The sequence below is a fragment of the Haliotis asinina genome, chromosome 13 (assembly GCF_037392515.1).
Source record: "Haliotis asinina isolate JCU_RB_2024 chromosome 13, JCU_Hal_asi_v2, whole genome shotgun sequence".
In the NCBI taxonomy this organism is placed as follows: Eukaryota; Metazoa; Mollusca; class Gastropoda; order Lepetellida; family Haliotidae; genus Haliotis; species Haliotis asinina.
The window spans coordinates 27,158,483-27,230,571 of NC_090292.1; the positions used below are offsets into that span (position 1 = coordinate 27,158,483).

Sequence of the window (72,089 nt, forward strand, 5' to 3'; positions counted from 1 at the left end):
ATATTGTGGCATGCAGTTCCACTATTGCTAAAAAAACCTGAACCTGGATAATCCCAATAGAAGAGGACATGGTGACAGAAGAATTTTCGTCACATTCGTTGTGGTGAAATCAATATAAAAACAAGTAAGGACTTAGCAGAGTTTCAGGGTTTCATGCAACTAATAATAATAAACCAAACAAACTAAAGTTCAATGTAGTATGTTTTACATTTGCCCTTCTGCGCTTTATTGGGACGACTTTTCATCATAATGCGTGATTGAATTTAGTTTCACGCCGTTTTAGCAATATTCAAGTGACATCATAATAGAACTGTTTGAATTGCTTTTTAACAAAATCCTGAACATTGGTGTTTTCTGGGAACCATGTCTGTATGGAATAATACGCCCTGTGTACAAGTGTACAAACAGATAAACCTGAATACTGCAGGCCTATCACCTTCACGGAGTGACTTCCGGAACTATACTCATAAAGTGTAGTATCTAGACTCATCTGACGTCCACTCCAAAGAACAAGCTGGGTTCAAGAAGCAGTACCCTACAAGTGGTCATATCGTTAATCTCCAGTAACTAACAGAACTTAGTACACTATCTACATACAAACTCATAGATTTTGAAAAATTAGTTGACAATGTTTGGATTAAAGATCTTTAGAGTAATTTATCAAAGCAAGGAATTTTTAAAAGTATCTAAAACATGCACAAATCAATACGACCATGTGTTTCCAGCAATAACATAAGAAATCAGCGATAAAGGCGTAAGTCAAGGTACACACCTATCCCCTGTGTTATTTGCACCATATCTAAATGACCTCGAAGAATATCTCGCGGGTAGGTGCTGCGATGGAGTCGCAATAAACTTGGATAAAGAAGTGGACACCTCAATTAAACTATTTGCACTACTGTATATACACCGTTATGCTAGCACATACGAGGGATTTTGTACAGGAACAACTTGATGCTTTCAACTAACACCGTCGGCAATGGAAACTGTAGATTAACATTCAATAAACTAAAGGTCTTTTCTTCAATGGCAGGAATAAGTCTTACTCTACAGAATTCAAGTTAATCGGCGTTACTAAGATCATGCAGATTTGTACAATTCCTAGGTGTAATCTTTAAGCATGACGTCAGCTACATAGAAATATTAATGAGTCTGTTTGTGAGAAAACCACGAAAGCCATGCACTTCATATTATCTTAGTCTAGAAAATTCAATCTTTCCATGCTCATATGCAGAAGAGCGCCTAAGGGGAGGCAACGCCAAAGTTCTACTTAAAAGACATGCCGCTAAAAAGCTGTTACCGTGATACGAAATGAATCATAATAGCTATCACTCAAAACTCCAATTATACACTTTTGGTGTATTACAGAAAATACACTCTCGTAACCAAGTATTCATAACAACAGTTGTCGGACCAACAAACCTGCCTTCAGTTTAATTCTTGACTTTTATTCCTTGCATAGCCAGAACGAGCAGATCAACGTTACTGTATTCCCATAAAGATAACTTTGATCTCAGCTTGTTTAACCTGTTAAAATTGGGCATACTCAGTGTACTCTGCCCTGCGCATCCTGCCATGTTTTTTTCCAGAACTAAGAGCAGGGGAAAAATACAATCCACACCTCCCTAATAATTGAATACTTACAATTAAAGAAACAATAGGAAATTATCTCCCTTAAAGGAAAACCTGGTCAAGCTTAAATTAAGTCGAAAACTTCATATCTTAAGATGGAAAATGAACAAATATGTTTATACGAACTTATACATAGAAAACACCGTAAAAATACAGATAACGGTAAATGAAAATACAAGAAATCCTTTTTGGGGACCATTGCAAATGTCGATCAAGATCAGTATAACACTGGCCAATGAGTCAGGTTAATTATAATAATAATGTACAAATCAGTACGACCATGTGTTTCCAGACATAAAATAAGAAATGAGCAATACATCTGAAGGCTTCAGTCAAGGTGCACACCTATCCCCAATGCTATTTGCACCATACCTAAGTGACCTCGAAGGATACCTCACGTGTAAGTCCTGCGATGGTATCACAATAAACGTGGATAAAGAAATGGACACCTCCATTAAGAGTCGATCAAGATCACTATAGGTCTGACCAGTGAGTCCGGTTAATTATAAAAGGAGGGATGCATTTTCTAACCCCAATTAGCCTGCATAGTTTTGTTGATTTGTCATGTATTGAGATGTAGGCGAATAGAGACTAAACCGTTTATTTTCAGGTATCTTGATTCATTTGTAATCCGCAACTTACTGACCGTAAAAGGTTCTACCATGCAGCGTCCAATACGCAAATTGGCGTTCCTGGCGTTCCGTTCAATACAATATTATAACAGTGTCAGAGTTGACCTTATCACTGTAATGTGCAGTGAAACAATGACATGTTATAAAGTACGAAATAACCACTAAACCGCTTGTCCGTGACTACTAGAAATCCAGTAAGGACATGCTATAGTGTGAGAAATAACCTCTGGCTCGCTTGCTCGTGCCTCGAAAATATCCAGTAGGCCCATTACATATCTACAATTACTGACCCACCTGGCTAGTGAATTGTCATAAGGGAATTTGATAAATATATTACTCTACCCGACTTGTTAAGTTAAGACACTTTTTTAAAATTTTAAAGTATGAAACCGTCTCTACATTCAAATGTCGGCGGAATTAGTTGTGGGCCAGAAACTTTCAAAGATAGCAAGCCCGATTGGCTGGCAAAATTTGGAAACTATGTCTCACACTGAATGGTATCAGTGTACATTTCGATTCGTTCGTCGACACTGTTCACGTGCACATCAAGATAAACTCATCTTTGACATTTACGCACCAAATTTACAGGTTATGAATAGAATAATCGTTTTCTAAATCCATTTACAAGCATACATCTACGTTCCCAAATGATATCACCCCTAAAATGGAGTATAATAGAATAAATGGGTACTGACATATCTGAACTTTTAAATTAGTTATTTCTTAAATATTAAAAGTGGTTAAAGTAGCGTAACAAGTTCATACCGGTCTCCAGCAATCCAGGTTGGCATATGTGTGTCTCACATCGGCGGCACGACACTGTCGGTATGTCAATGGCCATCACTGAAATATTTATGCGTATTACGCAGTTAAAAACGAAACACAGAACGCCCACTAAGTCCGTGATTCTGATTAAGTCTCGTTGCATTAGATTAAAATAAACTATTTAAAGATTTCACGTTAGACAGAAATACCTTTAACTTGTTATCTCATTAAAAGATTATTCTCAGATTTCCAGGTGGTGACATTGTTCGCTCGTCACGCCTCAGATCCGGGTTCTATTCCCTACATCCGTACAATGTGAGAAGTCCATTTCTGTGGGTATACTACTGGAATTTTGTGAAAACGGCTTAAAGGCATACTCACTTAATCGTTTCTGCTTTTATCTGCAAACATGTTGACAAAAAGTAACACTCTACACCTACCAAAGTGACATAACCTTTGGTGAAACACAAGCGCTTAAACGATTATGCAACCAAGCCCGTAGTTCGACTTCGGATAACAGCACTCCTACTTCTAGAATGACATGCTTGCTTTATCAGAGGCGACCGGTCGGAGACTATTTATATCCTTATCTGTAAGACTCACAGTCAAACCAGACAACTCCAAATCAACATGTTACCACATTTTGTAAGTAAATATATATCTTCAATTCATTAGATATATGGTGCATATGATAATGCTATTAGTACGTAGCTCTGGCACTACCATCTGGTTAACAAAACTAAATTGTGAGCCATGTGTGGCGTCGTCACAAAGCGAAAGGATCTCGGCGACTATTCATGGCCATATTTCCAATATTTCCTGTTCCAAGTACAAAGGGAAGTCCTTCGTTGAATAGGAATCTAAGGGGAGAGCAAGAAAGAAGTCATGTCCAATTTGAACAGGCTCCCTCGTTTTCATAGTACCATCTAAATTATCTACAATAGTACAGAGGTTGTTGTTTGATCAGCCTGAAGGCGTTTGATTGGTTGGAATAGTGACGCACACTGTCAACGTAAAAGCGGATTCCTTTCATGCCTAAACACAACCTTCTGAATTGTCCAGTTAATGGTAAAACAGTCTGTTCCAGAAAGAAATTCCGTAGAGATTAGGTGATAAATTCCATTTCTTCAAATTTAAAGGTGTTATTGAATTAATAACAGGGCAGTGGTGGTTTAAATTAAACAATAAAAACATATTCCAAGGAGACAAGTTTAATATGAATGTCTTATCTATGGTTAGGAACATGACTTTGTAGTGTCTAAGTCATCGACCTGAGACACACATTATGCTGACGTTTGCATTTTTTCGTGAAATCGTCTTAGTGAATTTGTGAATTTTAGTGAAATGTTTAAATTGCTAGGCATTTTATCTGATAGCATGTAATATTATCTGAAACCGCGCAGATACCAATGAAACTTTTGTATAATCTACATACAGTAATTATTGGCAGAATCAAAACATCTTCGATCATAACAAATCTACCAGAATCGACTGCACAGAATCGTGCATATATATTAAGCATCTGTTGATGAATCATTCCCAAAGGTTCATTTTGCAACATGGGTGGCGCAGGAGTGAGATTTGGTTGAACACCGCCTGGAACTAAATTCAAGTTTGATCAGGGTGTGTCAGTTCCATGTGTGAGGAACGCCAGGGGACAGTCAAGTGTTGACAAGGACACACTGTCTTCGCACAATCTAAAAAAAATAACACCACACCACACCACACCACACCACACCACACCACACCACACCACACCACACCACACCACACCACACCACACCACACCACACCACACCACACCACACCACACCAACCCCAAACCCGACCCGACCCGAAGTGACCCAGGCCAGGCCAAGCCAAGCCAAGCCAAGTCAAGCCAGACGAAATCAAAAGAAACCCGTTCATAAATGGTCGGACTAGTGGTTCACGCGTTGATAACGAAAGTCTGTACAGTGTTTGAAGTCCAGCTCTGGTGTCCCTCGCCGTGGAATAGTGCTGGAATTTTTTTCAAAGGCGCAAGTCACTCAAACCATTTCTCAGACAAGACGACCGCTGTCTTGTTTAAAAAACATTTTGGTTTGACACCAAGTGTGCGACTGAACACACAGTACCACACTGCAGACGTTTGCAAATTGTCTCCTGAAACTATTCATAAGATACTGGACAAAAATAGTTAGGGATATATGTAAATCTTGAAATTATGAATAATAATCTATTTCTATTCATTGACACACTGAAGAAATATCAATTATAAAAATACCAATTTCCCTGACTTATTTTGTACAGTATGTATATACTGAAGAGTAAATGAAGGGTGGTGTGTGTGTGTGTGTCTGTGTGTGTGTGCGTGTGTGTGTCTCTCTCTCTCTCTGTGTGTGTGTGTGTGAAATGTTTCGCATGGACGTCAAAATGCATGACGTCATCTCATCGGTGATCAGTACGTCAAAATGCATGTTCACGTTTTTCTCGGACGTACTGATCCCCGATGAGATGACGTCATGCATTTTGACGTCCATGCGAAACATTTCACACACACACACACACACACAGAGAGAGAGAGAGAGACACACACACACGCGCACACATACACACACACCACCCTTCATCCGGGTCACTCATCTAAGGAACTCAAGCAGCAACAGTAACATCGGACATTGCTCATGCGTAAAGGGGAGCAGTGTCCAGCGACATGATAAGGCGTCGACTTTGGGCTGCCGGAATCCACTGCCAACGGCCATATATAGGGCACATTTTGGCACGTCAACAGCGCCAGCAACGTTCACAGCCCTCACACAGCAAGAGTGTTGATGGATACGACGGCTGAGGACAACATTAACGTTCTTCCATGGCCGTCTCTTTCCAAATATATTCTGAAACGATATGGTCGTAACATTATTGCATGTAGACAATCTCTCACACCAGCGTAGTTGGTAAAATATGGTGCTTGAGTGAAGCCACATGCCTCAGGTCTTCTGGCCGACTCTAGTGAGCTCAATGAGGCGAGGTTGGACGGCCTTTGTGCAAGCTTAAGGTCACGTTTTGCGCTTGGGGATATCTCCATTTGACGGACTGGTCAATTTGAAGTTATTGCAATTCTGGGCCAAAAGCAACTTTCAGCTGATAAATTGTTTTAATAGAATAAATATCTGACAATATTTTCATTGTCTTCTATGTAAGAACGTGACAAAAAAAGTCAGAGTTGCGTTTCTTTTCTCGTTCAGTATGCAAGGAACTACGTTTAAAGTGGTTTTTGTCGTTTCCGGTATAAGAAAACTAACAGTTTCTGAGCGGGGACAGCTTATTCAAACTTTCACAGTTTTCATGAGAGATACTGTTGACCTTTCTTTTTGTTAATACGTGTAAGCGTATCTTTTGTTTTTTCCTCTTCAGTACAACTGTTTCTGGGCGATATGTGTGTCGTGGTTCCTGCAAGGTGGATGGGCAGGTAAGTCATGTAGAGTGATGTGTATGTTTGTAGCTTTAAGTCAGTAATAATTCATAAAGGAAGAACTAAAGGGAATGTGAATATCTTCAATCATACCCGTCAGTGCAAGTCATCAATGAAACTAAACGTTCCTCTGTTCATCTTCATCTGTGACTCAAGATCTGTCATGTACATGTTCTCTGCTTCACAATTTCGTGCATATTTGACTTAATCCATGTCGTGAGTGAGGTTAGTTTTACGACGCACTCAGAAATATTCGGCTTCTATTTCATGTCAGTTTAAAAAAGAAGAACGAGGGCTGTTTTCATGGACACACAACTCCTTAACTCTACATTGGCGACGTTTCTGCATAGATTCTAATGTCGTCTTCAATCTTCATCAGCTCATTTCTAGAATGTCATGCAAGGCATTTAAACACAACTGTCAATATAGGGAGAGCACTTCATTGAGCATGACCCATTCCCCTATCAAATGCAGGGGTAATTACATTGGAACGCTTCTTCTGGTGCTCATGATGTTAATCATAGAATTGTCTTATCCAGACTTGATTATTTACAGACCGCCGGTACATATAGCACGAATTTCCCTACCTCGGCATATACATAGTGTTGCACTACGCTTTTAAATTTACCACCGGCTTATTTTTACCTATTTGTTATCAAATTATTTGTTGTCTTGGTTTTCATTTGAAATTATGTGTATTCAGTTTTCATCTGTTGGAAAGCTGTACTTGTTTGTTTGTTTACCGTAAAGAGCTAGATGTGCCACATCAACAGTTTAGACATGAATGGGTTCTCAAATCGAAAAAAACTTTGCCAGTACATTTCGGATGCTTTTTAACATGGGAACGGAAGGAATATCGAGAAAAAAATAGTACATTTGAGATGCTAGTGAATCGTTAAGTGATATGGAATTTAGTGAACACTCTGGGAAAATATTCACAATTCGCCACACTCGAATAAGAATCGCTCTTTTTTGCGTTGACGTGGTTTTGATCTGACGGTCAGCCTTGACCTTGAGAGAGTGTTAGATATAATGATAGTTATATAGGTTCGCAAAGAGACTCAGATTCACAACAAACCTGACCCAATTATTTCTCATAAATTAAATTGCCTTTTCTCTGTCCCTGTTGATGCAAATTTAGTACCAACATCAGGAAATACATGGCAAGTCGCATACGAATTGCTGTGTGTATTCCAAATGAGTACCAAGCTCTCTGTCTTGACAGAGTGGACATTTGGGTTGCTCTCAGGCTTGCTGCCAACCCTTTACCGCTTTCATCACAAGGCTACCCTATGAGTGTGAGTGAGTGAGTTTAGTTTTACGTCGCACCGGCTACTCTATCATTCCATAGACTATGCAAGAGCGGTATGCGTAACTTTATGGTTGTATGCTCGTCCCTCCGAAAGCCTAGATTCGATTTCCTCCTGCGTACTATTTGTGACCCAAACTTCTGGTGTCCTTTTCCGTGATAATACTTAAATAAAATCAAGACAAAATCCCTCTGATTCAGTCACCCGTCAGAAGCTTTGACCAAAGAAACGTCTAGGCTGTGTCTTTAAGTTTCTCAGTTCTCCAAACCCATTCATTCTCTCTCTTTTGGATTTGTCTGTACGGACTAATAAACAATAAAATACAAAGGGGTCATGGCATAAAACAACATTCACTTCCACCCTTCTGTACAGCACACAGCGGTGACACGGTGGGCAAGCGGGCTACGTGTGTTGTGGTGTGGTGCGTGTGTGTGTGTGTGTGTGTGTGTGTGTGTGTCTGTGTCTGTGTCTCTGTGTCTGTGTCTGTGTGTCTGTGTCCTGTAAGCATTAGTCATGTCATATGAGAGTGTAAAAACGTGTGCTACATAGGCAGGTTAATGAGGAAGATACGTCTTGCAAGCTGATATCTGTTGTCAGTTTACCTCAGTTTCGGTAAAGGTCGGACGCGGGTATTCTAGCATTCTATTGATGGAATATAAATAAGATATATAAAACCTGCACACAAATGTTGCAGGAAATAGTATTCCAATGCACACAGCTAACTTAAGGTCATTGACGTTGGTTCCAGACATAGAGTAGAGACATAGAGTTCAATGACTATGCCAATCTGTAATCTGACACCAAGGAACTGACACGAATGAAAGCATAAACGGAGATGATACAGTGGTATATGACAACGTTTCTGGGAGCTTATATTCCACATACCGAATCATAAGTATGCTTTACAGACTCAAAAGAGACTCAGATTTACCCATGCCAACAACCCTGACCCAATTATTTCTCATAAATTAAATTGCCTTTTCTCTGTCCCTGTTGATGCAAATTTAGTACCAACATCAGGAAACACATGGCAAGTTGCATACGAATTGCTGTGTGTATCCCAAATGAGTACCAAGCCCTCTGTCGTAACAGAGTGGACATTTGGGTTGCTCTCAGGCTTGCTGCCAACCCCAACTCAAAATATTATTTACATCTGTCAGATTCTATTCTGATTAATTTGTGATCTTTCGATAAAAACAAAGCAATAACAAAATCCAGAGCATCAGTTACTGATTAACAGAGGAGTGGTTCCTCTCTAGGTATCTCAGTCTTTATATCTATTGTAGTTATCTGATACACAACAAAGATCTCGACATCGCTTAGTACATGTTGTGAAACAGAAAATAAAGACGGTTAGTTCTGTCTAGAGCAGGAATGCGGGCAACGTTTCGCGGGGAAATATATCGTCAAAGTTTGACAGAAATTAATTTATAAACGCTCTGTTCTGCAATAGTATAACTATTGGGTTGTCACTGGTTTGTCTGGTCCAGACTCCATTAATCACTTTTCGTCATGGTGCAGCTGTTAAAGCTGAATGAAGCGTCAAACCTTTAGCAGAAGTTTTGTATGGATGTGGAAAGGACTTTGGCACTTATAGTAATATTTTGTAATTGATAATCTGACCTTGTCTCAGGCGTTTCGCCAGGAATTCTCGCCACGTGTCGGGGCACATACTTTTTTGACAGTTTTTTTATTTGACAGGTCAATGATACAAGCATGTTTTCACGAACACCTAGTGCTGTCAAAAGTCAGAAAAAGCCCGTCTGTATCTTCTAAACCTGTCGTGTCAGTGTCTTGCCACTGACGGAACAATGTAGTTGTGGTAAGAGATACACACGCGTACTGCACATTAGATTTAAGCACAATTGCAACATAGTAAATTTCGACCTGTTTCGGGACCCATGAAGGTCCCGGGGTAGAATAAGCCTTCAGCAACCCATGCTTGCCATAAATGGTGACTGTGCTTGTCGTTAGAGGCGACTAACGGGATCGGGTGGTCAGACTCGCTGACTTGGTTGACACATGTCATCGGTTCCCAATTGCGCAGATCGATGTTCATGTTGTTGATTACTGGATTGTCTCGTCCAGACTCGATTATTTACAGACCGCCGCCATATAGCTGGAATATTGCTGAGTGTGGCGTAAAACTAAACTCACTCACTCAGTCTCTCGACACGTTTCGGGTTAACCTGCCAGATATCATTGCTTGTAAATGTGGCGCACCGTGGAAAACTTATTTCATGAATTTTCTTGAATGCTCTTTGTATGATTATGACGCTAGTCTCAGATATTGATACACGTGGAGGGCAGAGAACACTGCACACTATCCTACTCGGTGACCCTATCTTAAGTGATTTGATGAATAAAAATATATTCCTGTCTGTACTCAAGTATATGGAAGCTACAGAGAGATTAACCAATTAATATGATAGTATTGTTTGCAGCCGGTTAATTATATAATATGAATACTGAATACTGTATAATATTTGCAAAAATTCAGTCTCATAAAAGTAAGCTTTCATGTCATCTATGAAAAATCTTGACAAAAAGTGATAGTTGCATTCTTTTGGTGTTCAACTTACAACTCTGCAACTGACATCATTCTGGATGAGTAAACGGTTTTGACCTTATTATTTGAATTTTCTAATTAATGACCATCCGTGCTTCAGGCATGGCAAAGCCTTGCTGTCGTGTACAGACAAGTCCCGTGTATCCGACACCATAATTACACACCAAATTATCGGATTAAGGAGAATGTCGGAGTATCGAATTCTATTCTGAGGACAAATCACGTCCATGGTCGAAAACAGGAAAATCATGATTCAATTCCCCATGTCACTGTGAATAATACTAAGGCCATAATCAATTCAGAGGTTATATTTTATATTTTCTAAATTTCGATAACTTGCCATGTAGAGAAAAAAGTTCATTTTTAAATCAGGACAAAAACTTTACTGCACAGATTTTAATTACTTTATTCATACAGCAATATATTTGTGCATTCCAACATGCTTGGATATGGTCGCCTGTTCTTAATCGCCTGCTGCCGAAATGTTAACAAATTGCCGCTAGATTCGGGTGGTGCTTAATACAGGTTCATGTGGATATGATGACTGTTGGTTATCCAAATGCATGGCCCATAAGGAATCAAGCGAAACCTTGTAATAAAACCAGAATTGAAACCAATAATTTGAAGCTGTGATCGTTTGTTAAACAACTCCTGTCCCAAGTTGAATAACATCCAGTGATTTCAATGTTCAATTTGCAATGTAAACTTATGGGGATTCGCAGTTTTATTTTCGCTTTACTTGCTGAAAAACTTGACATTTTTTGTTTAAAGTGAAATTCATCGTTATTTTCACTGTGAACAGACTATAGCTGTGATCACTGGTCATTGGTCAATCGCCACATGGTGTCAGGGCACCGACCTTTAGTCGTTAAACGTAATATGTAATTCAATTACTTTTACAGACGTGCACAATGTGAGATATTGTCTTTTACGGAGCTATTTCAACAGGTGAACTCAATCCCTTGTATTGCCTTTAAATGAGCTATTTCGATTGACGCAAACAACCTGATACATCGCCTTTCAAAAGGGGGTGACTCTTGGAAAATTTGAGTGCTATATCAACAGACATAATAGGTTACCCCGAGTTCACATTTCATCATAGTTTCCCTGGTAACAAAACCAACAGGCGCAAATGTACCTTTGGTCTTTGTAACATGACCAAGGAGTCGTTAGTCTTTGCAGACGCATCTAGGAGGCTATTGTTAGCCTCTCTCAATGATACAATGACGTTATGTGAACTTACCAGTAATTGCAAATTCGAAAGGAAAACCGAGATCCCCTGCAAATCGACATCGCTTATTTACAACGTCAATGTCTTGTGTTGCTGTCGTCACATTGCTGAAATACAGTGGAAGCTGTCAAAACCGGAACATTTGTCCAATCCGGCAAGTTGTCGACACGGGCATACAGCTTCAGCCCCATCCATGGATTGTACATTTACCATCATCTCTACAATCCAGAATTTTTTCTGAACCGGATTACATGTGTTTCTTCAGGTCCCAATGAGTGCAGTTTTACACAGCTTCCACTGCATTGCTTAACATTGCAGATGATAACACTCACTGTTTCAGATGAAAACGATAGATTTGATCTGCGATGCTTTTCGTGTCTTGATGCCAAGGATCCGATGTCTTGCACTGCCTACGAAATATGTGGTGCAGGAGAGGTAACTGCTAATCTTGGGTTTGACTCTATTGCCAAAACCTAGACTTTAAAAAAAATGTGTATTATATTTACCAACGTTTCACACCATGGTATTTCACAGGAAACCAATTTCGAGTTGCGATGAAACAGTAACGTTTAGTTCCGAAGTAAACACCTTTTGCGTTCTTTAGGCAGTAGGAATGGCGTCATAGTATGACATCACAGTGTATAGCGTGTGAAGCTGTGATGTCAACATTCACAGAATGGAATCAAAACTTATTTTTTAGGGTTTCGCTCTCGGTTCACACAGATAAAAATGATACGTGTCTCCACAGTCATGTCCTTGGTTGCCCCGGCTACAGTAACGACTGCAACTACTTCGTAAGGATTAGATGTATGGATGATGCAACTTCTTTATTACAGTGGAGCAACTAAATACGGGATTCCTTACTCTATACTCAGCATCACTTGCTTGATACCGATGTTAGAATCTACTGTGATAAAGACATTTTTATCCATATATCCCACCATTACGTGGTACTTCTAACAACTAATTCGACAATTGTAATTCCTCGGACAATTTATCATTACTATTACTATATTTACTACCATCGTAATACTAGCTACTACGACTACTACTGCTACTACTACTGCAACGACCACCCATCAACGACCCGCGAAGGTCCCGGGGTAGAACAGGCCTTCAGCAACCCATGCTTGCCATAAAAGGCGACTGTGCTTGTCGTAAGAGGCAATTAACGGGATCGGGTGGTAAGGCTCGCTGACTTGGTTGACACATGTCATCGGTTCCCCATTGCGCAGATCGATGCTCAAGTTGTTGATCACTGGATTCTCTGGTCGAGACTCGATTATTTACAGACCGCCGCCATATAGCTGGAATATTGCTGAGTGTGGCGTAAAACTAAACTCTCTCACTCACTCACTAACAATACCACAGCTACGACGACTACTACTGTTACTACTGTTGCAACTACCATGGCTACCAGCAGCACCCCCATAACGACTGCTGTGGTGGAGTAACCTTGTGAACAATCAAAACATGTCATCAGAGTAGGGTGTGACGTCACTGATTACGATTACATATGACGTCACATGTGAAGCGTGTTCTACTCTTCGTCATTACTGATAACCAGAACAGTTTTGCGGATTGGTCAGTGCATGTTGATTGACATTTTATAATAATAACATCTCTAACAGAAACTTGCGCGATAGAAACAAAAGGAGAGAGAGTGAGAGATTAAGAGATGACGTCAGAGAAACTCACTACGTTAATTTAAGAATCACAAAAACAGCATTCTCCTCATTGGTGAGTAAACACTATATCGTAACGTTGGTCCATTTATGATCACTATTAATATATTTTCACATATAAAAAGTGTCGAAAACTGAGATAATTTATAATAACATTCCCATTTAATTTTGCAGGAATGCTTCACTCGAAAATTCACAGACCATCTTGGGAAGCCAGCATTTAGGCTTGGTTGCGAGTCCAAAATAGTAAGTCCTTGCATTGACAATGCCAATGTAAAACACGAACTATGACAATACCAATAACAATGTAAAACACGGACTATGACAATACCATTAACAATGTAAAACACAGAGTATGACAATACCATTAATATGGTTTTACTAACTGTATTACCTGGGTACTTTGATTCATGGAAATTGCTTAACTAAGTATATCTCTTTCCCAATCTAGCGTTAGTGATCGACTTACATAATTCCATAAATTCGGGTCTACAGTAACCCATGCCTGTCGTAGGATTGGGTTAACGGGATCGGGTGGTCAGGCTCGAAATGTGAATAAGACGTTGCCTCTTTTGAGCTTGTTTTACACTCTCTGTATAAAACTGATAATGATGCAATAATGGTTTTTTTTCAAAATATTACTTACTTGTACCCTGCAGTTAAAGTGTGTTAAAGCTTGATGATCACTGGATTGTCTGGTCCCGATTCGATTGTTACAAATCACCGCCATGCAGCTGAAACATGCCTACCTAGTGTTGCGTTATTACGACAAACAAAATGATTTCATTTATTATTTATACATTTTTTGGCGTAGGATTGTACCAGCACTGTTTTATTTAAAATGCAGCTTTGCGATCTCTACAAAAATGCTCTAACCATTGTCGGCAAACGTACCATTGAGGACGACAGCCAGCGTGACTGCTTCGACTGCTGTGACGCCGACAGTTGTAACAGTAACATGTGTGGAGGCAACACAACACAAGGAGAGATCACTACACTTGGTCCTATGGGTGAAAATGTCACAACGTCAGAAGCAACGTCAGAGACAACGACCGAGACAACGTCAACACCTACGACTACTGAAACAACAGTACCACCGCCCAGTATGTCATACTCTTTATTCCTGGTTCAGACTTGATTATTACAGGTCGCGGTCGTAGGATAAGTGTATTTTTAAGTGTGGTGCAATACAGGTGAGTAGAGCAACATTTGCTGTACCTCAGCCATATGCCGAAAAAAAACAAGTTCACAGACTGATACAAGTTCATTTTGAACACAAAGTCGCACTCGAATGCAAACCTTACTTACACATTTCAGCATTACAATATTGTTAACAAATATCAAACAAGGCCTATGACAATACCATCAACAATGTAAAACAAGGCCTATGACAATACCATTAACAATGTAAAACACGGGCTATGATAATACCATTAACAATGTAAAACACGGGCTATGACAATACCATTAACAATGTAAAACGCTGGCTATGACAATACCACTAACAATGTAAAACACGGATGACAATATTACAATACAATTTACAATGTGAAACACGAGCAGGATAATATGATTTACAATATACTACACGGTTGATGACAATATTATTCACAATGTAAAACACGAGCTATGACAATACCATTACCAATGTTCAGCATCGGCTATGACAATACATAGTACAATGTAAAACACGAGCCAGGACAATGTTATTCACAATATAAAACACGGGTGATGATAACTTTATTCACAATGTAAAACACGGGCTATGACAATACATTGTACAAAGTAAAACACGAGCCAGGACAATATGATTTACAATATAAAACACGGGCTATGACGAGATTGTCCACAATGTAAACACGGGCTATGACAAGATTATTTACAATGTGCAAGATACGTGATAATACCATTTACAATCTAAAACATAATATAATATATAATTTACAATATGAAGCACATGTGGCGGCAATATCACTTACAGTGTAAAACACCGGCTATGGCAATACTATCAGTGAGTTCAAAAATTACTTACACTGAAAAGTACGGGTTGTGACAATATTCTATCAACATTCTTTTTTGCAGATGCATAAAGGCAAAAACCCGATTGAAGGTCATACGCTCACACCAAAATTGCCTTAAAGTTTGTTCTTCAGCAACCCATGCTTGCCATAAATGTGACTATGCTTGTCGTATGAGGCGACTAACGGGATCGGGTGGTCAGGCTTGCTGCCTTGGTTGACACATGTCATTGGTTCCCAGTTGCGTAGATCGATACTCATGCTGTTGATCACTGAATTGTCTATTCCAGACTGGATTATTTACAGATCGTCGCCATACAGCTGGAATATTGCTGAGTGCGGCGTAAAAATAAACTCACTCACTTACTTAAAGTTAATCCCCCTTCTTCTATGTATTGGCAAAAAAAGTTGTAAGCGTCCCGTTGATTAGTCGTGTGGAACACACTTTATTTTAACGGCCATCTTGATTTTACTTGATTTTATTTGATGGTGTTACAGAAAATATTGGTGTGTTGAAACCTTTGTGTGATTTAGCAATAAACGTCCGTGGCTTGGGAGATTTTACTAGCGCTTGCCGACATGCATGTCTCGCATTTCGTCTCAGTTTGACTTCAAGTGATTTAGTGAAGGGAATTTGGCGGTGCATTGTCTTTATTTGGTCCTAGGTATTTTAGGATAGCTTCGGTCTCATTGTCTCTGTTCCATTGCTTTGTCTCTGTTCCACTGACTTTACGCTGGGAAGGGCAGCATGTAAAATAGTGAGTTAGTGAGTTTAGTTTTATGCCGCACTAGACATGTGTCATCCAAGTCAGCGAACCTGACCACCCGATCCCGTTAGTTGCCTCTTACGACAAGCATAGTTGCCTTTTATCGCAAGCATGGGTTGCTGAAGGCCTATTCTACCCCGGGACCTTCACCAGGAGTAATGACAGTATACAATATTACAGGAGTTCAAAGATACACACGAGGGAAAGTAATGTATAATTGCCAAGCTGGATAAAATTATGGGTAATGGGAATATTTAAAAGGAAAGGTACTTAATGATAATCGATACAAAAATTGTGTTGTCGATAATACCGTAACTTAACTTTTATTATACTCCATAAATTATACTTATTTAGTCGATACAACCCTTACTGACGTTATAGTGAGCAAATGAGTGATCATAAGTGAAGCACATTACGTAGTTAATGCATTCAGGATCTTCTTTAACTTATTATTAACTTGTCTAACCTTATATTACAATTATAGCATATTTCAACATGTAGAGTATAAATATATTGTAATAATAAATCAGACATCATATCATATGAATATGTAAGTGCATGCAGATCGGGAACACGCCCTCAATCAAGTTCAATAACTCGAGCGGAACCTATAACTTGACTGAAACAACTGGACTGGTGGGGAAGGTACAAATCCAAGCAAAAACGTCAAATATGAACGGTCCACTAGCACCTCTACATTAAAAATGAAACCCATTCTAGTACTCATAACTAGTTGTCATAAGTATTTCCGACACTGACTAGTACTATAAATACCTACCTCAACACAAGCCCCAATAGCTAAACTTAAGACTAAAGCTAACTACCATAAGTAATTTCGACAATGACTAGTACTATTAATACTTACCTCAACACAAGTCCCAATAGCTAAACTTAAGACTAAAGCTAACTGCCATAAGTAATTCCGACACTGACTAGTACTATTAATACTTACCTCAACACAAGCCCTAATAGCTAAACTTAAGACTAAAGCTAACTACCATAAGTAATTTCGACACTGACTAGTACTATTAATACTTATCTCAACACAAGTCCCAATAGCTAAACTTAAGACTAAAGCGAACTACCATAAGTAATTTCGACACTGACTAGTACTATTAATACTTACCTCAACACAAGCCCCAATAGCTAAACTTAAGACTAAAGCTAACTACCATAAGTAATTTCGACACTGACTAGTACTATAAATACTTACCTCAACACAAGCCCCAATAGCTAAACTTAAGACTAAAACTAACTACCATAAGTAATTTCGACAATGACTAGTACTATAAATACTTACCTCAACACAAGCCCCAATAGCTAAACTTAAGACTAAAACTAACTACCATAAGTAATTTCGACACTGACTAGTACTATAAATACTTACCTCAACACAAGCCCCAATAGCTAAACTTAAGACTAAAGCTAACTACCATAAGTAATTTCGACAATGACTAGTACTATTAATACTTACCTCAACACAAGCCCCAATAGCTAAACTTAAGACTAAAGCTAACTACCATAAGTAATTCCGACACTGACTAGTACTATAAATACCTACCTCAACACAAGCCCCAATAGCTAAACTTAAGACTAAAGCTAACTACCATAAGTAATTTCGACAATGACTAGTACTATTAATACTTACCTCAACACAAGTCCCAATAGCTAAACTTAAGACTAAAGCTAACTGCCATAAGTAATTCCGACACTGACTAGTACTATTAATACTTACCTCAACACAAGCCCTAATAGCTAAACTTAAGACTAAAGCTAACTACCATAAGTAATTTCGACACTGACTAGTACTATTAATACTTATCTCAACACAAGTCCCAATAGCTAAACTTAAGACTAAAGCGAACTACCATAAGTAATTTCGACACTGACTAGTACTATTAATACTTACCTCAACACAAGCCCCAATAGCTAAACTTAAGACTAAAGCTAACTACCATAAGTAATTTCGACAATGACTAGTACTATTTATACTTACCTCAACACAAGCCCCAATAGCTAAACTTAAGACTAAAGCGAACTACCATAAGTAATTTCGACACTGACTAGTACTATTAATACTTACCTCAACACAAGCCCCAATAGCTAAACTTAAGACTAAAACTAACTACCATAAGTAATTTCGACAATGACTAGTACTATTAATACCTACCTCAACACAAGCCCCAATAGCTAAACTTAAGACTAAAGCGAACTACCATAAGTAATTTCGACAATGACTAGTACTATAAATACTTACCTCAACACAAGCCCCAATAGCTAAACTTAAGACTAAAACTAACTACCATAAGTAATTTCGACACTGACTAGTACTATAAATACTTACCTCAACACAAGCCCCAATAGCTAAACTTAAGACTAAAACTAACTACCATAAGTAATTTCGACAATGACTAGTACTATAAATACTTACCTCAACACAAGCCCCAATAGCTAAACTTAAGACTAAAACTAACTACCATAAGTAATTTCGACACTGACTAGTACTATAAATACTTACCTCAACACAAGCCCCAATAGCTAAACTTAAGACTAAAGCTAACTACCATAAGTAATTTCGACAATGACTAGTACTATTAATACTTACCTCAACACAAGCCCCAATAGCTAAACTTAAGACTAAAGCTAACTACCATAAGTAATTCCGACACTGACTAGTACTATAAATACTTACCTCAACACAAGCCCCAATAGCTAAACTTAAGACTAAAACTAACTACCATAAGTAATTTCGACACTGACTAGTACTATAAATACTTACCTCAACACAAGCCCCAATAGCTAAACTTAAGACTAAAACTAACTACCATAAGTAATTTCGACACTGACTAGTACTATAAATACTTACCTCAACACAAGCCCCAATAGCTAAACTTAAGACTAAAACTAACTACCATAAGTAATTTCGACACTGACTAGTACTATAAATACTTACCTCAACACAAGCCCCAATAGCTAAACTTAAGACTAAAGCTAACTACCATAAGTAATTCCGACACTGACTAGTACTATAAATACTTACCTCAACACAAGCCCCAATAGCTAAACTTAAGACTAAAGCGAACTACCATAAGTAATTTCGACACTGACTAGTACTATTAATACTTACCTCAACACAAGTCCCAATAGCTAAACGTAAGACTAAAGCTAACTACCATACGTAATTTCGACAATGACTAGTACTATTAATACTTATCTCAACACAAGCTCCAATAGCTAAACTTAAGACTAAAGCGAACTACCATAAGTAATTGCGACACTGACTAGTACTATTAATACTTACCTCAACACAAGCCCCAATAGCTAAACTTAAGACTAAAGCGAACTACCATAAGTAATTTCGACAATGACTAGTACTATTAATACTTATCTCAACACAAGCTCCAATAGCTAAACTTAAGACTAAAGCGAACTACCATAAGTAATTGCGACACTGACTAGTACTATTAATACTTACCTCAACACAAGCCCCAATAGCTAAACTTAAGACTAAAGCGAACTACCATAAGTAATTGCGACACTGACTAGTACTATTAATACTTACCTCAACACAAGCCCCAATAGCTAAACGTAAGACTAAAGCGAACTACCATAAGTAATTGCGACACTGACTAGTACTATTAATACTTACCTCAACACAAGCCCCAATAGCTAAACTTAAGACTAAAACTAACTACCATAAGTAATTTCGACACTGACTAGTACTATAAATACTTACCTCAACACAAGCCCCAATAGCTAAACTTAAGACTAAAGCGAACTACCATAAGTAATTTCGACACTGACTAGTACTATAAATACTTACCTCAACACAAGCCCCAATAGCTAAACGTAAGACTAAAGCGAACTACCATACGTAATTTCGACACTGACTAGTACTATAAATACTTACCTCAACACAAGCCCCAATAGCTAAACTTAAGACTAAAACTAACTACCATAAGTAATTTCGACAATGACTAGTACTATAAATACTTACCTCAACACAAGCCCCAATAGCTAAACTTAAGACTAAAACTAACTACCATAAGTAATTTCGACACTGACTAGTACTATAAATACTTACCTCAACACAAGCCCCAATAGCTAAACTTAAGACTAAAACTAACTACCATACGTAATTTCGACACTGACTAGTACTATTAATACTTACCTCAACACAAGTCCAAATAGCTAAACTTAAGACTAAAGCGAACTACCATAAGTAATTGCGACACTGACTAGTACTATAAATACCTACCTCAACACAAGTCCCAATAGCTAAACTTAAGACTAAAACTAACTACCATAAGTAATTTCGACAATGACTAGTACTATTAATACCTACCTCAACACAAGCCCCAATAGCTAAACGTAAGACTAAAACTAACTACCATAAGTAATTTCGACACTGACTAGTACTATTAATACTTACCTCAACACAAGCCCCAATAGCTAAACTTAAGACTAAAACTAACTACCATAAGTAATTTCGACACTGACTAGTACTATTAATACTTACCTCAACACAAGCCCCAATAGCTAAACGTAAGACTAAAACTAACTACCATAAGTAATTTCGACACTGACTAGTACTATTAATACTTACCTCAACACAAGCCCCAATAGCTAAACTTAAGACTAAAGCGAACTACCATAAGTAATTTCGACACTGACTAGTACTATTAATACCTACCTCAACACAAGCCCCAATAGCTAAACTTAAGACTAAAGCTAACTACCATAAGTAATTGCGACACTGACTAGTACTATAAATACCTACCTCAACACAAGCCCCAATAGCTAAACTTAAGACTAAAGCGAACTACCATAAGTAGTTTCGACAATGACTAGTACTATTAATACTTACCTCAACACAAGCCCCAATAGCTAAACTTACGACTAAAGCGAACTACCATAAGTAATTTCGACACTGACTAGTACTATTAATACTTACCTCAACACAAGCCCCAATAGCTAAACTTAAGACTAAAGCGAACTACCATAAGTAATTTCGACACTGACTAGTACTATTAATACTTACCTCAACACAAGTCCCAATAGCTAAACTTAAGACTAAAGCGAACTACCATAAGTAATTTCGACACTGACTAGTACTATTAATACTTACCTCAACACAAGCCCCAATAGCTAAACTTAAGACTAAAGCGAACTACCATAAGTAATTCCGACACTGACTAGTACTATTAATACCTACCTCAACACAAGCCCCAATAGCTAAACTTAAGACTAAAGCTAACTACCATAAGTAATTGCGACACTGACTAGTACTATAAATACCTACCTCAACACAAGCCCCAATAGCTAAACTTAAGACTAAAGCGAACTACCATACGTAATTTCGACAATGACTAGTACTATTAATACTTACCTCAACACAAGCCCCAATAGCTAAACTTAAGACTAAAGCTAACTACCATAAGTAATTTCGACACTGACTAGTACTATTAATACTTACCTCAACACAAGCCCCAATAGCTAAACTTAAGACTAAAGCGAACTACCATAAGTAATTCCGACACTGACTAGTACTATTAATACCTACCTCAACACAAGCCCCAATAGCTAAACTTAAGACTAAAGCTAACTACCATAAGTAATTGCGACACTGACTAGTACTATAAATACCTACCTCAACACAAGCCCCAATAGCTAAACTTAAGACTAAAGCTAACTACCATAAGTAATTTCGACAATGACTAGTACTATAAATACCTACCTCAACACAAGCCCCAATAGCTAAACTTAAGACTAAAGCTAACTACCATAAGTAATTGCGACACTGACTAGTACTATAAATACCTACCTCAACACAAGCCCCAATAGCTAAACTTAAGACTAAAGCGAACTACCATAAGTAATTTCGACAATGACTAGTACTATTAATACTTACCTCAACACAAGCCCCAATAGCTAAACTTAAGACTAAAGCGAACTACCATAAGTAATTTCGACAATGACTAGTACTATTAATACTTACCTCAACACAAGCCCCAATAGCTAAACTTAAGACTAAAGCGAACTACCATAAGTAATTTCGACAATGACTAGTACTATTAATACTTACCTCAACACAAGCCCCAATAGCTAAACTTAAGACTAAAACTAACTACCATACGTAATTTCGACACTGACTAGTACTATAAATACCTACCTCAACACAAGCCCCAATAGCTAAACTTAAGACTAAAACTAACTACCATAAGTAATTTCGACACTGACTAGTACTATTAATACTTACCTCAACACAAGCCCCAATAGCTAAACCTAAGACTAAAGCGAACTACCATAAGTAATTTCGACACTGACTAGTACTATTAATACTTACCTCAACACAAGCCCCAATAGCTAAACTTAAGACTAAAGCGAACTACCATAAGTAATTTCGACACTGACTAGTACTATTAATACTTACCTCAACACAAGCCCCAATAGCTAAACGTAAGACTAAAGCGAACTACCATACGTAATTTCGACACTGACTAGTACTATTAATACTTACCTCAACACTAGCCCCAATAGCTAAACGTAAGACTAAAGCGAACTACCATAAGTAATTTCGACAATGACTAGTACTATTAATACTTACCTCAACACAAGCCCCAATAGCTAAACTTAAGACTAAAGCGAACTACCATAAGTAATTTCGACACTGACTAGTACTATAAATACCTACCTCAACACAAGCCCCAATAGCTAAACTTAAGACTAAAACTAACTACCATACGTAATTTCGACACTGACTAGTACTATAAATACCTACCTCAACACAAGCCCCAATAGCTAAACTTAAGACTAAAGCGAACTACCATAAGTAATTTCGACAATGACTAGTACTATAAATACTTACCTCAACACAAGTCCCAATAGCTAAACTTAAGACTAAAACTAACTACCATAAGTAATTTCGACACTGACTAGCACTATTAATACTTACCTCAACACTAGCCCTAATAGCTAAACTTAAGACTAAAACTAACTACCATAAGTAATTTCGACACTGACTAGTACTATAAATACCTACCTCAACACAAGCCCCAATAGCTAAACTTAAGACTAAAACTAACTACCATAAGTAATTTCGACACTGACTAGCACTATTAATACTTACCTCAACACAAGCCCCAATAGCTAAACTTAAGACTAAAAATAACTACCATAAGTAATTTCGACACTGACTAGTACTATAAATACCTACCTCAACACAAGCCCCAATAGCTAAACGTAAGACTAAAGCGAACTACCATTCGTAATTTCGACAATGACTAGTACTATTAATACTTACCTCAACACAAGCCCCAATAGCTAAACTTGAGACTAAAGCGAATTACCATACGTAATTTCGACACTGACTAGTACTATAAATACCTACCTCAACACAAGCCCCAATAGCTAAACGTAAGACTAAAGCGAACTACCATACGTAATTTCGACACTGACTAGTACTATAAATACCTACCTCAACACAAGCCCCAATAGCTAAACTTAAGACTAAAACTAACTACCATAAGTAATTTCGACACTGACTACTACTATTAATACTTACCTCAACACAAGCCCCAATAGCTAAACTTAAGACTAAAACTAACTACCATAAGTAATTTCGACACTGACTAGTACTATTAATACTTACCTCAACACAAGCCCCAATAGCTAAACTTAAGACTAAAACTAACTACCATAAGTAATTTCGACACTGACTAGTACTATAAATACCTACCTCAACACAAGCCCCAATAGCTAAACTTAAGACTAAAACTAACTACCATAAGTAATTCCGACACTGACTAGTACTATAAATACCTACCTCAACACAAGCCCCAATAGCTAAACTTAAGACTAAAGCTAACTACCATAAGTAATTCCGACACTGACTAGTACTATAAATACCTACCTCAACACAAGCCCCAATAGCTAAACTTAAGACTAAAGCGAACTACCATACGTAATTCCGACACTGACTAGTACTATTAATACTTACCTCAACACAAGCCCCAATAGCTAAACGTAAGACTAAAGCGAACTACCATAAGTAATTGCGACACTGACTAGTACTATTAATACTTACCTCAACACAAGTCCCAATAGCTAAACGTAAGACTAAAGCGAACTACCATACGTAATTTCGACACTGACTAGTACTATTAATACTTATCTCAACACAAGCCCCAATAGCTAAACGTAAGACTAAAGCTAACTGCCATAAGTAATTTCGACACTGACTAGTACTATTAATACTTATCTCAACACAAGCCCCAATAGCTAAACTTAAGACTAAAACTAACTACCATAAGTAATTTCGACACTGACTAGTACTATTAATACTTACCTCAACACAAGCCCCAATAGCTAAACTTAAGACTAAAGCGAACTACCATAAGTAATTTCGACAATGACTAGTACTATTAATACTTACCTCAACACAAGCCCCAATAGCTAAACTTAAGACTAAAGCGAACTACCATAAGTAATTTCGACACTGACTAGTACTATTAATACTTACCTCAACACAAGCCCCAATAGCTAAACTTAAGACTAAAGCGAACTACCATAAGTAATTTCGACACTGACTAGTACTATAAATACCTACCTCAACACAAGCCCCAATAGCTAAACTTAAGACTAAAACTAACTACCATACGTAATTTCGACACTGACTAGTACTATAAATACCTACCTCAACACAAGCCCCAATAGCTAAACTTAAGACTAAAGCGAACTACCATAAGTAATTTCGACAATGACTAGTACTATAAATACTTACCTCAACACAAGTCCCAATAGTTAAACTTAAGACTAAAGCTAACTACCATACGTAATTTCGACACTGACTAGTACTATAAATACCTACCTCAACACAAGTCCCAATAGCTAAACTTAAGACTAAAACTAACTACCATAAGTAATTTCGACACTGACTAGCACTATTAATACTTACCTCAACACTAGCCCTAATAGCTAAACTTAAGACTAAAACTAAGTACCATAAGTAATTTCGACACTGACTAGTACTATAAATACCTACCTCAACACAAGCCCCAATAGCTAAACTTAAGACTAAAACTAACTACCATAAGTAATTTCGACACTGACTAGCACTATTAATACTTACCTCAACACAAGCCCCAATAGCTAAACTTAAGACTAAAAATAACTACCATAAGTAATTTCGACACTGACTAGTACTATAAATACCTACCTCAACACAAGCCCCAATAGCTAAACGTAAGACTAAAGCGAACTACCATTCGTAATTTCGACAATGACTAGTGCTATTAATACTTACCTCAACACAAGCCCCAATAGCTAAACTTAAGACTAAAGCGAATTACCATACGTAATTTCGACACTGACTAGTACTATAAATACCTACCTCAACACAAGCCCCAATAGCTAAACGTAAGACTAAAGCGAACTACCATACGTAATTTCGACACTGACTAGTACTATAAATACCTACCTCAACACAAGCCCCAATAGCTAAACTTAAGACTAAAACTAACTACCATAAGTAATTTCGACACTGACTACTACTATTAATACTTACCTCAACACAAGCCCCAATAGCTAAACTTAAGACTAAAACTAACTACCATAAGTAATTTCGACACTGACTAGTACTATAAATACCTACCTCAACACAAGCCCCAATAGCTAAACTTAAGACTAAAACTAACTACCATAAGTAATTTCGACACTGACTAGTACTATAAATACCTACCTCAACACAAGCCCCAATAGCTAAACTTAAGACTAAAACTAACTACCATAAGTAGTTCCGACACTGACTAGTACTATAAATACCTACCTCAACACAAGCCCCAATAGCTAAACTTAAGACTAAAGCTAACTACCATAAGTAATTCCGACACTGACTAGTACTATAAATACCTACCTCAACACAAGCCCCAATAGCTAAACTTAAGACTAAAGCGAACTACCATACGTAATTCCGACACTGACTAGTACTATTAATACTTACCTCAACACAAGCCCCAATAGCTAAACGTAAGACTAAAGCGAACTACCATAAGTAATTGCGACACTGACTAGTACTATTAATACTTACCTCAACACAAGTCCCAATAGCTAAACGTAAGACTAAAGCGAACTACCATACGTAATTTCGACACTGACTAGTACTATTAATACTTATCTCAACACAAGCCCCAATAGCTAAACGTAAGACTAAAGCTAACTGCCATAAGTAATTTCGACACTGACTAGTACTATCAATACTTATCTCAACACAAGCCCCAATAGCTAAACTTAAGACTAAAACTAACTACCATAAGTAATTTCGACACTGACTAGTACTATTAATACTTACCTCAACACAAGCCCCAATAGCTAAACTTAAGACTAAAGCGAACTACCATAAGTAATTTCGACACTGACTAGTACTATAAATACCTACCTCAACACAAGCCCCAATAGCTAAACTTAAGACTAAAGCTAACTACCATTCGTAATTTCGACACTGACTAGTACTATAAATACCTACCTCAACACAAGCCCCAATAGCTAAACTTAAGACTAAAGCTAACTACCATAAGTAATTTCGACACTGACTAGTACTATAAATACCTACCTCAACACAAGCCCCAATAGCTAAACTTAAGACTAAAGCTAACTACCATAAGTAATTTCGACACTGACTAGTACTATAAATACCTACCTCAACACAAGCCCCAATAGCTAAACTTAAGACTAAAGCTAACTACCATACGTAATTTCGACACTGACTAGTACTATAAATACCTACCTCAACACAAGCCCCAATAGCTAAACTTAAGACTAAAGCTAACTACCATAAGTAATTTCGACACTGACTAGTACTATTAATACTTACCTCAACACAAGCCCCAATAGCTAAACTTAAGACTAAAGCTAACTACCATAAGTAATTTCGACACTGACTAGTACTATAAATACCTACCTCAACACAAGCCCCAATAGCTAAACTTAAGACTAAAGCTAACTACCATAAGTAATTTCGACACTGACTAGTACTATTAATACTTACCTCAACACAAGTCCCAATAGCTAAACTTAAGACTAAAGCGAACTACCATAAGTAATTGCGACACTGACTAGTACTATAAATACTTACCTCAACACAAGCCCCAATAGCTAAACTTAAGACTAAAGCGAACTACCATAAGTAATTTCGACACTGACTAGTACTATTAATACTTACCTCAACACAAGCCCCAATAGCTAAACTTAAGACTAAAGCGAACTACCATAAGTAATTTCGACACTGACTAGTACTATAAATACCTACCTCAACACAAGCCCCAATAGCTAAACTTAAGACTAAAACTAACTACCATACGTAATTTCGACACTGACTAGTACTATAAATACCTACCTCAACACAAGCCCCAATAGCTAAACTTAAGACTAAAGCGAACTACCATAAGTAATTTCGACAATGACTAGTACTATAAATACTTACCTCAACACAAGTCCCAATAGCTAAACTTAAGACTAAAGCTAACTACCATGCGTAATTTCGACACTGACTAGTACTATAAATACCTACCTCAACACAAGTCCCAATAGCTAAACTTAAGACTAAAACTAACTACCATAAGTAATTTCGACACTGACTAGCAGTATTAATACTTACCTCAACACTAGCCCTAATAGCTAAACTTAAGACTAAAACTAACTACCATAAGTAATTTCGACACTGACTAGTACTATAAATACCTACCTCAACACAAGCCCCAATAGCTAAACTTAAGACTAAAACTAACTACCATAAGTAATTTCGACACTGACTAGCACTATTAATACTTACCTCAACACAAGCCCCAATAGCTAAACTTAAGACTAAAAATAACTACCATAAGTAATTTCGACACTGACTAGTACTATAAATACCTACCTCAACACAAGCCCCAATAGCTAAACGTAAGACTAAAGCGAACTACCATTCGTAATTTCGACAATGACTAGTACTATTAATACTTACCTCAACACAAGCCCCAATAGCTAAACTTAAGACTAAAGCGAATTACCATACGTAATTTCGACACTGACTAGTACTATAAATACCTACCTCAACACAAGCCCCAATAGCTAAACGTAAGACTAAAGCGAACTACCATACGTAATTTCGACACTGACTAGTACTATAAATACCTACCTCAACACAAGCCCCAATAGCTAAACTTAAGACTAAAACTAACTACCATAAGTAATTTCGACACTGACTACTACTATTAATACTTACCTCAACACAAGCCCCAATAGCTAAACTTAAGACTAAAACTAACTACCATAAGTAATTTCGACACTGACTAGTACTATAAATACCTACCTCAACACAAGCCCCAATAGCTAAACTTAAGACTAAAACTAACTACCATAAGTAATTTCGACACTGACTAGTACTATAAATACCTACCTCAACACAAGCCCCAATAGCTAAACTTAAGACTAAAACTAACTACCATAAGTAATTCCGACACTGACTAGTACTATAAATACCTACCTCAACACAAGCCCCAATAGCTAAACTTAAGACTAAAGCTAACTACCATAAGTAATTCCGACACTGACTAGTACTATAAATACCTACCTCAACACAAGCCCCAATAGCTAAACTTAAGACTAAAGCGAACTACCATACGTAATTCCGACACTGACTAGTACTATTAATACTTACCTCAACACAAGCCCCAATAGCTAAACGTAAGACTAAAGCGAACTACCATAAGTAATTGCGACACTGACTAGTACTATTAATACTTACCTCAACACAAGTCCCAATAGCTAAACGTAAGACTAAAGCGAACTACCATACGTAATTTCGACACTGACTAGTACTATTAATACTTATCTCAACACAAGCCCCAATAGCTAAACGTAAGACTAAAGCTAACTGCCATAAGTAATTTCGACACTGACTAGTACTATTAATACTTATCTCAACACAAGCCCCAATAGCTAAACGTAAGACTAAAGCTAACTGCCATACGTAATTTCGACACTGACTAGTACTATAAATACCTACCTCAACACAAGCCCCAATAGCTAAACGTAAGACTAAAGCGAACTACCATACGTAATTTCGACACTGACTAGTACTATAAATACCTACCTCAACACAAGCCCCAATAGCTAAACTTAAGACTAAAACTAACTACCATAAGTAATTTCGACACTGACTACTACTATTAATACTTACCTCAACACAAGCCCCAATAGCTAAACTTAAGACTAAAACTAACTACCATAAGTAATTTCGACACTGACTAGTACTATAAATACCTACCTCAACACAAGCCCCAATAGCTAAACTTAAGACTAAAACTAACTACCATAAGTAATTTCGACACTGACTAGTACTATAAATACCTACCTCAACACAAGCCCCAATAGCTCAACTTAAGACTAAAACTAACTACCATAAGTAATTCCGACACTGACTAGTACTATAAATACCTACCTCAACACAAGCCCCAATAGCTAAACTTAAGACTAAAGCTAACTACCATAAGTAATTCCGACACTGACTAGCACTATAAATACCTACCTCAACACAAGCCCCAATAGCTAAACTTAAGACTAAAGCGAACTACCATACGTAATTCCGACACTGACTAGTACTATTAATACTTACCTCAACACAAGCCCCAATAGCTAAACGTAAGACTAAAGCGAACTACCATAAGTAATTGCGACACTGACTAGTACTATTAATACTTACCTCAACACAAGTCCCAATAGCTAAACGTAAGACTAAAGCGAACTACCATACGTAATTTCGACACTGACTAGTACTATTAATACTTATCTCAACACAAGCCCCAATAGCTAAACGTAAGACTAAAGCTAACTGCCATAAGTAATTTCGACACTGACTAGTACTATTAATACTTATCTCAACACAAGCCCCAATAGCTAAACGTAAGACTAAAGCTAACTGCCATAAGTAATTTCGACACTGACTAGTACTATTAATACTTATGTCAACACTAGCTGCAATAGCTAAACTTAAGACTAAAGCGAACTACCATACGTAATTTCGACACTGACTAGTACTATTAATACCTACCTCAACACAAGCCCCAATAGCTAAACTTAAGACTAAAGCTAACTGCCATAAGTAACTGCGACACTGACTAGTACTATTAATACTTATGTCAACACTAGCTGCAACAGCTAAACGTAAGACTAAAGCGAACTACCATACGTAATTTCGACACTGACTAGTACTATTAATACTTATCTCAACACAAGCCCCAATAGCTAAACGTAAGACTAAAGCTAACTGCCATAAGTAATTTCGACACTGACTAGTACTATTAATACTTATCTCAACACAAGCCCCAATAGCTAAACGTAAGACTAAAGCTAACTGCCATAAGTAATTGCGACACTGACTAGTACTATTAATACTTATGTCAACACTAGCTGCAATAGCTAAACTTAAGACTAAAGCGAACTACCATACGTAATTTCGACACTGACTAGTACTATTAATACCTACCTCAACACAAGCCCCAATAGCTAAACTTAAGACTAAAGCTAACTGCCATAAGTAACTGCGACACTGACTAGTACTATTAATACTTATGTCAACACTAGCTGCAATAGCTAAACGTAAGACTAAAGCGAACTACCATACGTAATTTCGACACTGACTAGTACTATTAATACTTTTGTCAACACTAGCTGCAATAGCTAAACTTAAGACTAAAGCGAACTACCATACGTAATTTCGACACTGACTAGTACTATTAATACCTACCTCAACACAAGTCCCAATAGCTAAACGTAAGACTAAAGCGAACTGCCATAAGTATTTGCGACACTGACTAGTACTATTAATACTTATGTCAACACTAGCTGCAATAGCTAAACGTAAGACTAAAGCGAACTACCATAAGTAATTTCGACACTGACTAGTACTATTAATACTTACCTCAACACAAGCCCCAATAGCTAAACGTAAGACTAAAGCTAACTGCCATAAGTAATTTCGACACTGACTAGTACTATTAATACTTATCTCAACACAAGCCCCAATAGCTAAACGTAAGACTAAAGCTAACTGCCATAAGTAATTTCGACACTGACTAGTACTATTAATACTTATCTCAACACAAGCCCCAATAGCTAAACGTAAGACTAAAGCTATCTGCCATAAGTAATTTCGACACTGACTAGTACTATTAATACTTATCTCAACACAAGCCCCAATAGCTAAACTTAAGACTAAAGCGAACTACCATTCGTAATTTCGACACTGACTAGTACTATTAATACTTACCTCAACACAAGTCCCAATAGCTAAACGTAAGACTAAAGCGAACTACCATAAGTAATTTCGACACTGACTAGTACTATTAATACTTATCTCAACACAAGCCCCAATAGCTAAACGTAAGACTAAAGCTATCTGCCAAAAGTAATTTCCACACTGACTAGTACTATTAATACTTACCTCAACACAACCCCAATAGCTAAACGTAAGACTAAAGCTAACTGCCATAAGTAATTTCGACACTGACTAGTACTATTAATACTTATCTCAACACAAGCCCCAATAGCTAAACGTAAGACTAAAGCTAACTGCCATAAGTAATTTCGACACTGACTAGTACTATTAATACTTATCTCAACACAAGCCCCAATAGCTAAACGTAAGACTAAAGCTAACTGCCATAAGTAATTTCGACACTGACTAGTACTATTAATACTTATCTCAACACAAGCCCCAATAGCTAAACGTAAGACTAAAGCTATCTGCCATAAGTAATTTCGACACTGACTAGTACTATTAATACCTACCTCAACACAAGCCCCAATAGCTAAACTTAAGACTAAAGCGAACTACCATAAGTAATTTCGACACTGACTAGTACTATTAATACTTATCTCAACACAAGCCCCAATAGCTAAACGTAAGACTAAAGCTAACTGCCATAAGTAATTTCGACACTGACTAGTACTATTAATACTTATCTCAACACAAGCCCCAATAGCTAAACGTAAGACTAAAGCTAACTGCCATAAGTAATTTCGACACTGACTAGTACTATTAATACTTATCTCAACACAAGCCCCAATAGCTAAACGTAAGACTAAAGCTATCTGCCATAAGTAATTTCGACACTGACTAGTACTATTAATACTTATCTCAACAGAAGCCCCAATAGCTAAACGTAAGACTAAAGCGAACTACCATACGTAATTTCGACACTGACTAGTACTATAAATACCTACCTCAACACAAGCCCCAATAGCTAAACTTAAGACTAAAACTAACTACCATAAGTAATTTCGACACTGACTAGTACTATAAATACCTACCTCAACACAAGCCCCAATAGCTAAACTTAAGACTAAAACTAACTACCATAAGTAATTTCGACACTGACTAGTACTATAAATACCTACCTCAACACAAGCCCCAATAGCTAAACTTAAGACTAAAACTAACTACCATAAGTAATTCCGACACTGACTAGTACTATAAATACCTACCTCAACACAAGCCCCAATAGCTAAACTTAAGACTAAAGCTAACTACCATAAGTAATTCCGACACTGACTAGTACTATAAATACCTACCTCAACACAAGCCCCAATAGCTAAACTTAAGACTAAAGCGAACTACCATACGTAATTCCGACACTGACTAGTACTATTAATACTTACCTCAACACAAGCCCCAATAGCTAAACGTAAGACTAAAGCGAACTACCATAAGTAATTGCGACACTGACTAGTACTATTAATACTTACCTCAACACAAGTCCCAATAGCTAAACGTAAGACTAAAGCGAACTACCATACGTAATTTCGACACTGACTAGTACTATTAATACTTATCTCAACACAAGCCCCAATAGCTAAACGTAAGACTAAAGCTAACTGCCATAAGTAATTTCGACACTGACTAGTACTATTAATACTTATGTCAACACTAGCTGCAATAGCTAAACTTAAGACTAAAGCGAACTACCATACGTAATTTCGACACTGACTAGTACTATTAATACCTACCTCAACACAAGCCCCAATAGCTAAACTTAAGACTAAAGCTAACTGCCATAAGTAACTGCGACACTGACTAGTACTATTAATACTTATGTCAACACTAGCTGCAACAGCTAAACGTAAGACTAAAGCGAACTACCATACGTAATTTCGACACTGACTAGTACTATTAATACTTATCTCAACACAAGCCCCAATAGCTAAACGTAAGACTAAAGCTAACTGCCATAAGTAATTTCGACACTGACTAGTACTATTAATACTTATCTCAACACAAGCCCCAATAGCTAAACGTAAGACTAAAGCTAACTGCCATAAGTAATTGCGACACTGACTAGTACTATTAATACTTATGTCAACACTAGCTGCAATAGCTAAACTTAAGACTAAAGCGAACTACCATAAGTAATTTCGACACTGACTAGTACTATTAATACCTACCTCAACACAAGCCCCAATAGCTAAACTTAAGACTAAAGCTAACTGCCATAAGTAACTGCGACACTGACTAGTACTATTAATACTTATGTCAACACTAGCTGCAATAGCTAAACGTAAGACTAAAGCGAACTACCATACGTAATTTCGACACTGACTAGTACTATTAATACTTATGTCAACACTAGCTGCAATAGCTAAACTTAAGACTAAAGCGAACTACCATACGTAATTTCGACCCTGACTAGTACTATTAATACCTACCTCAACACAAGTCCCAATAGCTAAACGTAAGACTAAAGCGAACTGCCATAAGTATTTGCGACACTGACTAGTACTATTAATACTTATGTCAACACTAGCTGCAATAGCTAAACGTAAGACTAAAGCGAACTACCATAAGTAATTTCGACACTGACTAGTACTATTAATACTTACCTCAACACAAGCCCCAATAGCTAAACGTAAGACTAAAGCTAACTGCCATAAGTAATTTCGACACTGACTAGTACTATTAATACTTATCTCAACACAAGCCCCAATAGCTAAACGTAAGACTAAAGCTAACTGCCATAAGTAATTTCGACACTGACTAGTACTATTAATACTTATCTCAACACAAGCCCCAATAGCTAAACGTAAGACTAAAGCTATCTGCCATAAGTAATTTCGACACTGACTAGTACTATTAATACCTACCTCAACACAAGCCCCAATAGCTAAACTTAAGACTAAAGCGAACTACCATTCGTAATTTCGACACTGACTAGTACTATTAATACTTACCTCAACACAAGCCCTAATAGCTAAACTTAAGACTAAAGCGAACTACCATTCGTAATTTCGACACTGACTAGTACTATTAATACTTACCTCAACACAAGCCCCAATAGCTAAACTTAAGACTAAAGCGAACTACCATTCGTAATTTCGACACTGACTAGTACTATTAATACTTACCTCAACACAAGTCCCAATAGCTAAACGTAAGACTAAAGCGAACTACCATAAGTAATTTCGACACTGACTAGTACTATTAATACTTATCTCAACACAAGCCCCAATAGCTAAACGTAAGACTAAAGCTATCTGCCATAAGTAATTTCCACACTGACTAGTACTATTAATACTTACCTCAACACAACCCCAATAGCTAAACGTAAGACTAAAGCTAACTGCCATAAGTAATTTCGACACTGACTAGTACTATTAATACTTATCTCAACACAAGCCCCAATAGCTAAACGTAAGACTAAAGCTAACTGCCATAAGTAATTTCGACACTGACTAGTACTATTAATACTTATCTCAACACAAGCCCCAATAGCTAAACGTAAGACTAAAGCTAACTGCCATAAGTAATTTCGACACTGACTAGTACTATTAATACTTATCTCAACACAAGCCCCAATAGCTAAACGTAAGACTAAAGCTATCTGCCATAAGTAATTTCGACACTGACTAGTACTATTAATACCTACCTCAACACAAGCCCCAATAGCTAAACTTAAGACTAAAGCGAACTACCATAAGTAGTTTCGACACTGACTAGTACTATTAATACTTATCTCAACACAAGCCCCAATAGCTAAACGTAAGACTAAAGCTAACTGCCATAAGTAATTTCGACACTGACTAGTACTATTAATACTTATCTCAACACAAGCCCCAATAGCTAAACGTAAGACTAAAGCTAACTGCCATAAGTAATTTCGACACTGACTAGTACTATTAATACTTATCTCAACACAAGCCCCAATAGCTAAACGTAAGACTAAAGCTATCTGCCATAAGTAATTTCGACACTGACTAGTACTATTAATACTTATCTCAACACAAGCCCCAATAGCTAAACGTAAGACTAAAGCGAACTACCATACGTAATTTCGACACTGACTAGTACTATAAATACCTACCTCAACACAAGCCCCAATAGCTAAACGTAAGACTAAAGCTAACTGCCATAAGTAATTTCGACACTGACTAGTACTATTAATACTTATCTCAACACAAGCCCCAATAGCTAAACGTAAGACTAAAGCTAACTGCCATAAGTAATTTCGACACTGACTAGTACTATTAATACTTATCTCAACACAAGCCCCAATAGCTAAACGTAAGACTAAAGCTAACTGCCATAAGTAATTTCGACACTGACTAGTACTATTAATACTTATCTCAACACAAGCCCCAATAGCTAAACGTAAGACTAAAGCTATCTGCCATAAGTAATTTCGACACTGACTAGTACTATTAATACTTATCTCAACACAAGCCCCAATAGCTAAACGTAAGACTAAAGCGAACTACCATACGTAATTTCGACACTGACTAGTACTATAAATACCTACCTCAACACAAGCCCCAATAGCTAAACGTAAGACTAAAGCTAACTGCCATAAGTAATTTCGACACTGACTAGTACTATTAATACCTACCTCAACACTAGCCCCAATAGCTAAACGTAAGACTAAAGCTAACTGCCATAAGTAATTTCGACACTGACTAGTACTATTAATACTTATCTCAACACAAGCCCCAATAGCTAAACGTAAGACTAAAGCTATCTGCCATAAGTAATTTCGACACTGACTAGTACTATTAATACTTATCTCAACACAAGCCCCAATAGCTAAACGTAAGACTAAAGCGAACTACCATACGTAATTTCGACACTGACTAGTACTATAAATACCTACCTCAACACAAGCCCCAGTAGCTAAACGTAAGACTAAAGCTAACTGCCATAAGTAATTTCGACACTGACTAGTACTATTAATACTTATCTCAACACAAGCCCCAATAGCTAAACGTAAGACTAAAGCTAACTGCCATAAGTAATTTCGACACTGACTAGTACTATTAATACTTATCTCAACACAAGCCCCAATAGCTAAACGTAAGACTAAAGCTAACTGCCATAAGTAATTTCGACACTGACTAGTACTATTAATACTTATCTCAACACAAGCCCCAATAGCTAAACGTAAGACTAAAGCTATCTGCCATAAGTAATTTCGACACTGACTAGTACTATTAATACCTACCTCAACACAAGCCCCAATAGCTAAACTTAAGACTAAAGCGAACTACCATAAGTAATTTCGACACTGACTAGTACTATTAATACTTATCTCAACACAAGCCCCAATAGCTAAACGTAAGACTAAAGCTAACTGCCATAAGTAATTTCGACACTGACTAGTACTATTAATACTTATCTCAACACAAGCCCCAATAGCTAAACGTAAGACTAAAGCTAACTGCCATAAGTAATTTCGACACTGACTAGTACTATTAATACTTATCTCAACACAAGCCCCAATAGCTAAACGTAAGACTAAAGCTATCTGCCATAAGTAATTTCGACACTGACTAGTACTATTAATACCTACCTCAACACAAGCCCCAATAGCTAAACTTAAGACTAAAGCGAACTACCATAAGTAATTTCGACACTGACTAGTACTATTAATACTTATCTCAACACAAGCCCCAATAGCTAAACGTAAGACTAAAGCTAACTGCCATAAGTAATTTCGACACTGACTAGTACTATTAATACTTATCTCAACACAAGCCCCAATAGCTAAACGTAAGACTAAAGCTATCTGCCATAAGTAATTTCGACACTGACTAGTACTATTAATACTTATCTCAACACAAGCCCCAATAGCTAAACGTAAGACTAAAGCGAACTACCATACGTAATTTCGACACTGACTAGTACTATAAATACCTACCTCAACACAAGCCCCAGTAGCTAAACGTAAGACTAAAGCTAACTGCCATAAGTAATTTCGACACTGACTAGTACTATTAATACTTATCTCAACACAAGCCCCAATAGCTAAACGTAAGACTAAAGCTAACTGCCATAAGTAATTTCGACACTGACTAGTACTATTAATACTTATCTCAACACAAGCCCCAATAGCTAAACGTAAGACTAAAGCTAACTGCCATAAGTAATTTCGACACTGACTAGTACTATTAATACTTATCTCAACACAAGCCCCAATAGCTAAACGTAAGACTAAAGCTATCTGCCATAAGTAATTTCGACACTGACTAGTACTATTAATACCTACCTCAACACAAGCCCCAATAGCTAAACTTAAGACTAAAGCGAACTACCATAAGTAATTTCGACACTGACTAGTACTATTAATACTTATCTCAACACAAGCCCCAATAGCTAAACGTAAGACTAAAGCTAACTGCCATAAGTAATTTCGACACTGACTAGTACTATTAATACTTATCTCAACACAAGCCCCAATAGCTAAACGTAAGACTAAAGCTAACTGCCATAAGTAATTTCGACACTGACTAGTACTATTAATACTTATCTCAACACAAGCCCCAATAGCTAAACGTAAGACTAAAGCTATCTGCCATAAGTAATTTCGACACTGACTAGTACTATTAATACCTACCTCAACACAAGCCCCAATAGCTAAACTTAAGACTAAAGCGAACTACCATAAGTAATTTCGACACTGACTAGTACTATTAATACTTATCTCAACACAAGCCCCAATAGCTAAACGTAAGACTAAAGCTAACTGCCATAAGTAATTTCGACACTGACTAGTACTATTAATACTTATCTCAACACAAGCCCCAATAGCTAAACGTAAGACTAAAGCTAACTGCCATAAGTAATTTCGACACTGACTAGTACTATTAATACTTATCTCAACACAAGCCCCAATAGCTAAACGTAAGACTAAAGCTATCTGCCATAAGTAATTTCGACACTGACTAGTACTATTAATACTTATCTCAACACAAGCCCCAATAGCTAAACGTAAGACTAAAGCGAACTACCATACGTAATTTCGACACTGACTAGTACTATAAATACCTACCTCAACACAAGCCCCAATAGCTAAACGTAAGACTAAAGCTAACTGCCATAAGTAATTTCGACACTGACTAGTACTATTAATACTTATCTCAACACAAGCCCCAATAGCTAAACGTAAGACTAAAGCTAACTGCCATAAGTAATTTCGACACTGACTAGTACTATTAATACTTATCTCAACACAAGCCCCAATAGCTAAACGTAAGACTAAAGCTAACTGCCATAAGTAATTTCGACACTGACTAGTACTATTAATACTTATCTCAACACAAGCCCCAATAGCTAAACGTAAGACTAAAGCTATCTGCCATAAGTAATTTCGACACTGACTAGTACTATTAATACTTATCTCAACACAAGCCCCAATAGCTAAACGTAAGACTAAAGCGAACTACCATACGTAATTTCGACACTGACTAGTACTATAAATACCTACCTCAACACAAGCCCCAATAGCTAAACGTAAGACTAAAGCTAACTGCCATAAGTAATTTCGACACTGACTAGTACTATTAATACTTATCTCAACACAAGCCCCAATAGCTAAACGTAAGACTAAAGCTAACTGCCATAAGTAATTTCGACACTGACTAGTACTATTAATACTTATCTCAACACAAGCCCCAATAGCTAAACGTAAGACTAAAGCTATCTGCCATAAGTAATTTCGACACTGACTAGTACTATTAATACTTATCTCAACACAAGCCCCAATAGCTAAACGTAAGACTAAAGCGAACTACCATACGTAATTTCGACACTGACTAGTACTATAAATACCTACCTCAACACAAGCCCCAATAGCTAAACGTAAGACTAAAGCTAACTGCCATAAGTAATTTCGACACTGACTAGTACTATTAATACTTATCTCAACACAAGCCCCAATAGCTAAACGTAAGACTAAAGCTAACTGCCATAAGTAATTTCGACACTGACTAGTACTATTAATACTTATCTCAACACAAGCCCCAATAGCTAAACGTAAGACTAAAGCTATCTGCCATAAGTAATTTCGACACTGACTAGTACTATTAATACTTATCTCAACACAAGCCCCAATAGCTAAACGTAAGACTAAAGCGAACTACCATACGTAATTTCGACACTGACTAGTACTATAAATACCTACCTCAACACAAGCCCCAATAGCTAAACGTAAGACTAAAGCTAACTGCCATAAGTAATTTCGACACTGACTAGTACTATTAATACTTATCTCAACACAAGCCCCAATAGCTAAACGTAAGACTAAAGCTAACTGCCATAAGTAATTTCGACACTGACTAGTACTATTAATACTTATCTCAACACAAGCCCCAATAGCTAAACGTAAGACTAAAGCTAACTGCCATAAGTAATTTCGACACTGACTAGTACTATTAATACTTATCTCAACACAAGCCCCAATAGCTAAACGTAAGACTAAAGCTATCTGCCATAAGTAATTTCGACACTGACTAGTACTATTAATACCTACCTCAACACAAGCCCCAATAGCTAAACTTAAGACTAAAGCGAACTACCATAAGTAATTTCGACACTGACTAGTACTATTAATACTTATCTCAACACAAGCCCCAATAGCTAAACGTAAGACTAAAGCTAACTGCCATAAGTAATTTCGACACTGACTAGTACTATTAATACTTATCTCAACACAAGCCCCAATAGCTAAACGTAAGACTAAAGCTAACTGCCATAAGTAATTTCGACACTGACTAGTACTATTAATACTTATCTCAACACAAGCCCCAATAGCTAAACGTAAGACTAAAGCTATCTGCCATAAGTAATTTCGACACTGACTAGTACTATTAATACTTATCTCAACACAAGCCCCAATAGCTAAACGTAAGACTAAAGCGAACTACCATACGTAATTTCGACACTGACTAGTACTATAAATACCTACCTCAACACAAGCCCCAATAGCTAAACGTAAGACTAAAGCTAACTGCCATAAGTAATTTCGACACTGACTAGTACTATTAATACTTATCTCAACACAAGCCCCAATAGCTAAACGTAAGACTAAAGCTAACTGCCATAAGTAATTTCGACACTGACTAGTACTATTAATACTTATCTCAACACAAGCCCCAATAGCTAAACGTAAGACTAAAGCTAACTGCCATAAGTAATTTCGACACTGACTAGTACTATTAATACTTATCTCAACACAAGCCCCAATAGCTAAACGTAAGACTAAAGCTATCTGCCATAAGTAATTTCGACACTGACTAGTACTATTAATACTTATCTCAACACAAGCCCCAATAGCTAAACGTAAGACTAAAGCGAACTACCATACGTAATTTCGACACTGACTAGTACTATAAATACCTACCTCAACACAAGCCCCAATAGCTAAACGTAAGACTAAAGCTAACTGCCATAAGTAATTTCGACACTGACTAGTACTATTAATACTTATCTCAACACAAGCCCCAATAGCTAAACGTAAGACTAAAGCTAACTGCCATAAGTAATTTCGACACTGACTAGTACTATTAATACTTATCTCAACACAAGCCCCAATAGCTAAACGTAAGACTAAAGCTAACTGCCATAAGTAATTTCGACACTGACTAGTACTATTAATACTTATCTCAACACAAGCCCCAATAGCTAAACGTAAGACTAAAGCTATCTGCCATAAGTAATTTCGACACTGACTAGTACTATTAATACTTATCTCAACACAAGCCCCAATAGCTAAACGTAAGACTAAAGCGAACTACCATACGTAATTTCGACACTGACTAGTACTATAAATACCTACCTCAACACAAGCCCCAATAGCTAAACGTAAGACTAAAGCTAACTGCCATAAGTAATTTCGACACTGACTAGTACTATTAATACCTACCTCAACACTAGCCCCAATAGCTAAACGTAAGACTAAAGCTAACTGCCATAAGTAATTTCGACACTGACTAGTACTATTAATACTTATCTCAACACAAGCCCCAATAGCTAAACGTAAGACTAAAGCTATCTGCCATAAGTAATTTCGACAATGACTAGTACTATTAATACTTATCTCAACACAAGCCCCAATAGCTAAACGTAAGACTAAAGCTAACTACCATAAGTAATTTCGACACTGACTAGTACTATTAATACTTACCTCAACACAAGCCCTAATAGCTAAACGTAAGACTAAAGCTATCTGCCATAAGTAATTTCGACACTGACTAGTACTATTAATACCTACCTCAACACTAGCCCCAATAGCTAAACGTAAGACTAAAGCTAACTGCCATAAGTAATTTCGACACTGACTAGTACTATTAATACTTATCTCAACACAAGCCCCAATAGCTAAACGTAAGACTAAAGCTAACTGCCATAAGTAATTTCGACACTGACTACTACTATTAATACTTATCTCAACACAAGCCCCAATAGCTAAACGTAAGACTAAAGCTAACTACCATAAGTAATTTCGACACTGACTACTACTATTAATACTTACCTCAACACAAGTCCCAATAGCTAAACTTAAGACTAAAGCTAACTGCCATAAGTAATTGCGACACTGACTAGTACTATTAATACTTATGTCAACACTAGCTGCAATAGCTAAACTTAAGACTAAAGCTAACTACCATACGTAATTTCGACAATGACTAGTACTATTAATACTTATCTCAACACAAGCCCCAATAGCTAAACGTAAGACTAAAGCTAACTGCCATAAGTAATTTCGACACTGACTAGTACTATTAATACTTATCTCAACACAAGCCCCAATAGCTAAACGTAAGACTAAAGCTATCTGCCATAAGTAATTTCGACACTGACTAGTACTATTAATACTTATCTCAACACAAGCCCCAATAGCTAAACGTAAGACTAAAGCTAACTACCATAAGTAATTTCGACACTGACTAGTACTATAAATACCTACCTCAACACAAGTCCCAATAGCTAAACGTAAGACTAAAGCGAACTACCATACGTAATTTCGACACTGACTAGTACTATAAATACCTACCTCAACACAAGTCCCAATAGCTAAACGTAAGACTAAAGCGAACTACCATACGTAATTTCGACACTGACTAGTACTATAAATACCTACCTCAACACAAGTCCCAATAGCTAAACGTAAGACTAAAGCGAACTACCATACGTAATTTCGACACTGACTAGTACTATTAATACTTATCTCAACACAAGCCCCAATAGCTAAACGTAAGACTAAAGCGAACTACGATACGTAATTTCGACACTGACTAGTACTATAAATACCTACCTCAACACAAGTCCCAATAGCTAAACGTAAGACTAAAGCGAACTACCATACGTAATTTCGACACTGACTAGTACTATAAATACCTACCTCAACACAAGCCCCAATAGCTAAACGTAAGACTAAAGCTAACTGCCATAAGTAATTTCGACACTGACTAGTACTATTAATACTTACCTCAACACAAGTCCCAATAGCTAAACGTAAGACTAAAGCGAACTACCATACGTAATTTCGACACTGACTAGTACTATAAATACCTACCTCAACACAAGCCCCAATAGCTAAACGTAAGACTAAAGCTAACTGCCATAAGTAATTTCGACACTGACTAGTACTATTAATACTTACCTCAACACAAGTCCCAATAGCTAAACGTAAGACTAAAGCTAACTGCCATAAGTAATTTCGACACTGACTAGTACTATTAATACTTATCTCAACACAAGCCCTAATAGCTAAACTTAAGACTAAAGCGAACTACCATAAGTAATTGCGACACTGACTAGTACTATTAATACTTACCTCAACACAAGCCCCAATAGCTAAACTTAAGACTAAAGCTAACTGCCATAAGTAATTTCGACACTGACTAGTACTATTAATACTTACCTCAACACAAGTCCCAATAGCTAAACGTAAGACTAAAGCTAACTGCCATAAGTAATTTCGACACTGACTAGTACTATTAATACTTATCTCAACACAAGCCCTAATAGCTAAACTTAAGACTAAAGCGAACTACCATAAGTAATTTCGACACTGACTAGTACTATTAATACTTACCTCAACACAAGTCCCAATAGCTAAACTTAAGACTAAAGCGAACTACCATAAGTAATTTCGACACTGACTAGTACTATTAATACTTACCTCAACACAAGCCCCAATAGCTAAACGTAAGACTAAAGCTAACTACCATACGTAATTTCGACAATGACTAGTACTATTAATACTTATCTCAACACAAGCTCCAATAGCTAAACTTAAGACTAAAGCTAACTACCATAAGTAATTCCGACACTGACTAGTACTATTAATACTTACCTCAACACAAGCCCCAATAGCTAAACTTAAGACTAAAGCTAACTACCATACGTAATTTCGGCAATGACTAGTACTATTAATACTTACCTCAACACAAGTCCCAATAGCTAAACGTAAGACTAAAGCTAACTACCATAAGTAATTTCGACAATGACTAGTACTATTAATACTTACCTCAACACAAGTCCCAATAGCTAAACTTAAGACTAAAGCTAACTACCATAAGTAATTTCGTTACTGACTAGTACTATTAATACTTACCTCAACACAAGCCCCAATAGCTAAACTTAAGACTAAAGCTAACTACCATAAGTAATTTCGACACTGACTAGTACTATTAATACTTACCTCAACACAAGTCCCAATAGCTAAACTTAAGACTAAAGCTAACTACCATACGTAATTTCGACAATGACTAGTACTATTAATACTTACCTCAACACAAGTCCCAATAGCTAAACGTAAGACTAAAGCGAACTACCATACGTAATTTCGACACTGACTAGTACTATTAATACTTACCTCAACACAAGCCCCAATAGCTAAACGTAAGACTAAAGCTAACTACACTAAACACATTATGCAGATTCTGTGGTAATATTAATACTAGCTAACATTAACGTTAGAGTGGCACACTCACGCACAAATACGTGACTGTCACATATGTAAGATAGTCGCTCTTTGGCATGACGCGAGAGTGAGTTTTACGCCGCACCCATCAATATTCGAGCTATATGGCGGAGGTCTGTAAATAGTCCAGTCTGGGCCAGACAATCCAGTGATGCGCATCGATTTACGCAGCTGGGAAACGACGATATGTAGCAACCAAGTTGCGTTTGAGCAACCAATCACGTTGGCAGCTCTAACAAGCGGCATGGTTTGTTAAAGACCAATTCTAATCCGGATCTTCACGGGCATGTTGTATCCAAACACAGTAAAATTATAGGGTCTGTGTTTCACAAAGTAAAGGACGGTGGCTAATGCAATTTAAATAAATAATTCAGTGAGCTGACACAAATAACATAGACATATTACAGAAGCGAGCATTTCTTTGACGTCACTGCTGAAGCCAAGCGAAGGGGTCCTGTAAAGAACTATCAATTCTTGAAGCGTAAACAGTTTTTATTTTCTTACTAATATTGAAACACAATATTCATGACGTTGGCATCCATGTATTTCATGTAAAGAACGATCAATTCTTGAACCGTAAACACTTTTCAGTCTTCATTTTCTTACTAATATTGAAACACAATATTCATGACGTTGGCATCCGTGTATTTCAAAGACATATGAACAGAGCTCTGTACGTGACATAAGAGAGTAATTCCTACAACCGAGGACGTGTAAACGTTTGTTCAACCATAAATACAATATGAGGATACCATACAAAATAAGATTATCATTAAGAGTCGAAGAACGTTTTCCAAGGACACGATATCTAAATACATTACCCACTAGGGTTACGGATAGATGGATACAGTCTTCATCAATCGAAGAGTCCCCACAAGAATTATGGATCATGTTTCATGAACATCACGAATGTTTGACCAAGTCGTACCCTATCAATTGTCCACTGGTCACGCGGGGGAACATGGGTTGATGTACCCTCCATGTTTGTTTATGTTCCCTGAGCTGGAACTCCGAGGGGTACATAAACAAACATTGAGGGAATATCAACCCATGGGCTCCGGGGGACCAGTGGACAATGTTTCAATTTTGAACTGTTTGAAGAACGGGTATCGTACAGTTTCGGCAGATATTGTCTTAGTAAGGTCGCCGTGGTGTAATTCCCCTTTTCAATATTCAAAGGGACTACATTTGAACGTTTCGTGAAAAAATATTTATTGCAATGCAAAGCAAATCTTTTCATAGCCTACGAGAGAGTTTGCAGACGAGATGAGCAAAAGAGATTTAGAGTTGTCTCCTTTCCATCGATTTACATTCGCAAAACATCGGTAATTTCCGTGCACTATGCCTGATTCAGCCTTATTCGAAATAAAGAAGTACCACCAAGTAGTACCCAGTGGGTTGCCACTGACAGCGGGGTACACTGAAAACAATAGAAGAGCGATTAGCACACCAGAAAACGACATTTATGAGTAAGGTAAGATAAATGTCAAATTAATCACGGGACCAATATTTTATATTTGTCACGTATGTCACAACTTTATTAGTTTATCACTCACTGACAGCGCTTGTATGTTCAAACAATATAGATGTTGTTCAAAGTTCTTTTATCTAAAACAAAACTATTTTGGAAACACTGTTTTAATCTTCTAAACACTTGGCCATGGAACATAATTATCTTCGAAGTCGTCAGGGTTTGAAATATGTTTAATTCTTAGAAGACACACTTCACTAACTGAAAAGTCATGGTTGAATATTTCTTGAAGACTCAAGGAAGTTCATTTTCATGATATACTAGTCATCACATTCAAGTAGTAAATGCATTATGGTCTGCAATAACATTTTGGATAGGAGAATCTGACAAATGAGGAAAACCATTTGTTTTCTACGATGGTGAATGAAGCAATCATCAATCATCAATTTCACCCAATTCCCAACGCTAATCACCATATAAGGAATATGCCCAAAGATGTAGGTCAAGGTGGGTACAGAAATAAACCAACAGGATATTGGACTGATCTTCGTAGGTTCAAATGACAAATCTGTTAACGACGCATTCAGCTGATTGTCAAAATTGTTGAAACGAAAACAAATATGTTCCTTTACAGAAACTCAGAAATTTCTGTCTATACACGCACAGACACACACATAACCTCACTCACTTGTACCCACCACCCACCACCACCACCACCACCACCACCCCGACCCCCGTACCCCCCACACACTTATACTTACACTAACACTAATAATAATTACGATTACCGTACTAATGTCACTAACCTTGTCCACATCGAGACACAATCCAAACGTTTATATAAATTCCAATGTTCCAAATTCCACAGAAAAACCTACATTTTGGTCCTACATACACACTCACTCATGCTAAAATTTCAGAGTCCACGTTTCATTTTTCGTTTTACCAAGTTCATATCGAGATGTATTTTATATACACCTCGACACTCATTTCAGTGTGCCCACACACCTACCTGACCGGCCCCGGATCCTGCTACTTGTTTGTCAACTCCTCTCACACCTGGCATGAGGGGGATGTTCTTTGCAAGCAGTTAGGGGCAAAACTCATGTCCATCAACAACAAGACAGAGGACGACTTCATTACCAACTACCTCAACACTCTCTCAGGTCATCAAAATCATTTTGTTAAAACTGCGGAAAATGCGAGAGAGAAATAAAATCAGACAATGTTTTGAGCGTTGCTCAGACTATCAACCATGGGGCTGTCATTGCTGGCCAGCTGTGTTGCCATGGGGTTTTCCAAACAGGGCGTGACACTTGTTTCATCAGACGTATTGCTGTTCTATTCTACTGAATGTTCATGTTAGAGGGTCAAGATTTACCGTACAAACAGAATTTACCGCAGGGTTCCCTTTGAAGCGGAAGCCTGCGTATATGACGCAGTGTAAAGTAAACATACGCATAATAACAAACACTGCGTCGCTTCCGATGCAATGAAATCACAAATCAAAGCCACACAATTCAATGGTTTAAGCAATACATGTAGCTAAATTTATTTCTGGCTTCAAACTGATGCGAAAGTGCACGCGATAAGTCTTTAGAACTCAGACTTAGAGGCATATACCTGAAAAAAATGAAATTATTTGTTCTGTCTATTATCTTTGTATATTATTTGACCCCAAAATTTGGATTTTGACTCCCCAAGACAATTTAAATGTCTAAGGGGGACCCTGCTACCATGTCATTGAATGACCTAGTTTAACAAGTCAATATCACTAAATTCAACCTTCCACCGCGGAAAGGCGTTCCTGTACAAGAATCTAGATATGTTTATTTCTTAAGAGAACACCGTTGCGAGATCATTTACGGTTGTCAAATGTCCCACATTTCCCTGGGCAAAAGATTTGTTTTCGAGGTATTCTGGAAGTTGTTGGTTCAGAGTTGACTTTATGGATGATCAACTTCCTTATGTTTCAAAACAGTATAAAAACTATACTGAAACGTCGCCATTGTTAAAATTTAGAAGTTAATCATCCAGAAACTTGTGGCATCTCTAAAAGTGTTTAAATTCAAATTGAGAATAACTGTCTGCGCCGATACAGTGTCAATGTCTCGAAACACACTTCACTCAGAACCATCTACTCAAACCTATCCCGAAGCCGAATATTTAACGGTTCATCTCGCAATCTCTTAGTACCCCTGCAATGTATTTCTCACTGTTGTGTGAACAGGTTCTCCTCAGCCAGATGGCTACTGGGTAGGAGGCTACTACGACAAGAGTACGTCAGAGTGGAGGTGGCAGGATGGTACACGTATGACGTACGTCAGATGGGGACCTCACCAACCAGTGTCTTATGTCAACTACAACGTCAACCTGTTCAACCCGGGTGTCTCCGCTGAGTATCACAACTGGAAGTGGTCGACAAATGTTGAATATGCAAGCAACAGATGGCTCATTTGTGAACGTCCGTTCGTTTAAAGTGGACGTCAAAGTTGAGTCCTACGTTGCACTTTGTGGACGTGCGTCCGTCTTTCTCTGTACCATTCTGAATAAATTTCATGCTGAAAACTACTGCAGGAAAGAGAGTGCTGCATCTATCATATGTCTTTCGAGGGAACAAAGGTGCATTAATAAAAATAAATGACTTACGGAATCAACCTCATCATGGCGCCTCACTACCAGATCGATTTAATCAGACCTTACGAACAGCGCATGTTGCTACGAACTATTTACAAACCCCTGATGACAAAACACCATGACGACTAGTCTTATTTATCTTACCTATTCTGATTGGCTGAGTGCTCTTCTGTTTTTTTTTGTTTTTTTTCAATGTACCCCGCTTACACTCGAGGTACATTGCAATACACCCCTCTGCCAATAGCAACTCATTCGGTACTTGGGTGGAGTTATATTTTTCTCCAATAACATTAAATGGCGCATGATGCACGGAAATTACCGATGTTTTGCGAATGTAAATTGATGGAACTGAGATAGCTGTAGCTAAATATGTTTCTCTTATGTCGTCTGCAAACTCTCGCTGTGAAATGATTTGCCTCGCATTCCAATCAATAAATTTCAAGGCAATTTAGGGATCTCTTCTGATGAATATATGTAAGAATACTGTGCTTTCTTTGTTGCTGTCTCGGTTTCTGGCGGCCATATAGCACTGCCACCATAATATAACAACATACTATTGTATGCCTGTGTATTATCATTATTATTATAGGATATTTATATAGCACCCATATCCAGGCTACTAGGTTGCTCAAGGTGCTGACGTTTTAGTTCCCTCGATCATTGGATGTCAATCTGAACGGCTCATCGTATGATCAGTCTCAACTCCCTGGGAGTATACAGCTCTTGCTGCCTCTAGGTACACCGAGTTATTTGTTGCGTTCCCAGCCTACCGAGGTACCCATTCACAGCTCGGTGGACTGGGACATAGTCACATTACGCTGCCCAAGTTTACTGCATGTTGCTGTACCCGCAGCTAGGTGTTTGCATGTATTCATGAGGCCACATCTGGTCATCTTCCAACTGTTTCGTGGGTTCACGTATCCATGTGGCCACCACCTGGTCATATACCAAAGGATTCGTGGGTTCTTTTAAGTGCACAGGGTTGTGCACTGTACACCAGGGGTTGTGACAACACCGAAAGTGTCTGCATGCAAAGTTGACTCCAAGTTTTATACAGCCGCTCACATGTGAGCTCGATCCCAACAGCTCAACCTCGCTGGATCACTAGCCTGGTACCCATACTTATTGTTATGACGGGATCAGGTGAGACGAGCATTAGGACACATAATGCATTGTTCACATTCAGATAATCAGGACAGATAACGCATTGTTCACATTTAGATAATCAGGACACATAACGTATTGTTTACGTTTAGATAATCAGGACACATAATGCAGTGTTCACATTTAGATAACCAGGACACATAATGCATTGTTTACGTTTAGATAATCAGGACACATAATGCAGTGTTCACATTTAGATAATCAGGGCACATAACGCATCGTTCACATTTAGATAATCAGGACACAAAACGTATTGTTTACGTTTAGATAATCAGGACACATAATGCATTGTTCACATTTAGATAATCAGGACACATAATGCATTGTTCACATTCAGACAATCAGGACACATAATGCATTGTTTACATTCAGATAATCAGGGCACATAACGCATTGTTCACATTTAGATAATCAGGACACATAATGCATTGTTCACATTTAGATAATCAGGACACAAAATGCATTGTTCACATTTAGATAATCAGGCCACATAATGCATTGTTCACATTTAGATAATCAGGACACATAACTTACTGTTTACGTTTAGATAATCAGGACACATAATGCATTGTTCACATTAAGATAATCAGGACACATAATGCATTGTTCACATTTAGATAATCAGAACACATAATGCATTGTTCACATTTAAATAATCAGGACACATAATGCATTGTTCACATTTAGATAATCAGGGCACATAACGCATTGTTCACATTTAGGTAATCAGGACACATAATGCATTGTTCACATTTAGATAATCAGGACACATAATGCATTGTTTACATTTAGATAATCAGGACACAAAATGCATTGTTCACATTTAGATAATCAGGGCACATAACGCACTGTTCACATTCAGATAATCAGGACACATAATGCATTTTTTACGTTTAGATAATCAGGACACATAATGCATTGTTCACATTTAGATAATCAGGACACATAATGCATCGTTCACATTTAGATAATCAGGGCACATGACGCATTGTTCACATTTAGATAATCAGGGCACATAACGCATTGTTTACATTTAGATAATCAGGACACATAACGTATTGTTTACGTTTAGATAATCAGGACACATAATGCAGTGTTCACATTTAGATAATCAGGACACATAATGCATTGTTCACATTTAGATAATCAGGACACATAATGCATTGTTTACGTTTAGATAATCAGGACACATAATGCATTGTTCACATTTAGATAATCAGGGCACATAACGCACTGTTCACATTTAGATAATCAGGCCACATAATGCATTTTTTACGTTTAGATAATCAGGACACATAATGCATTGTTCACATTTAGATAATCAGGACACATAATGCATTGTTCACATTCAGATAATCAGGACACATAATGCATTTTTTACGTTTAGATAATCAGGACACATAATGCATTGTTCACATTTAGATAATCAGGACACATAATGCATTGTTTACATTTAGATAATCAGGACACATAATGCATTGTTCACATTTAGATAATCAGGGCACATAACGCACTGTTCACATTCAGATAATCAGGACACATAATGCATTTTTTACGTTTAGATAATCAGGACACATAATGCATTGTTCACATTTAGATAATCAGGACACATAATGCATTGTTCACATTCAGATAATCAGGACACATAATGCATTGTTCACATTTAGATAATCAGGACACATAATGCATTGTTTACGTTTAGATAATCAGGACACATAATGCATTGTTCACATTTAGATAATCAGGGCACATAACGCACTGTTCACATTTAGATAATCAGGCCACATAATGCATTTTTTACGTTTAGATAATCAGGACACATAATGCATTGTTCACATTTAGATAATCAGGACACATAATGCATTGTTCACATTCAGATAATCAGGACACATAATGCATTTTTTACGTTTAGATAATCAGGACACATAATGCATTGTTCACATTTAGATAATCAGGACACATAATGCATTGTTTACATTTAGATAATCAGGACACATAATGCATTGTTCACATTTAGATAATCAGGGCACATAACGCACTGTTCACATTCAGATAATCAGGACACATAATGCATTTTTTACGTTTAGATAATCAGGACACATAATGCATTGTTCACATTTAGATAATCAGGACACATAATGCATTGTTCACATTCAGATAATTAGGACACATAATGCATTTTTTATGTTTAGATAATCAGGACACATTAAAGATATTAAATACATTAAATAAATTAACATAAAGCATAAGAACTCGATAAAAAATAGTAGGTGATCCTTAGCGGAATCATCAGTATTTTTCGTAATAGCATGCATTCCAGATCTCACGCGAGATCACTCATATGCCTGTAAATAATATCGACCTAATTTCAGGTCAAATCGTCACGTTCATAGGTGACCAGTTGTTGAAACTGTTACGAGAGTGTGTTTCCTGTAACTTGCATTCTTATTGATTAAGTGATAGTTATTATTGGGTCACAGTGTTCAGAGTTTTGAGTGATAGTTATAATGGGTCACATTTCGTATCACGGTAACAGTACTTTACCGGCTCGCCTTTTAAGATAGCGCTTTAGAGTTGCCTCTCTTTAGGCACTCTTCCGTTGGGTGTGTGTTTTTACACTTGGCAAACACGAGGCCGATCGTGAAGGTTACACACATTGTTGGAATGCTCGAGAATCAGTGCTGTGTATATAAGGACGGTTGTTGTGTTGAAGGGACACACTCGGACTTACACTCGAAGTTTTACTTGAGCTGATTCATCATTCGGCCTATCTACGTCTGTCTGCTTCTTCGTCAACTTTCGACCTACATTCAAGAAATGTCGCTGCGAAAGATCTAGTAGAACTGTTTCACTGAAAACCAAATCAGTGTGACTGTTTCTCACTCTCAAACCAAGACTTTGGTGAGTTGATATTATATTTTGACCCATTGCTTTAGATTTGAATCAGCTGCGTTGTACTAAAAACCTTGAGCTGTTTTGAATCATTGTATCTTGCTCTTTGGTCAATACATATTTTTGAATAATTTAAACCTTTCACTGTTATATTTTGCTGGTTCCTTAGGGATTTCTTATACCTTAGCTGTAACAAAATATATCGAGGTGTAATATCATGTGTATCAAGTAGGGTTTGTTTAATGAAATTTTGCCGATGATGTTTTAACTGATTGGATTTAATAAATGACACTGATACGTGCTGCAAAATTAAACACTGATTATTCAGTATATAGAATTGTAATTCGATCTTAATTTGAATGAGCTTATCTGCTGGACATTAATTCAATAAAAAGTATGAAATCTCACACAGGTATTAATTTGGAATAGTAGCAGTTCCGAATTTCTAGATTCTAAGGTAGATTTACTGAGGAAATATGAGAGGTAGGTTACCTCTCAGTGTACACTCGTTTTTACAGTTTTTCTCAGTAAATGCAGTGGTCATGTTCTACTCGAAACTTTTTCATAAAACGTGTGTGGTTGTAAGAAAATTGAGAACATTTAAGAAAATTGTTTTTTTATGTATCTGATCATTGTTTTGCATTTATTCTGAAGTCTAACGTATTCAGGTTTATTTTGATTTGAATTTTATGTCTACGATCCGTAACAGTTCGTTTTCTACTGCAAATGACCTGTTTACGTAATGTACGTAGTTACAGAAGGTGTAACACGCTTGGAAAAATATTTTTATTTGAAAGAACTAAGAAAAAGGAAGCCAGGTACTGGTGTCTTACTGAGTTGTAGATTTAATAAGACGATATTCAAGGCAATCATCAAATGGCGGTCATCTAGGAATGCACAGACTTTGTCAACATGATTCGATTTCTTAGACGTTTTACGAAAAGGTATACAACGGCGAAATACCGCGGTATACCAACACCGCGGTATACCGTTTCACCCTTACTCAGTGATGCGACAGAAACGTTGGACACTATCCGAAAAAGTCCAACCAGAACTGTAACAATGAAGCGTCGTATCTAGTAGAAGGCTCTACCGGATCAGAGCGTAACACATTACCACTAGATCAGAGTACAGCCATCAGTAAGTAATAACAATGTTTTATACTTCATGAATAAGAAATGCCTCTATATGTTAAAGGCGTTGACTACTGACTTTGTGCAGTTCATGAATAAGAAATGCCTGTATCTGTTAAAGGCGTTGACTACTGACTTTGTGCAGGTCATGAATAAGAAATGGCTCTATCTGCTAAAGGTGTTGACAACTGACTTTGTGCAGGTCATGAATAAGAAATGGCTCTATCTGTTAAAGGCGTTGACTACTGACTTTGTGCAGGTCATGAATACGAAATGCATCTATCTGTTAAAGGCGTTGACGACTGACTTTGTGCAGTTCATGAATAAGAAATGGCTCTATCTGTTAATGGTGATGACTACTGACTTTGTGCACTGGTGATTCCTTATCATTCAAATTATGGAGGAGTTGCAACTCAAAATAAACATATAAAGTAACAAAATTTGCACTTTATTCTCAAGTGCTATTCCAAATTCAGGACTCGTTATGGAGTGAAGGTCTGTGTAGTTGTTACATTGTATATTTGTTATTTAGCGATAGGATGACAAGACTGTCTGGTGAAAGAGCGTATTAGAGAGTGATCACTAATCACCAATACCTTCGCGAGCGTTTCACCGACCCTGACCTCTGCCCATACAATATCATTGTGACTTTGCATGCAACTGAACTCTGCCTTCGCCGAGCAAACCCCAGAATTCAACAGCCTTCTCTGTTCTATAATGTGCCAGCGTGTCTTGGCTGTTCTACTTCCACCCAAACCGTATCCTCACACTCAAAGGCAAAATCCGGCAAAATAGCTCTGCGTCAGCAGGTTTAGAATCCGGGTATATCCATGGTCACCCTGGATGTGTTACTATTTAAGAATTACGTTAAAGTAGGTTGTTATATCGCCTAACTGATTCACAGCGCACAGTCGGACTAACCACATGTGTCAACTCTGATGTAATGTTAACGTATCAGTCTTTCCCAGAGAGCGCGACCGTTTACGCCAGCCTGACAAGACAGATTTGCTAAATGGTCTCCGGCTCACAGCTGGAGTGACAATGCGGTTAGTCGTTCGTGAAATATAGAAAGTCTTGTAGGTGGCGGTCAGGTTAACATTACTAGTTAACATTGTAGGTGAGTATAAGGTGTAGACCCTTGTAAGATATCAGTTGTGAAAGAAAGCCATGACACAACCATCCTAGTCAGCTAATGCATCTATTTAATTGAGTTTATACCATTTTAAACCAGATGGTTATGCTCTGATAGTCCATAAACCATAAACCTAAATGGATATTAGTTTCTAATCCAAGGGACATAATTTGATGAAGAAGAATATTAGTTGAGAGTTGCACTTGACGAGTGCCTTGGGTAGAAATGATAAGCGACTTTCAAAGCATCTGACCGATTTTTATTTCGAAAATGTCATTTTTCGCAAATTTGATGGACTTCCAACAACATATATTTTCATGTCTTTGACACAATCCTTCGGCTAAAATATGAAAAGATTACCCTTTCAGTATGAGCATATAAGTCTAGTATACCATATACATGCGAAGGAAAATAATAAAACCATATTTCACATTTCATTCATTTTCATAAACGGGAACAAGATGAAGCCGCCACGATATGGAGAAGCAGAAGATTGCAATACCGAAGCAAAGCACAGTAAACGAATCGGGTTCTTTCACATCAACACATTAGGAACAAGAATGCGGTTCGCGAATAATGAAGGTATTCCTGTTGTGTGAGTAAGTATAGTAAGTGCTTTTTCACTCTCTGTAAGAAAGGCCGTAAAGTTTACCATAAGCTATCAACGTCTTCATTGCTGTTGTGGCCATATTCTGGATCACTGACACCACAGATAGATAGCGTGGGTGAGTGAGTGAATGGATAGTCGAGTGAGCGAGTGTGAAGGAGGGAGAGCGAGTGAGTAAGTGAATGGGTGGTCGTGTGAGTGAGTATGTTTTTAGCAATACTGTACTTAAGTCAGGACACCAGAAATGGGCTTCACACATTATACCCATTTGGGAAATCGAACTCGGGTATTCCGGGTGACGAATAATCGCTTTTACCACAACACAACCAAGCTACCACTAACTTCCTCTAGACGTGTTAAATCCATATTATATGGATTATAAACAGCAATAAAATTTAACCGTTCTGTTTATATTGTTTCTTTTGTAGAGTACGTGCCTCTTGATTTACTCCGAAGATTTCATATTTGCCTAATTTTTTCTACTGTGTGATGCGTTTATCACATACAGGAAATAACTGGGATGAATGTTATATCTATGCTGTGTTTGCTGTATGCTGTGTCTTTGGTTTCAAGCTGACATGGACAACGCATGGCTTCAGGGCCGTTAAGTATTTCGCGTCAAGAGAACAGAGCCATCATTGACACTGCTTGTGGGGGATGCATCCCCGAAGGTAACATGCTCCTCTACTCAAACAGTGTGGACAACGATGGAATATGCTGAGGACACCACCGTGCGTGACTGCGGAAGGAGTACAGGGCTTTGGTTATGGAGTGTCGGTGGGGTGTGGCAGAGGGTGGTGATGTTTTTAAGGGAGGTGGGGACGGGTGTCATTTTATTCTGGGAGGTGGTGATGGTGCGGGGTCGTCAGTTTTGTACAAATGGAGGGGAATCCTTGATATTGTACAAGACAAGCAGGGAGTCATTAGGTTTCATTCACATTGTACATGCAACTCCTTAAAAACTCATCACCCCCTCTAGCCATAAACTATGAACGATCCGTTACCATTTGTAACATCTGCTTAATATGATCCCAACATTAAAGTAGCGCTGAGACATCACTGTGTAATGCGAGGTGATCGGAAAACAGTAACAGGGGAAAAAAGAAACGGAAAAAGTAACAGTTTTCAGTTAACAGTAAAAGTTTTCAGACGTTTCTTTATTTAATTATGATCAAAGTAGAACAAAGTACAGTTTTTTGAGTCCATAAACAATGTTCTCGGTCCCCTTTTCTAACTAAATGTTCTTATTGAGCCATCGCCGCGAATAGCTGCAACATTGCCAATGCGGCGTTAATCAATATTCGCTCACTCTTATTCAGCCTAACGTTCTGGCCAACCCCAGTTTTGAATTCGGTATAAAACTATATCTCGGATGAAGTGCGAGTTTTTCTCCTCAAGATGGCACACACAAGACAGGAAACTATGACCAAACATAACCCTTACCATATGTATTTGTTGGACCAATGGTGGAGACATAGCAAAGTTTCCATTCATGAAGATGTCCGTAGCATTATTCAGTTCATTTAGTCCATCAGCAGTGGTAAAAGCATTCACACGTTCACTGGCAACTGGAACGTTGCTATACCGGAGGGACACTGTATTGGAGAACGCCTCTCGAATGGTTAGATCATCATCTTGTTCAATAGGAGGGATGGCTCGGCTGTATTGGAGAACGCCTCTCGAATGGTTAGATCATCATCTTGTTCAATAGGAGGGATGGCTCGTCTGTATTGGAGAACGCCACTCGAATGGTTAGATCATCATCTTGTTCAATAGGAGGGATGGCTCGGCTGTATTGGAGAACGCCTCTCGAATGGTTAGATCATCATCTTGTTCAATAGGAGGGATGGCTTGGCTGTATTGGAGAACGCCACTCGAATGGTTAGATCATCATCTTGTTCAATAAGAGGGATGGCTCGGCTGTATTGGAGAACGCCTCTCGAATGGTTAGATCATCATCTTGTTCAATAGGAGGGATGGCTCGGCTGTATTGGAGAACGCCTCTCGAATGGTTAGATCATCATCTTGTTCAATAGGAGGGATGGCTCGTCTGTATTGGAGAACGCCTCTCGAATGGTTAGATCATCATCTTGTTCAATAGGAGGGATGGCTTGGCTGTATTGGAGAACGCCTCTCGAATGGTTAGATCATCATCTTGTTCAATAAGAGGGATGGCTCGGCTGTATTGGAGAACGCCTCTCGAATGGTTAGATCATCATCTTGTTCAATAGGAGGGATGGCTCGGCTGTATTGGAGAACGCCTCTCGAATGGTTAGATCATCATCTTGTTCAATAGGAGGGATGGCTCGGCTGTATTGGAGAACGCCTCTCGAATGGTTAGATCATCATCTTGTTCAATAGGAGGGATGGCTCGGCTGTATTGGAGAACGCCTCTCGAATGGTTAGATCATCATCTTGTTCAATAGGAGGGATGGGTCGGCTGTATTGGAGAACGCCTCTCGAATGGTTAGATCATCATCTTGTTCAATAGGAGGGATGGCTCGGCTGTATTGGAGAACGCCTCTCGAATGGTTAGATCATCATCTTGTTCAATAGGAGGGATGGCTCGGCTGTAATGGAGAACGCCTCTCGAATGGTTAGATCATCATCTTGTTCAATAGGAGGGATGGCTCGGCTGTATTGGAGAACGCCTCTCGAATGGTTAGATCATCATCTTGTTCAATAGGAGGGATGGCTCGGCTGTATTGGAGAACGCCTCTCGAATGGTTAGATCATCATCTTGTTCAATAGGAGGGATGGCTCGGCTGTATTGGAGAACGCCTCTCGAATGGTTAGATCATCATCTTGTTCAATAGGAGGGATGGCTCGGCTGTATTGGAGAACGCCTCTCGAATGGTTAGATCATCATCTTGTTCAATAGGAGGGATGGCTCGGCTGTATTGGAGAACGCCTCTCGAATGGTTAGATCATCATCTTGTTCAATAGGAGGGATGGGTCGGCTGTATTGGAGAACGCCTCTCGAATGGTTAGATCATCATCTTGTTCAATAGGAGGGATTGGTCGGCTGTATTGGAGAACGCCTCTCGAATGGTTAGATCATCATCTTGTTCAATAGGAGGGATGGCTCGGCTGTAATGGAGAACGCCTCTCGAATGGTTAGATCATCATCTTGTTCAATAGGAGGGATGGCTCGGCTGTATTGGAGAATGCCTCTCGAATGGTTAGATCATCATCTTGTTCAATAGGAGGGATGGCTCGGCTGTACTGGAGACCTCCTCTCGAATGGTTAGATCATCATCTTGTTCAATAGGAAGAATGGCTCGGCTGTATTTGTATGGACACTTTACTTTGTGATCTGTTTGATTGGCACTGGATGGACAGTAGTAAAGTATAATACCTTATGGATAACAGTTTCTTTTATTTCTATTCTCCTATTATCATTGTATTACTGCCCACCCCATCTGCTATGTACTCCTTGTTCCGCCTCCTCAACAATCGCCTCCTCCCATTGATGTTATTGTTAATCCCTTTGATGCATTCCCTTATGTTGCTTTACTTAATCCCCGCGCTGTATAGCTTCATTCTTGCTTGATAACGGTATAAGAAGCTATACCGAAACGCCGCATCATAGAAATAAAGAAGTTGTTATCCATACATTATTATATTTTCCTGCTATTACCTTTTTCCAGTTTTTTTTCTTTTACTTTGCTGCCTACATTAGCGCATTTCACGTTTACCCACATGTCTACACTGATTCAGTGCAGTATACATGTCGATTATCAAGTAAGGACGAAATGTGTCAAAGAAATACGCATAACAAGGCAAAACTTGATAACAGATGTATTCTTGTTAATAGTCAAAAGGATTTGATTACAGTCAATTGAATGGACAAAGGGTGTTTTGTGGCGTTATTGTATATTCTTCGATCATCCAACATAAACACAAACTGATGGTGATGCAAAACGTTTGTAAAGTTTGTAGGTACAAAAGCCCTTGTAAAAAAGCTTAGGTAAGAAAGTACCGGGGAAAAGGTACTCAAAACATCTAAAATTAAGAACAACAATAGCGAAAAAACAACAACAAAAACAAAACACATACACAAAAAAAACCTTATTACATTTTATAATTCTTATTACATTTTATGAATATAATTCAAATAGATCTTTGATTGTCAATGCTTTAGAAGGCATGAGTTGGGAGTGTCAACGTTTTCAAAATAGCTCCTTTCTTCTGGAGAAAGCTTTTTTCCGTTACATTTTTACGAGGATTTTCCCCCCGCAAACCTTCAGAAACGAACGCAGGCACGCAGTTTTATATATATTTATATTTATATTTATAACACATATATATACCGCAAACAAATGCCTCTGTTTGGAAAACAACTGAATGTTTTCTTGTAAAATTTGGAGTGATCATATTTGAGAGCTTCTTTGTATGACACCGTTTATGACGTCATTGTTTGTGTTTACGTCCTTCGCGTGCCTCGCAGACGACATGGCTCGCAGTGCGAAGGAATTGACTGAAGGGCAAAAAGAATTGATAATTGAATTACATCAGAAAGGTTTGAAAAATAGTAAGATTGCAGACCAACGTCGGCATTCTTTATCGGCCCTGCATCGGCTCAACATCGGCATTCTATTTTTTCACGTCATACCTACTGTATTAATTATATTTTTGCTCACTGCACTTCTTCATGGTGGTGAACCACTTAAAAGTGGTCTTGATGTCTGCAGGCATCACTTTACCAGTGCCTGGTATTCAAGGATTTCCTCCAGCTCTGAATGAGGCAGTCATGACACGGGTGGATGACAAGAATAATTGTTAAAAACTACATTTTTAAATCCATTACAGGCACAGAAAATTGTCACAGATTACTGTGTTGTATATTCATGCTAATTTTACCCTTTTTGAGGTTGCCGGCTACAACATTACATTATAATGTATCATGTTGGGTGTTGCTGGAATATAGTTAAAACCCAACGGACCAATTGTGTTAAAACTGTGTTAAAATTCCAGGAAACAGATTTTGATTTCAGTAAACATAGATCATGGTTTCACAAACTCCCAAAATACATGTACATACTCGTAACTCTCACTCAAAACGTATCACAAATGACTTATGTTCATTGCCCACTGAAAACGTCTAATAAAGACTTATCTTTTAGACTACCATTCAAAAGCTTCATTACATCAGATGTCAGCATTAGAAATATACACATTGACGTAATGCACACCAAAGTATGAACCCATCATACAGCGGTGTGCCATATATTTAGAAACAAACATGGCTGACGTCACTGGCGAAATGTACAGTAGCGTCAAATTCAAACTCGCATAAAAAGTAAATTACTTTTGTACTTACCTCAATATTTAGGGATGTAATCCTTCGCAGCAAATATTTTCCTCAAAGGACGTGGAATAGACAATTGTAGGTTTCTGATATAGTTCACAGATATATTTTCCCACACGTCGATTTTTTGCCCCAAGTCTCACGGGACGTAAACATCGATTTTTCAGTAGTATCCAACAATTTTCTATGATATTGGCATCTGGAAACTGTGCTGGCCACAACATGCCATTGCTGTCATTTCTTTGTTCATATCGCGTTGTACTGTCGCGTTGTACTATCGCGTTGTACTGTCGCGTTGTAATATCGCGTTGTACTGTCGCGTTGTACTATCGCGTTGTACTGTCGCGTTGTACTATCGCGTTGTACTGTCGCGTTGTACTGTCGCGTTGTACTATCGCGTTGTACTATCGCGTTGTTCGTCAGAGTAGTAGACGTTCTCTGACAGATAGAACTGAACAATTTAATTCTCAACGTTACAATCACGTTTCTAGCAGGACAATTCAGCGACATTACATCATGCTGGCATTACAAAAACGAAAGATAAGAAAGGGTATCACCATTTCACAGGTCAACCGTCAGAAGCGTATCAGATGGTGTAGGGGTAAACTGATGTGGGGACTTGATAGGTGGAAGAATGTTGTTCACTGGTGAAACACAAGTTGTTTTGAGAAAAAGTAAAATTATTTCTGTTTGGAGAAAGGCCGACGAAATGTGGAGACCAGAATGTCTAAACGTCTGGAAATGTCCTGTAATGGCGAGTGTAATGATATATTTGTTACAATGGTGTTGCCGTACTGACTCCAGTCGAAGGAAATATCAACTCTGGCAAGTATATTGATGTACTGAATGCCAATATGTGGCCTGTTGTAGCTAAAGAGACGGCCCGTGGATATTTCAAGATGACAATGCGCCTGTACACCGATCTCGGAAGACCACTTCCTGGAAAACGAATAATAACATCCCAGGATTGGACTGGCCTGCACAATTCCCGGACATTAATATAATAGAAAATGTGTGGAGATGTGTAAAAAATAAACTTCAGAAACGCTGTGAAAACATCAACTTCCATGAGGATTTAATAGCTGCTGTACAGCAAATCTGGACCACTCTTCCACAAGTGTACTTTCAGAGTTTATACCGGTCGATCCCAAAGAGAATTCGAAGTGTCATAATCCAGAAGGGTTTTATTACCAAATATTAACACGTTTCGGTAAGTGATGCATCTGTTTTTATTCTACGACGTATTTTTGTTGAGCCCGTTTGGCTCAACACCGGTGACGTCAGCCATGTTTCTTGCAATACTTATGGCACGTCACTGTCTGTGTGTGTGTGTGTGTGTGTGTGTGTGTGTGCGTGTGTGTGTGTGCGTGTGTGTGTGTGTGTGATGAAATGCTGATGTTAATGCATTATGAGTCTTCGTGTTAACTTTCTTAGGGGTAATTCATATTCACAATTTTTTCATACTTTTTTTCCATGCATGTTTAACGTCAGCTGTTTCAAGTTCATCACGATTCAATGTGGCGTAGAAGGAACGTTGACAAAGACGATGGTTCGTACAGACATGCATGCGAGACAAGTTTTTGTAACTCACTTGCTAGGGCACTCACCCGGACACTCCTTACAACCTATGCTTGCAACCACAGGGTCAGTTCAAACATCCTTGGAAGCTTCCATTTGTTTGAATTTGTAGTACGGTGTGTTCATTCTCTTGGTCAGTTCTAATTCGATCTATGAATGCTATTACTTGTTCGAGTTAAGCATGTGTTTTTATTACCAATATCCACAAAGTTCATTTCACATTTAACGTTTGAGTCATCGTTGATACAACCCTACTGATATGAAAAAGGTCAATTTGTCCTTAAGTTTTTTTCATGCGGGGGTGGTGGTGGGGGGTGGTTATGCCAAGTCCTCCTCCTACGTACGTACGTACGTACGTACGTACGTGGGAATTCGATCTTCCATCCACACACATCTGAGGGCCCCGCACTCTAAGAGAAATATCAACATCCTCCAAGATCCTGCAATTTACACCACCAATAATGTCTTTGTCGGGATGTTATAAAAATAAAGAAAATGGGCCTTGGCAATTCAAAACATCATGAAGCAATTCCAGACGCTGATCTCTCGAAACAGAAACTATCTCAGAGTAGGCACTCCCACTAACTTGCAGAAAAACGTTTGGTTCGATATCCCTCTGGGATTGGTTCGTCGAGGTAATGGAAAGTTCAAAGGGATGATGTATGCGCAGAGCGCATTACTATGACCCATTCTGTGGCCACCAAGAATCAACAAGACGATTTACACGATACGGCGCGAGCCAAATCTCGCATTTATTCGTGCCCTTTGGCGGCATTAAAAAATATGTGTCAAAACTAAATCCAGGAAATGAATGGTTTTTTTCAATATCCTCGAAAATCCGTGACAGAGTTCGACTCGTGCTGGTATACCCTAACACCAGTAGGCCACAATGTCTTGTCACAAATAATGAAGACAATTTTCAAAGATGCAGAGTTAAGCAAGGTTTACACCAACCACTGCGTACGTGCCACCACGGTCACTCGTCTATCCCCGCGGGTGTTGAGGCAGGCGAAATCATGAAACAGACAGGGCACATAAATGAGCAGTCGTTGAACAGTTACAGCACTGGTTCCTCAGTTGATCAAAAACGGTATTATTCCTCAATTTTGCAGGGGTCAAACAACACTCCCAGTCAGGTGATATCAATTTCAAACTTCTACAAAATGCAATTATCCAGCGCCGCCACTTACTCTGCCTTCCTTCCAACTCCATAACATGTAGGTCAAGGTGGACGAGTCCAAAACTTTCGGTACAGGTAAAATTTAATTGTTACCAACGAGAATTAGTGTCCAAATGAATTTTAATTTTTCTCAAAACTAGATGTTTCCAAAGAAGATTAAAGTCAGAACTGTTGATGAAAAGATGTGCTTGTTAGTCCTGTGAGCAAGAGAGTGAGTGTGGGTAAATAGTGGAGCATTCTGAAAGCGTGCAGTGACCACTGTCACCCCTTAGTAGAAAAGTCCAACTTCGAAACTGCTGCACACACCGTAAATGCCGCTTGTTACGCCAAGTAAAAGAATCCGTTTTTCAACGGGTCATTGTAGACTGGATATAAACAGAGTGTGTTCGAAAATCAGAGACATGTTTTACCGAATTGATGGCAAGTAAATTTCAGTTGGAAACTCACGCTCGGTGCCAACTGAAATATACTTGCCATCAATTCGGTTAAACATGTCTCTGATTTTCTAACACACTATGTTTATCTCCTTAGTGTGGCGTAAAACTAAACTCGCTCACTCACTCATTCACGTTTATATTTTACACATATTTCACTTCAATATCAAATATGTTCTCGTTCTCATATGGCTGAAATATTGCCGATGTGACGTTAACACATATCCCACCCACTCACTTATATTGTACCCTCGTTATAATGTAACCTGTTCACTGGTCGCGAGCGGGGCATGGGCTCATGTACCGTCGAGGTTTGTTTATGTTCCCCGAGCGGGCTCTGTTGAATGCGAGGCTAATCGTCATTTTGCAGACGACACAAGGTAAACAGATTTAGAGTTATCTCCCTTCCATCGACTTCAAATCGCAAAACATCGGTAATTTCCGTGCTTGATGCGTCATTCAATGTTATTCGAGGTAAAAGAGTACCACCATGAAACATCAGAAGAGTTCAGAATTCCCAGCGGTGTACATTGAAAATAAAACATCGCCTTTGAGCGAGGTACATTGAAAACAATAGAATAGCACTGAACCAATCAGAAAGCGACATTCATGTGTGAGGTAAGATAATGTCCAATAATGCCACCCTATATTATTATCTTGCCATGTGTTTACCACAAGAAAAGTCCTGCCCTCATAATACCCTGGTTATAATGCCAGACTGGAGACTGGACAGAACGTCTTTCGCCAATGATCATTTTCCCCTGGTTACGATGCCAGTTACACTGGCTGTATGTAGTATACATACCTTGATTTTAACCACTGACAAGACTCGGACTCCTTGACCAAACTCATTAATGCTTTGTTCATCCCCACTTGACCAGTAAAGAATCACAATGTCAATCCACTTCCTTCCACCTATAACAACAAGTCACCGTCAGTCCCATGATTCAAAGTCATTCAAAGCTCTCTGTAAGAGACATCAGTTCAATCACCTTGTCAGTTGCATAGATATTGCCGTACCACCAACCATTCCGTTGAGTACATGCTATGTGAAGAAAGCCTGGGAGCAAGTAATACCTATAGCAAATGCTACATGATTGGATCCACATGATTTAAACATACTCATAAAATGCAATGAAATTAAACAAGTCACTGTCCTCAAACAATTACAATAACCATTCATTTATACTGGTCTATATTAACTTCCAAATTCTCTGCCACTCTTTACTTAATTATGTGACAATCCTGTGATCAACAACATGGGCATCGATCTGTGCAATTGGGAACCGATGACATGTATCAACCATGTCAGCGAGTCTGACCACCCGATCCCGTTAGTCGCCTCCTACGACAAGCACAGTCACCTTTTATGGCAAACATGGGTTGCTGAAGACCTATTCTACCATGGAACCTTCACGGGTACCGTGTTTCATGAGATTAACAGTCATCACAGTCATTACTGCTGTCCACCAGGTGGTGTTGAAGTCACTACCTCATATGATCACTTCCAGCTGGTAGCACTACCCGACACCTGCTGGGTACAGATCGAATATGTCGTTGGATGCTGTGCTGTGGAATGTTTCTCCATTCCTCCTGCAGCATGTGAAGATTCAGTGGTGGATTACGACGTCGACGTATCCGTCTATTGATCGTATCCCAAAGGTGTCCGACTGGGTTTAGATCCGGGGATCTGGAGGACCAGGGGAGGGTATTGATGTTGTTATTGGCCAGGTAGTCCAGAGTGGCACGTGCTCTGTGGGGTCTGGCGTTGTCCCGCTTAAAGAGCTGCCGTTGACGGCCAACAAGGTGGAGGACGGAGAATCTGGTCGATGTATCGACTGGTCGTCAGATTGCCTTAGACAAGCACAAGTTCCAATCTGCGGGTGTATGAGAATGTTCCCCACACCATAACACTTTCTTTACCGAATTTGTCCACCTGTCTGATGCAGTTAGGAGCAAAACGTTCATGACGTCGTCTGTAGACACGGACACGGTCTCTACCATCACGTTGCCCGAGGAGATAACGGGATTCATCGCTAAACCATATGCGCCTCCAGTTTGCCAGGTTATATGGCAGCACCGTGTTACACTATCTCACTCGTCGCGGTCGATGTAATCATGTCAAGGAAGGGGCAACTTTTGGACGTTTGGCACATATTCCTACTTCTCGGAGACAGTTCATGATTGTCTGATCGGACACTCTTCGGGCTGCAAACTGTTCTTGTGCTGTGTCACGTGGGGTACGATGGCGGTCACGTAGGTGGGTTACCCGAATGTACCCATCTTGGGTAGGTGTGGTGATTCTAGGTCTTCCCGATCATTGACGGTCTTTTGTCGACTTTGTTTGACGAAATCGATCCCACAATCGGGTTACTGTGCTGGGATGAACGTTGAAGATCCTTGCCACCTCACTCTTTGATTCGCCAGCTTGCAATCGGCCAATTGCCTGATTTCGATCGGCAGCGTTGAGACGTCCCATTTTTGTGCACAGTACTTGCAAAGATCGTGGATGAAATTATGAGATTCCTTTGGGTGTTTTATAGTCACATGCTATACTCATGTTTTGCATGAAAAAAAGTGTTTTGATAAACAAAACCCACTTTGTTCAACGTCGTATTTCGCTCATATGCCAAGGGGCATGCGCGTGTGTGTGTGTCTCTTTGTACTATCCCAGACTTAAACTTGTTTTGTAGTGCTACCTCACTGAGATTAAAAAAAAGAGAATACCTTACTCAGACACTACACTGACACCCAGCCAGGATTTCTTGTACCCATTGATGCCAAGCGCCTTGCAGAGGCCAACACATACATTACTATAAATCTTTTGATATGACACGGCCAGGGACTCAACCCGCGACCTTCCACTCTCCGGGCGGACGCTCTCACCACTACACCACGGAGGCGGTCAGAAAGTACAAGGACACAGGGTATGGTTGTTAAAAATAACTGAAGCATCAGAGAAAAGTCATTATTATGAGCACCACAGTGCATTAAACATATAGGATTTCTTGGTGATTGAGATTATCTAAGCCCAAATGGACCACTTTCATTTAGTGCCTTAATGACACTAGGTAGTGGCCATCTTGGCCAAACATGTAAGTGTTTCCTTAGTCTGCTATGAAAGGAAAGGTGACTCAGCTAGTGAGGTGAGTGGTGAGGGAGGTGAGGTAGAAAGGTTATATAACGGGCAAATGTTTGTTTATTCGAGCCAGGTAAAGCGCCAGACTCGTGATCCGGCGAGGTTCAGGTGTCGGAATCGACCCCAGCTGTGAATAGATGTAAACATCTTTGAGTCGACTTTGTGTGCACAATGTTTCAGTGTTGTCACAACCCTTAGTGTACAGTACACAACCCTGATATCCAATGGTCGGGGGACAAAAATACCAGCAACCTGAGCAAGCAGTAATTGCGTGGATATGTGCGCTATGTAAATATCCTATAATGCTCACGTAAGGTGATAAACTAGAAAGGGAGGTAAAATGGAAATTTTATGGGGTTATGATGTCTCCTCTTGCATACAGCAAAATGAATGCAAATATGTGGTCAAGTGTGAAGATGCTCACATCCGTTCAGAATATAGCATTTTACCCGTGTATGGGGAATCGAGCACGGATCTACAAGACATGGCGAGCGGACGCTTAAACCACTATCCTTCCCGCTAGATAAGTAATTTGAACAACCATTGGATAAAAGTTGCTGAAGATACCCCATGCTCGTGTATGGCATATAAAGCTCAGCTCATAAAAAGAAAAATATTGCTATTAGTAATATGTCGTCAATTTTGTTCGATAACCTTTCATGACATTTAGTTATATGAAACATTTGCTCAGCCTAAACGTTGTAACAGTAAAACATGAGAAGAAAGAAACTATCAACGATAATAAACTAGTTTCATCCAAATCAGTCTCTGCATCCCTAATGGATGTTTGCCTTAAAAACACCAACATATGCAAAGTATTTGAGAAGCTCGAGCACAATTGAAAGATTGTTCTAAAAGATCACATATGATAAGAGCTTGTTCGATTTAGTATTTTTTTAACAAAAACATAAGGGGTCAATTAAAGATTTGATATCACCAGTCAAATCAATTAAGTTCGTGATTGGAGAATCACAGATACACCTGGAGCTATGTTTGATAGAGGTGGTGGCTTATTACGTCGGGAAAACGTTTCATAAGCAACTTGTTTTCAAATGAAAAACCTCGATTTGCACTGCAAATATTGAGTTCTGAAGTACATGGGCATGCATAACAAATAATTATATTAAAAAAGATTCTATAATAGTTAGAAATTTCGTTCCTATATTTTATATTGCAAATAAAAGACTTTTGACGCTGCAGCCCTCGTCATGGCGGATTTGGTTCACAGCGTAGACGTCGATCCATTTCATCCCACTACTGCCGCTAAGGGCAGAGATCCGGTGACAATGAAGCACCATGTACTCTTGAAGACAAGCCACAGCAAGCCTAAACTGATGGGGACGGGTAGGCGGGTCGAAGATCCGGGTTAGTCTTGGTCTCCAACAACCCGTGTCTGTCTTGAGAGTCCACAGAATCGGGTGGTCACTCTCGCTGGCTTGGTTGGCTCGTGTCATGGTAACCCGATCGGACAGATAGATGTCCATGCTGTTGATCACTAGGTTGTCCTTTTTAGACATGATTATTTACAAAACGCCACGATATAGCTGGAATATTGCTGAGTCCCAAATCCTTCTAAACATACCTGGTAAAATGACGACCGTTTCATAAACGTCATTGTAATACACGAAATTCGAGAATCAGAAGCAAATACCACTTGCAGAAAATGTCATTCTCCACGGGCACTTGTTTAATTTAATTAACTTCTAAGCTGTAATCGGAACAATTTCAATAAAAGAAATTCCAACTGAATGAACTAATGTTTGATAGGATAAACATCTAACTCCGACTGCTAAATACGAGTCTCCAGATATTGAAATATGTGTAATCGTCTACCTATAGTTCTCCGTTTCAATTAATCAACTCACAAAACATACTGACATTTAACAAAGCATGTGGAGGTTTAGAATGGATGTTCTTCAAGTTCTTCAAGGATAAAGTGTATTGCTGCAAACTTTGTTCACTGGATAAAATAAGTTTGGGCCACTGGCATTTTTATGATTGATATTGTATCAGTGTGTCAATGAGTAAATAGATCCTTATTCATAATTTCAAAATTTACATATACCCCATTTATTTTGTCCAGTGTATTTTTTCAGTATAGTGGTGTACGTGAAACCATAACAATTTCTGAACACATCGATACTATATTTATTATAAGTTATACTTTATTTATTATAAGTTATACTTTATGTATTATAAGTTATACTTTATTTATTATAAGTTATACTTTATTTATTATAAGTTATACTTTATCTATTTAAGGTTGAAGCAGCAACACGTAACAAGTCACATCATATCAGGCACTATTTGCCTTCGCATGTTTTCTGTGTTGGGGAGGTCAATGAAATACATGTAATGTATCTAGCAGCAATCAGATTCTTAATTTCAATCAGGATTGACATAAACATTCCGGATAGTGGAACATTGTCTGTTATTATATGTCTCAAACTCCTTCAGACAAGTTTGTTCTCATTGCTTATAGGTATCACCTCCCACAAAATATTTTTATATCAGATTATCGTTTTTCGTCTCACATGCACATACAGTGGTGGTTAGGAGGTTAATTCATTTTCCCACCATCAAGCTGTCACAGCATCGCATCAGCATGTGCCTGATTATGGAGCTGTACAAGTCACAAAAGGGACTGCGATTATATGCCAGAGTTGACAAGTTTTCGGATTGGACAGATGTCGTTTTCACAGCTTCCGCAGCATGCGATTATCAGTTCTGTAGTTTCAAGTTATATGTTATGACATGAATCACGGGCTCATCAGGTCCAACAGTACAAGGTATATGTTATGACATGAATCACGAGCTTATCAGGTCTAACGGTACAAGGTATATGTTATGACATGAATCACGAGCTTATCAGGTCCAACGGTACAAGGTATATGTTATGACATGAATCACGGGCTTATCAGGTCCAACGGTACAAGGTATATGTTATGACATGAATCACGGGCTTATCAGGTCTAACGGTACAAGGTATATGTTATTACATGAATCACGAGCTTATCAGTTCTGTAGGTCCAAGTTATATGTTATGACATGAATCACGAGTTTATCAGGTCTAACGGTAGAAGGTATAAGTTATGACATGAATCACGAGCTTATCAGGTCTAACGGTACGAGGTATATGTTATGACATGATTCACGAACTTATCAGGTCTAACAGTATAAGGTAACTGTTATGATTTGAATCAGGTATTTCATTCTAAGGCAAATGAGCTGTAAGAATCATATGGGTAGATTGCGTTGACAGCGAGTAAGTAGGTCCTCACGATCTACAGGTCACCGCTCGCCACCGCTCGCCACCGCTCGTCACTGCTCGTCACCGATCGCCACCGCTCGCCACCGCTCGTCACCGCTTGCCACCGTTCGCACAATAGGAGTAAAAAGATGAACAGTACCACACACCAGCACTCATTCCATGCGACGGTGGCCTATAAACAACCCGAACAATCCTATTTCGCTAAACCATAAATCAAGCTGCGAATTTCCAATAAGAACAAATGTGTAGAAGTTCAGAGATAACCCCTCTCTCATTCTCACATCAATTTAATACAACGACACCCTACCGATACATCACCACTATATTTGCCTGTTGGCGATAGAGAGTGTGGCACTCAAATTATTTATTTCTCATTGGCGTTAGTTTCAGTTCGCGCAAGTCAGTAGATGCAGCTTTATGTTGAAAAAGATATTGTAGATGACATACAAATTACAAGCATTGTCCATTTCTGCAACTGCTAAAATGTCAGATAGTTAATCAAAATTCATTACTGACATAAGCAATAAAACATGAGCCACGATGATGAATCATTGTGTGGGTTTCAAGTTATGCGTGGCTCTGAAGATATACACAAGAACCGATTAAAACTGATGTTTTCTGAAAACTGTCACTGATGCAAATGCAGATGAAGATTCGTGGATGACAAATTCTATATTTTTAAAGGGTACGATGTTTTGGGGTATATTCTTACTACTTGATATTCATTAGTCCCCACATGGGTACAATGTGTGAAGCCCATTTTCTGGTGTCCCCCGCCGTGATATTGCTGGAATATTGCTAAAAGCGGCGTAAGACTTAACTCACTCATTCACTCACTCACTTGATATTCATTAGTCCCCACATGGGTACAATGTGTGAAGTCCATTTTCTGGTGTCCCCCGCCGTGATATCGCTGGAATATTGCTAAAAGCAGCGTAAGACTTAACTCACTCATTCACTCACTCACTTGATATTCATTAGTTCCCACATGGGTACAATGTGTGAAGCCCATTTTCTGGTGTCCCCCGCCGTGATATTGCTGGAATATTGCTAAAAGCAGCGTAAGACTTAACTCACTCATTCACTCACTCACTTGATATTCATTAGTCCCCACACGGGTACAATGTGTGAAGCCCATTTTCTGGTGTCCCCCGCCGTGATATCGCTGGAATATTGCTAAAAGCAGCGTAAGACTTAACTTACTCATTCACTCACTCACTTGATATTCATTAGTCCCCACACGGGTACAATGTGTGAAGCCCATTTTCTGGTGTCCCCCGCCGTGATATTGCTGGAATATTGCTAAAAGCGGCGTAAGACTTAACTCACTCATTCACTCACTCACTTGATATTCATTACACCTGCACCTGATGAAAGAATAACAAAATACTCTGAAACATCGTGTCCATCAATAAGAAGAAGTTGGCATCAATAAATTATTGCCTTTATGAGTGTCACTTCTTTATCTTTTCTATATCTGATATATCTGTTTGTCTGTGTGTGTTAAATTTCACTTTCAGTTATACTGAGTTCATTTTGGAATGTGTCATTGCCTTTGACGAAAGAAAAACTGAAATCTTCAATAGCATCAGTAGTTTTAACAGGTACTGTATACAGCATTTTCATCAAAGCCTCTACTAAATAACGTCACAAAAACATTAACCCATGTATTCGACAGACACAAGCAAGTTCAAAAGTTTGAGTCCACAATTTGTCATTGTCCCGAGACACTTGTTCCATAGATACTAGTCAAAATTAGTTATGGATTTATGTAAATTTTGAAATTATGAA

General features: G+C 38.3%; 1 protein-coding gene across 1 annotated transcript; it reads left to right on the plus strand.

Moving 5' to 3' along the window:
• The first annotated feature begins 3,623 nt into the window (after positions 1-3,623).
• LOC137260205 (uncharacterized) lies at positions 3,624-48,391 on the plus strand. Its single transcript, XM_067797899.1, has 7 exons — positions 3,624-3,674; positions 6,423-6,477; positions 11,931-12,025; positions 13,450-13,521; positions 14,123-14,378; positions 46,816-46,986; positions 48,051-48,391. Exons 1-7 carry the CDS (start codon positions 3,660-3,662, stop codon positions 48,296-48,298), a joined length of 912 nt encoding a protein of 303 aa, XP_067654000.1. The 5' UTR covers positions 3,624-3,659; the 3' UTR covers positions 48,299-48,391.
• The last annotated feature ends 23,698 nt before the right edge of the window (positions 48,392-72,089 follow it).

Excerpts from the sequence above, each read along its gene's own strand:
- LOC137260205 (XM_067797899.1), top strand. Across the intron at positions 13,522-14,122 it reads TTGGTTGCGAGTCCAAAATA|CTTTGCGATCTCTACAAAAA; the intron begins GTAAGTCCTTGC and ends TTTAAAATGCAG. Across the intron at positions 46,987-48,050 it reads CTACCTCAACACTCTCTCAG|GTTCTCCTCAGCCAGATGGC; the intron begins GTCATCAAAATC and ends TTGTGTGAACAG.